General features: G+C 41.5%; 1 protein-coding gene across 3 annotated transcripts; it reads right to left on the minus strand.

Moving 5' to 3' along the window:
- Nucleotides 1-2,631: 2,631 nt before the first annotated feature.
- ZNF318 (zinc finger protein 318) lies at nt 2,632-31,608 on the minus strand. Of its 3 annotated transcripts, none has more exons than XM_028511095.2 (10): nt 30,809-31,597; nt 27,832-27,980; nt 22,439-23,075; nt 19,643-21,085; nt 17,973-18,072; nt 15,362-15,666; nt 10,608-10,811; nt 10,052-10,151; nt 8,810-8,928; nt 2,632-8,544 (listed from the first exon to the last, which is right to left on the minus strand). In XM_028511095.2, the coding sequence occupies exons 1-10, from the start codon at nt 31,259-31,261 to the stop codon at nt 5,248-5,250; spliced, it is 6,807 nt and encodes a 2,268-aa protein (XP_028366896.1). In that variant the 5' UTR covers nt 31,262-31,597; the 3' UTR covers nt 2,632-5,247. The 3 variants fall into 3 exon arrangements, 2 of the variants coding, with proteins under 2 accessions (XP_028366896.1, XP_028366899.1); XR_004902750.1 differs by lacking the exon at nt 2,632-8,544 and adding an exon at nt 10,400-10,498 and having other exon boundaries at nt 8,882-8,928; nt 10,052-10,295; nt 30,809-31,608; XM_028511098.2 differs by lacking the exons at nt 2,632-8,544; nt 8,810-8,928 and adding an exon at nt 10,400-10,498 and having other exon boundaries at nt 10,051-10,151; nt 30,809-31,608.
- Between the last annotated feature and the right edge of the window lie 28,529 nt (nt 31,609-60,137).

Here is a 60,137-nt window from a genome sequence, read left to right on the forward strand (position 1 = left end):
ATACGGATTACCTTGTCTTTTTGCATGCAACAAAAACTTTGTGTACCTCCATTAAAGTAAGCCTTGTGAAGACAGGTATCTTGATTTATGTAATTTAATGTCCAAGTACTTATATAGCACGAAAGGAAATGCATAACTAGCTAATAGGAGTATGGGCAAAAGAAAGGGAACAGGTGAAGAAAAAAAGAATGGTTTTCTTCAAGAATGGGGATTCTTGAGGAATGTATGTTGCCCAGCCTTAATGGGAGTAGAGGAAATGAAGGAGCCTTGAGGGAAAAACAAGGCATATTTGTAATGATGGAGAACTGACAAGATGAGTGAAGACAGGAATGCCTTGAGTGGGAGAGACACAACAAAAAACAATTTTTAATACATTTAATACATTTATACTTTCTATAAAGTATATAGAAGAAAAAGAAAAACCTTGTCTGTAATTCCACAGCATCAGATAACTCTGATATAAAATTTATATGTTTTATATATGTACATACATATTTTGTGTATAAAATGTTTATATTTTATATAAAATGCATTTTCATGGTCAGAATGTTTGAAACAAAGATACAAAGTAAAAAGTGAAAGCACTCCTCTTCCCTCTCCCAAAGGCAACCTTTTTTGGTTAATTTTTTTGCTCCCTTCCAGAAATAAAATTGGCAGCTTGATGCAAAGTTTTGATGAAGTGACAAGAAGATGTTGGGTCATGAAGGGTTGAATTACTCCATCAGCCAAATTGGAGGTATTTGGGGTTTGACCAACTGACTTCAACATGCCTATGAAATCTGGCTGAAGAAAAGGAGCCATCTGAGAATCAGAGTCCCCAAAGCCTTTTATTGTTAAATCTAAGGTGGGTTTATGCCCATTTTCCATCCTTAGTTTTTCTTCTAGGAGCTTCAGAGCCAGCGTGCCCCCTTTCTAGCCTGGCACCACTATGCCAGAATGCTGTCGAAATGAAGGGGCTATTGGCAGTGTTGATATGCACTCACTGCTATAGATAGTGCTTTGTATACAAAGATCCAAGACAGAAGCAAGAGGACAGTTGGCTTCTATAGTGCTAAGCACCCAAGAAATACAATCAGCAATTTACAGTTTACTCACTTATAAATTGCTAAGTATTAACAAACACTTAATTAAAAAGTTACTGTTACCACATTGATTCTTTTAATGAATTTTTATTGAGCACTCTTTTTGTGCCAGGCAACTGTGCACTGTAAACACAAGGATGAAAAAACAGTAAGCAATGACAGATGATCCTGCTTTGGAGAGTTTATAATCTACTTGGGAGCAGGGGAAGTGAGGCATATATTAATCAAAGAAACATACAAATGTAAAATACAACCACATTAAGTACTACAATGAAAATGTACACTTTTTTTTTAATTGCTTCTAGAGAGGGAAGGAAACATCAATGTGAGAAACACTGATCAGTTGCCCTCCATAAGCACCCCAACTGGAGATCAAATCCGCAACCCAGACTAAGTGCCCTGACTTGGACCCACAATCTTTTGTATACAGCACACAGTCCAATGAATTAAGCCACCTAGCCAGAGAGTATACGGTCTTTTGAAAACATGTAAGGGTTGAGGGCAAATCAGGATAGTGATTTTTTTTAAGGGCAGATTTTCATTGTAAGTTCAACTACTTGGCACCTCAATGAATATTATTGTATACCCAACTTTTCATTTAAAATTATATAAACATTATTGCAAAATTAAACTCTACACACAGAAGAAACGTACTCAAAACCCTAGACAATTTTCATTTGTCTGTTTTTTCACAAAATTGTTAATAAATGAAGATCCTATTTATTAGGTTCTCATCCTGGGCTTGGTAGGTAAGCTTTGTTAAGAACCAAGGTTTAGGGAGACATATTTAAAAATCCCTCCTCATTTCCTTTTTACACCATCTCCTCTCTGAACTCACCTCTACTCATTAAAAAAAAATACATTTAACATCCCTCCCCAAACACAAACATACCTCTCACCATTCTTCCCAAAGTCCCTGAACCTGGCAGTCTGATACATGGGCTTATTTTGTCATGCTTTGCTGCCAAAACATTAACTTTTTTACTTGAGAATTTTTTTTAAATCATCACTTCAGGACATTTTTTTTTTTCACTGCTCAGAGACAGGGAGAGAGAACCATTGATGTGAAAAACATCGATTGGTTGGTTGCCATCTAGTATGCGCCCCAACTGGGGATCAAACCTGCAATCTGGGCACATGCCCTGACTGGGAATCAAACCCACAACCCTGATGTCTATGGGACGATGTTCCAACTGAGCCACACCAGCCAGAGCTGATTTTTTAAGAGATGGAATGGCATGGGGTAAAGTGGGAATACTTAATAAAAAGGTTAGTAAGAGTATTGTGTGTCCTGAAGCTAACTGTTAGTATGAGAAAAAGGGCTTATAAAGCAAGAGGCCTCCATTCACAAAGCCAAGGGAAATTGCTAGGGGGTTACTTATATAACTTAGGTAAAATACGGTGTTTGCCCAAACTTAAACCTAACTGCTCATTAATCAAACTTGCATTGAGAGAATTCAACAAAAACTGTTTCTGATGTTTGCAGAAATTTAACACACATTTATATACCATAAGCCACATGTAAAGATTAGGGCCTTTGCCTCTAAGGTAAATATTTATCCAGTACCATGATAGTAACAACTAAAAAGAAATAGGCCCTACCTCTAGGAGCAAACAAATGGGTTAGAATTCTGCCCTTTCATAACTTCTCTGGATAGGTTCCAAAGCTTGATCCCACTGATTAGAAGAAGCCAGCAACAAACACTTCCTGTCCAGACCACAGAATCCTAAAAGCTCTCTGCTGGTTCACAACAGCTAGGAAGGATGCTGTTGCTTCAGTTCTTACAAGCCGCATTACTCTATAAAACCCCTGAGAATGGCAGATGCCTTTGGTATAAAGCTTCAAGTTATCAAGAGAGTACAAGAGGAGTTGCTCAAAGTACTCTAGCCCCAGCTACCTGAATTCATTCTGCCCTTCCTAAACTTTGTCTCTCTTCCCTTCTCAAGTGGTCTCCTAACCTGAAAAAAAAAATTCGGAATCCAAGATGAAGTGAGGAGTAAGATTTGGATAGGATTAAGCCCACCCCACTCTTTGTCTAAACCTATCCATCTATCCCCAAAGGGTGGTGGAACTTAGGGAAAAGGCCTGAAAATTAGTAACAGCTGGCATTCTAAACTCTTTTATTTTCTCTGAATTCTCTAGAATGGAGAGTTTTCTGGAAAAACAAATGTATCTCTGAAGCTCACCTAGCTTTATGTTTTTCTAAAGGGTACCTTCTGAATCAGTACGGTTTCCAGGCCAGAAAAGTACATTGAACTCAGGCTTTAACCTAAAAGGCAACCCTAAACAACTACTTTGGAAGGACTGACTCTGTACATGTTTGGTGCTGAGATGGAGACAATGACCATCTCAAAGAAGGAAAAAAAAAATCTCTAATAGCACAGTGAGGTGAAGTAACTTGTTCCAAGTAACAGCAGGGCAAATGGCTGAGGAACATTCAAGGATCCAAATCTTCCAAGTCTGTGCCCTTCCCACAACATGATGAGAGGACAACCTCTAAAAATTAGTCAAGGCTCTAAAAAAAGTAAATAGCACCCCCAAACTCAACGTAGGAATTCTGCAGCTCTGAACACAGGAAATAGAAAAAAAAATCTTAGGAAAAATGATTGACAACTTTCCATTAGTGTTGAGCAGTTGGGGAAGGAGGCTGGGGGAAAACTACTCTGAAGTCTCTGTTGAGAGAATTTATAGATTGCTGACAACAGATGTCAAGAGGAAACTAGAACAGAGATAACATCCGAGGACCACGTTCCCTGATTCCCAAGAGCACTCTCAGCAAGAACATGAGTGTTGGGGGAACTCAGTTTCTAGAGGAGCACAGGGAGTGTCAACATACGAGTACATAAAAAGCTTCACAATAGAAAGATGCCAAAACAAGACCACTGTCCTCTACTTACTACCCATATAGGCAGCACTGGGGCACAGACTATAAGCTAACAATCTGACATGAAAGAAGTAGCCCCCCCCCAAAAAAATTGGAGGGGCATAGACAATAGGGCAGTGAGGGGGTGGTTCATTGCTTTAGTTTTCCTGTGAAAGTCAAATGTGTGTGGTTTCAAAACAAAAATTCAGAAACATGAGATTAATGCATTTATTCCAAGTAACACATTAAAAATAAAGTTAAACTTGTCCAAGCCAGCTCATAAATTCTTTAATCATTTGAACAAAAATGTACAACCTGAAACATCACACTATGTTGGAAATAACTTGGGAAAGAGAGCGGTAGAGAGAGGAATACATATGGATTGTGGAACAGAGGATAAGTCCAATCCCAGAACAAGTTTCAGATCATCTACCTCTTCAGAACAGAAATGACTGCTACGCAATTTAATAACCACATCACAATACAATGAACAAAGGCCATTTCAAAAATAAAAGTGACCCAAAAAAGCACATCTGCTCCTGACACTGAGCCATGACTAAGCCTTACCGAGTTGTTGTCTTCCAAAAGTGAGCTGGCTAGATTTTCTTCCATGTTTACTGAGGTGATTTCCAAACAGGTTTGTGGGTTAGCAGGACCAATTCAAGCAAAAGCAACAGAGTAAGGAAAGTATGGGGATTGACATGCCACAAGGAAGTAAACAATAAACAAAAGAGCTACTCACACTGCATTTCAAACAATGTTAAGGCAGGCCCATCCAAATGGAAACCCAAGAGATGAACAATGCTTCATTCATCAGTTTTCCATTTCTGCAGGCTTTCTGGTGTTTCTCCCAAAGACCCATCAAGCTGCCCAGAAAATTAGGTGGGGATACAACACAGCAATTGGAGAAGTCAACTCTATCTTCCTCCTCCCCCATGTTCCAGAAATGGCAGTCAAAGGCAAAATACAATCAAAGCACACTATGTGGTGAGCCAGATAGACATTTGATTTTAATGACAAAGTAGGAGAAAAATAAATTGGCAAAAAAAAAAATAACAGAAAATACTTTTTTTTACAGATATGTATAGAAATTATGATTGATTTGTCTAATATCTTAAGGAGAAAGGAAAAAAAACACAGGAGGTAAATTTTTTAGCTTCCACAAACATTTGCTGTAAGATGCTAACTGCATCTCATGGTGTAGGTTCTAGATGAGATAGCCAAATAGTCCTGGATCATCTGGGCACCTGATTTCTAGAAGCCAATTTGATTCATCCACAAGTAGCTCTGGATATGTATTCTTAGTTGTGAACACTGGATTCTGCGTGGTCCTGGATGGCAGCTTCTTGTGTAGGTATTTCCTGAGGGACAGTATCGCCTCGAACTACCTCCTCCCTTGTAGGGGACTCTGGAGCCAAAGATTTAACCAAATTTGAAGTGTTGTCATTGCCCTCATTTACTTGAGGAATTCCTACTTCTGTGATGGATGCATTCACTATTTCTAGCTGCAGTGGTTCCATCTCCAAGGAGCTGCACTCAGGAGCATCACCTGGCATAGAGAGATGAGAACATAACTTCTCTTTTTGAATTCCAGATGTCCGTGTGACAAAGTCAACAAGGTCTGGAAGGCAAGGAGATGGCCCAAGGCCTGCAGGGTTAATTTTTTCTGATTCCACGAGTGAATCTTGTTTCTCTAATTGAGAAGTTTCTTCTTCCTCAGACATCATTCCTCCTGATAACAGGTCAAGGGCCTGGTGTGTTCCCTCTAGGCTCCCCAAGCCGAGGTCAACATTTTCTATAGGAAGTCCAGTTTTCAAAATGTTAGGAGTGATCCTTCCACTTCTTGAATTAAATGAGTTTTGCTCACCCTCTGCTCCAAAGTTAAGCACCTTGGTTTTAGGAGACTCTAATGGAAACTCAGAAAAGGAGGGGATTGGTTCAAAGTCAGTGACAGTGGAGAGATTACATCCTACAGGTGACATAGAATTTTCTTCACATACTTTCTGAGACAGCATAGTTGGGGATCTGTGTACTGAATCTACTGGAGTACTGCAGAAATCAACACCCATATTCCCCAGGTTCCCTTGGGGAGCCAGCTCTTCCACTTTCAAGTCTGTAACTTCAAAGTCTTCTAAAGCCTTGCCTCCTATTGTCACTGCTAATTCTGTACAGCCATCTCGTAGCTCCAGGGCTTCTGGTCCTGGTTTCCCTGGGCTCTCTGAAGTTTCTGGCTGCTTCTCATTCCAAACAGCCAGATCACAGATCAATTCCTCCTGAATGTCTTTTGATTTTTCTCCCTTGAGGCTTCTGTACCTCGAGGCCCTGGAAGCTGACTCTGGAGCTGAATTTTCTAGACACTCCTTGCTACCAGTTGAAACTCCTTGCTCCTGTGCACTATCTGATCTGGCTGGAGACTGAAGAAATAATTCTGGGGCAGAAATTTTCACAGCTGTGTCTTGTGGATTCTGGAGTACAGACCTAGGTTCTGGTGGAAATGAGTCTATTTTTGCCTTTGTGGGAGAGAGAGTCTGTGCACTCACTTCAATCATGACTTTACTTTGGGTTTCACTTCCTGTCACTTTCTTAGATTGTCCAGTCTTTTTGTCAGTCATTTGAAACTTGGGCTGTTCTATTTTTTCCTCACATATGTATCTGTTCCTATGGTTCAAATTAGAATCCTCTATGTTATTGGGCCCAACATTGATGCCTGTTCCTTTTCCTACCATCCTCTCAGAAAGCTTTGCTCCCTTTTCTTTTAGTTCAGTATTTGTCTCTATCTCACTTTCTCCATAATCCTTAGACTGGTGGAGATTTTGGCTTTCCTCATCCTTGTTACCAGGTTCCATGAGGCGGGTTTCTACCAACTTCTGAGATGTCATGGTATTACAGTGTATATCTGACAGCTGAGGGGCTGACCCTACACCTGGTGGTCCCAGCTCTCCAAGGTCAAGCTCAATTTTTCCTTCTGGAGATATAACCCTATTAGTGTCACCCTGGAAGGAGCTAGAAGTCCACAAAGCCAAAGTATCTGTCTTTGGGGTAATAGTTTCATAGGGCTTGCTTTGGCACAACCTTGTCAGAGGCTGTAGGAAGCCATAGCTGCTGCCTCTGTTTTTTGAGTGTACATGTTCTACAACTGACCATTTCCTTAGGGACACCAGACTTTTTGCAATGGGTTTTTTAGGGTTTCCGACTGAAGGAGCAGGAGCAGAAACCAAACTTCTATCTGGAGGGAACTCCTCTTGGGATGCACTGCTGTTCACAGAAGTGGGAAATGTGTCTGAACTTTCAACTCTAGAAAAGTTGCTATTCTCCCCATTGGCCAATGGGCCACCACTCAGTTTAGTCTCAGGGGTCCCCTTTCCACCACTGCTATAAAATATGTCATATAAGTCCTTAGCATTGGCTGTAGCTAAGCATGAATTTCGCTTTTCCAATTTTTTGGCTTGTTCACTGAACACACTTGAGAGAGGAGGTGGTGGACGCACTAACACAGAGAATAGGGTCTGGTCCCGGTCACTCTCACTCACCCCAGGAGCTGTCTCATCAGAAGGAATGGTAGTTGGCTGTGCCGAGGCCATAATGGCTACTGGCAACACTGGATTCAAAATGTTAGGACCCAGGAAGCAAGAGCTAAGAGTGGGAGATACAGTTGGATTTGATTTTACTGGAGCCAAGATAGCCTTTGCTTGAGCAGGAGAAGGGGCAGCTGCAGTTGGATGAGGTATAACTGGGGGTGGTGGAGGTGGGGGTGGAGGAGGTGGTGGAGGAGGTAGGAGCATTTGTTCAGGTATATGGGATGGCTCATTCTTTTCAGCCAGCACCATTTTTTCCTCTGGAGACCCTTTTAGAATCACCTCTTCCCCTCCAAATGCTTTGGAGATTATGTCTGGTGGCAAGAGGAGATCAGATGAAGTCTCTTTAACAACTGGCAGAGGCTTAGCAGTGGTTCCAGAGGACTTGATGGACAGAAAGGTATTAAGAGGAGCTGGCTTGCTGACTGTGGTTGATCCTGACTTGCGGAGCACTGTGGATGGGATAGGCAGGTTGGGTCGGATCTTAGTCTGGGTTGAAGTTGTTACAACAGGCATCCAAGGGCTAGTATGTGCAACAACAGTTTTCCCAGAGAGTTTGATTTTTATGGGCTTTGCCTTCCCAGCTTCAGTTTTGACATCCTCTTTGTCCTTACTGCTTTCTATCTCTTCCTTGTGAATACTCTGGGCCACGGAACTTTTTTCCTCCTCTTTTTCTGGCTTTTTCCAGCTGAATTTCCCAAAAGAGGAAGATGCTGGTGATTCTTTCTTTGCTTCTTCTTTTAATTGGAGTTTGATGGCACTCTTCTTCTTGTGTTCAGCCTTTTCAGGGGAGTTCCCATCCTCAGAGAGTTGGTCCTCTAATTCCTCAGAGACCTTCTCATCTTCCTTTACTTCTTTCATGATCTTTGCCCTTTTTTCTTTCTTTTCTTCCTTTGGTCTCTCAGTAAGTTTGCGCTTTAGCTCACTCTGACGTCGCCGTTCTGTCTCCAGGACCACAGCCAAGCCAGCTTGGCGGTCCAGATTCCGCCGCTCCTCATACAATGGGTTTTCAACCACATATTTCTGGGAAGAGAAAGGATAAAGGCTCAACAACTAGTCAAAATACTATAAGAGAGAAAATCTTGGCCCCACTAATCTCTAGAAGTCATTTTTCTCAAGGATGTAGATGGTTCTATCAGGTTAGCATCTCTCACTAGGATAGAGAACTTCCTAGTAGTAATATGGAATTTGAAGTGTTAATGACTTTTTCTGGCTCTCAACTCATTTGATAAAGTCAAAAGGATTACTGCAGGAAGTGAGAAACTCCACAGCTACTACAAAGACCAACCTTATACTTCTCATTATGTTGGTGACCCTTCACATGTTGCTCTCCAGAAATTGGATCCCCCAAAAATTCTTCACAGAGCTGGCAGTAATATCCAGTGATGGGAATCAGAAACTCAGAGCCTGGAAGAAGTGGAAAAAGGTCAAGAAAATAAGTCATTTCCACCCAGGATGACAGCAATCAATCAAAGGAAATCCCACTTTCCCTTTGTAATAAAATGTTTAATGGTACACAGGACCTTACCCATTTTTTGGTCAGAATTAGCATTTAGATGAATTCCAATGGTATGGTCTTCCCAACTTAAAGTTTGAACTCAGGACCTCTATGTCTTCTACCTCTTGGGAATACTAACTAGTATATTCAGGAGTTTCCTGTGCTAGATTCATTTATGTTGCCAGTTCTCCTCAAACTTCATCTAGCACTAAGTATTTTAGGAGATATAAAAACTATAATCTCACCCTGGCTGGTGTAGCTCAGTGGACTGAGTGCTGGCCAGTGAACCAAAGGGTCACCAGTTCAATTCCCAGTCAGGGCACATGCCTGGGTTGAGGGCCAGGTCCCCAGCAGGAAGCATATGGAAGGCAACCACACATTGATGTTTCTCTTCCTCTCTTTCTCCCTCCCTTCCCCTTTCTCTAAAAATAAATAAAATCTTAAAAAAAAACAACAACAACCCCACAAAACAACACTACAATCTCAAATAGCTAGCCCAGTACCATTTATATGAGGATCTCTCATGTTGCTATTAATGACTCAGGAATCATCTACCTTCTTCAGATCTAAAGGATATAGCAGCATTGACTGCTTATGAAGGTAAGAAATTGAGAAGTTTAAAGACAAAGAAACTTTCTACTTCTCAATTTACCCCTTTAAAAATGATTTCTTAGATGAAAAGGCAGTTAAATTACTGCACTTCTCATTGTTCTTTTTTACCCACATTTCAAATAAGTAAAATTTTAGTGCATAAGCCAGGGACAAAGAAAATTACATTTTAAAGTATTATACATATACTTAATATCTGTTAGATTTTTGGCCATATGGGTAGAGATCATTCTTGTCTTATACACCTCTGTATTTCTTCAAGTCCTAGAGTACACTGTTTTGCACATAAAAGGCATTTTTACAGCTTTGTCAAAACAAGTATTCATGCCTCAACCTATGCTGTTTCCTAGCACCTTAGTTCAGGGACACCTCCTCCTTGGCTAACTATAAGGAAACCACAAGAAAAGCAGGAAGGAAACATACCTTTTGCAGGAACAGTTATCTTGTCAGTGCGCTTTACAGCATCTTGCTTGGCCTCACTCTGGGTCTTTGAAGCCCAAGGTCTGTTGTAGGGATCCAGTGTCTATTTGCAAGAGGCAGAGGTGCTCACACAACAGCACTAAAAGCTCAATGCCCCACTTTTCTTTTTTCCCTACACAGCAAAGGGACCAGAAGCTCCCAGGTACCCACCCCCACCCGCTCTGCCAACTGTTTAAATGGAAATCACCTGTGGAAAAGGTAAACACATGTTAGAGCAAGTACCAGCAATGGATAAAATAAAACAAATAATCAGGTACTCAAGGAATCAAAAGAGGCTGAAGCCTCACTTACACTTGTCATGGTGTTTTAGTTACAGGCAGGTCCCCTGGACTGAGCCCTGGGGATGGTGACTCCTTTGCTGGTATCTCCTGGCTCTTCATATTGGGGCTCCTGCCCATATGAAAATGTTTCATTTGCCAGCTTTGTAATGCAGATAGGGGTATAGAAGTTTGAGGGAAAGGAGGGTGAGAACAGAAATAACAGAGCTCAGGGTACTTACCTGTGTGTGCTTCTTATTGTGCATATGGGTAAAGAAGTCAAACATGGTCCCACAGATGGTGTTGCAATCCTTGCACCAGTGATTGCCAGCATCATAATACTCATAGGCAGCAGTGGACTGTTCAGATTGCTTAGCAGCTGGCTGGGGGCTCTCTGCAGGCATGGAGCTCTTAGTATGAGAATTCTCATTGTTTACCTTTGAGTCCTACAGGGGAAAATTCAAAGCAGTCTAGATTGGTCTTCTCAGAAAAGCAAGTAGCCTATCACAATGATAGAAATAGGCCTATAGGATCATACTTCCAGTCCCTAAACTGCATAAACTGGGGAAAACCCACAAGATACCTGTCTCTAAGGCTCAAACAGAACTAATCAGATTCCACAATGCTTTCTTCTCATGGAGAATAAATCACAATGGTAATGTATTTGCTTATATATTCTAAGATATCTAGAAGATTACTCAAGATTGAAATGCTGGATGCCTCTGGCAAAGGGAAATAGAGAACTGCATACCCTTTGGTAGATGTTGAAAATGTTACTATGCAAATAAATACAATAGTTAAATTTAAAAATCATAATGACAACTACAGAGGGAAGAAAAACCAAATGGAAAAGGTAATTGACAGGTTACACAAATGCAGAGACTAGATGATAGTGAACTCATCACAGATGCACACTGGTGGAACACTGCAGAGCAGGGCTGATGTGCACAAAGCCGACAGTAGTCTGTGTAGGATGACTTAAAGGAATCTGGGTAAAATATTTCTAACTGCCTAAAATACCACCATTGGCACTTTATTATTTTTTAAAGACTTACTTATTTTTTAGAGAGAAGGGAGAAACATCAATGTGTATAAGAATCATCGATTGGTTGCTTCTCTCATGCCTCAACTGGGGACTTGGCCCAAAACCAGGCAGGTGCCCCGAAACAGCAACTCTTTGGTTTGCAGGCCAGTGTTCAATCCACTGAATCACACCAGCCAGGACTCCATTGGTATTTTATACCACCAATTTAACACCTCTCAGTTAATATGAATTGTCTTTTAAAACATATCAACTCCCAAACATTAAGTTACAATAGTAAGCGCTTTAATATGAATTCACTTGTCAGCAAGCTGGGAAAACGACATTTAGGAAATAAGAATTTTGATTAATGTTGGGTAGTGAGGAACAGAAAAAAGATAATTTTGGAACACATAGTAGCTAAGTACACATGAGGTCCTAAAACAGACAAGATCAGGGAATTGGGCATCTGTAATATAGACTGATGGGAAAAGGCAGGCAGGATAGAGAAAGGACAATAATTAGCACTTCAAAAATAATCCTTCCCTGCTAGAGTCTTATTCAACAGACACTAGGGAGAACACACCCAGCAGGTGAGGCATGGACATATGCTTACATTGCTGGTGAGTATTAACTGGCACTATCTTTCTGGAAGATAATCTAGAAATACATGATATATATATATATATATATATATATATTTTTTTTTTTTTTAAGATTTTATTTATTTATTTTGGAGAGGAAGGGAGGGAGGAAAAGGGGGAAAGAAACATCAATGTGTGGTTGCCTCTCACACACCCCCTACTGGGGACCTGGCCCACAACCCAGGCATGTGCCCTGACTTAGAAATCAAACTGGAGATCCTTTGGTTCGCAGGCTGGTGTCTCAACTAAGACACGCCAGCCAAGGCAAGAAATACATATTATATATCTCAAAATTCTTTACACTCTGACCCAGCAATTTCATTCCTTGACATTTATCCTAAGGAAATTATGATGTCAAACAACGGGCGAGTTGATTGACTAAATAAATTTTGGTATCCATACAACAAAAAAATAAGGTCATTAAAAATGTTATTAGAGAAGTCCATTTATTGACATTGAAAGATGTTCATTATATACTGTGAAAAGTATGTAAGAAAATACATTTAAATAATCAATAAAGATATGTGAATAGGCACAGAATATCAAATGCTACCTTATACAAAAGACCCTCTCTAACTACTCTATGTTCGTTATCCTGTTTTCTTTTTTTAGACATTTGTCATTACTTAATTCAAACTTGTTTTTTTATTGTCTGTCTTCTCCTATTTGATGAGAATAAGAACAAGAACCTTGTCTATACAGTTTCCTGCTATACTTCCCATATCTAAAATAGTGCCTGGCACTTTCTCACAGATCAATAAATATTTGTTAAGTATTCAGAATGATACATACCAAGATATTGTCTCTAGGTGAATGAAATTATGAAAATATTTACTTATATGAAATGAAGACAAAACCAAAAACCAAATATGCATTTTAAAGAGAGGCCAAGAAAGAAAAAAATACCAAGGATAGGTAGAAAATAGAGGTTACAGACACAATGTTCCTTACTGCTGAAATGAAAACTGAATTGCAACATATCCCTGTTAGCTTCAGAGAACATGAATACTCAACTCAAATAAAGATGACAGATTACTCTGGGGTTGGTGCATAAACAGATTCCCAAACAATGTATAACTCAACTACAAAGGGCCAGAACTTTCAGGCTCTTCTCGCATTAAAGGCCCTAACTCAATAACCCTGGTAGAAAAGAGTATAATCTTACCTGATTGATAAAGACAATTCTCCCTGAAAGACATGGAATAACTGCAGTTGGGTTGATAGAGAATACAGAATATCCTCTTCTTTAGCTCTCAAACATTAACTGAGCATCTACTATATATTAGACATACTGGATGCCATGGTAAATACAAAGATAAATAAGTTACACACTTCTATTCTCAAGAGGCTCTCATTTACTAGAAGAGACAGATGTGAGAACAGACATGCTGTAAATCATGTTTTAAATAGGACAGAATGAAATACATCTTATAAAGAAACAACGTAATATATTAAGAGTGCTAAAGAAAGGCCCTGGCTAGTGCGGCTCAGTGGATTAAGCGTCGGCTGTGAACCAAAGGGTTGCTGATTCGATTCCCGTCAGGGCACATGCCTGGGTTGTGGGCCAGGTCCCCAGTAAGGGTTGTGTGAGAGGCAACCACATATTGACATTTCTCTCCCTTTCTTTCTACCTCCCTCTCCCTCCGCCTAAACATAAATAAATAAATAAAATCTTAAAAAAACTAAAAAAGAGTATTAAAGAAGGGATGATCAAATCTGGGTAGAATTCAGGAATTCTTCATGGAGAAGGTAGTACTCAGGTTGGGTCTTATGGATGAATGGTGTGAAGAAGAAAATCCAGACTAAGAAGATTATTAATACAAAATTAGAAACACAAAATAGCATATTGCACATCTGGAAAACAGCAAGCATTCTGAGGTTGTAGGAGGCTAAGGTATAGTTTAATATTTATTGAGCACTACTCATTTACTATGTATCAAGCACTACATATTGGGGACTGAGAATGAGAGAATGAGAGAGATACAGTCCCTGTCCCTTGAACCTTAAAATCTAATTTGGGGAACACATGAATGCTAAGACAAAAAATTTTAAGTATTGTCAGTGTATACTAGTCAATTTTACCAGTCTGGGAAATGAGGAAGGGAGTCAGGGAAATAATTTAAGCTGCAACCCTAAGAATAAATGAGTTAGAAGGGATATGGAAAAACTGGGGTTTGCATGGTAACCAGAGGGAAGAGAAAATACAAAGTTGTTAGAGGGAATGATAAATTTCAGGAATGAAAAGGTCAGTAATAAAATTATAGTGAGCAAAGGGAAAAAGATACATGAAATGAGGCTGAAGAGGTAGGCAAGAAGTTATCATTATCGCTGGCAGTATTTGGAGAAAGAAATAAGAGTATAGCGGTACAAGCAAGAATTGAAGGTGGATTGAACTTGGATGGCAATGGAAATGGTAAGATATGGATGGAATTGAGATTTATTTTGGAGGGAGAGCTGGTAGACTCTATAATTGATTTGGTATGGAGCAGTAACGGAGAGGAAAGCACTAAGAACGTTTCTTAGGTTGTTGGCATGAAAACTATAGGATAATAGTGTCATTCACTGACAGGGGTAACACTAGAGGAAGGAAAAGTTAGAGGGAGGTTGAGCACAATCATTAGGTTAGTTTAGGATATTCTGACTTTGAGGTGTCTATGAGAAAAATGAAGTAGAAAAGTGTCTCTTGGACACTTAGGTTTGAAACTCAAAAAAATCATTCGAACTAGAATGTAAAACTAGAAGGTGTCTGCATGGTATTTCAGCATAAAACTGGATAAAATGACCTACAAAGAAAGCAGAATTCTGGAAAACTTAGCTAGGACTGAGTCCTGGAAAACTAAAATAGTTAAAGACCAGGTATAAAAGAATAGGCAGCAAAGGAGACCAATCAACAGCAGCCAGCATAATTGTATGGAAGGAATGTGATAGAAGGTAAGGGAAGGAACATTTTTAGAGCCAGTGATTCCCCATATCAAATACTGATTTGAAAATTGAAATGTACATGACCTTGTTTTAAACATGAACCCATAAAATGGTGTATATATAAGTTATAATAACATTAGAAGCCAAGACTTGAGTGGGTTAAGGAGTAAATGCTAGAACAAGAACACAGAGGGCCCTGATTACTGAAGGGTTTGGGATTCCACTTTGTGGGCAGTGGGAAACTGCTAAAATTCTAGTCAGTATCATGATTTGATCTATGCTTTACAAAACTCTAATAAGAGTAAAAACAGTTTGGATAAGGAAGCTAAGAAAATGGTTAGTTAGGAAGCTTCTTTAGGAGTTCATGAAAATAAAAAACATAATGAAAATGGGAAACTTGAGTTTTTACCTTGCTGTTTGAAGAGGAGTTTGAGTATGATGATACTTTTTCTGGGCTCTTAGATTTTTCTGCTTTTCCAGGCTTCTCTGTATTCACGTTACTGTAATTTGAAGACTTCTGGGATTTATCCAAAATGTTAATTCCCAAGATCTGAGCCACTTTGTCCAGTTCAGACTGCTTCTTTTCAGCCTCTTCTGCCTCTTGTCGAAGTTCTGCAATGTCCTTCATAATGTTATCCTGAAGCCGACTCACTTCCACCAGGAGTGGGTCTTTGTGGCCATCCTTCTCCCTTCGTTTCTTACGCAGCATTTCCCCTAAGTAGTTCAATGTCAACAGAAAGAAACACAAGGAAACTAAATTAAGACAAATTATTTTTCTGTCATGAGTAGTAACCTCTCAAGATTTCTGTTCACAAAATATTTTCCCATAAAACTTTTTAAAAGCAAGTGGAACTCTCCATCCACATGGGCTGGTTTAGGTGAAGCTTCCGTGGAGGTAAAAGAGGAATGATTACATTATCTTTCATATAGGGGTTATTAGCTAATGATCTACAGAAAGGTTTCAGAGCCTCCATGAATCCCCAAAATAGTATATACAAGTTTGTGTGCACGTATCCTCCAAAAAAAATTATAGATGTTGTAATTATGAACTCAGTGACTGTCCTCTTCAGAGAAGCAAAGAATTACTCAGAGGGTAAAAATCAGTCACATATTTGATTTTATCTGATTTAAAGACCCTTCGCTATTGCCTACATTTGAGTTTTAAGTTTTGTCTCAAGCTCATCTACTGTTATCTCCTATCCAAATGGCAGGTTCTCAAGAATAAATACACACAGGATTAAAAACTAAGATTCTGATCCCTAAATAGTCGAAGCCTAAACAGAAGAAATTATATGTTCTCCCACTCTCAGTTTTTCCATGCTATCACCAAACTACAGTATTTAGAAAACTTGTTATATTCTTTCCTTGGGATATACGTTAATTCTTAAAAGAACAGATGAAGAGAAGGAATCAAAAGAGGTATCACGGAGTATCTTTTGGGGCCAAAAAGTAAGTCCTCAAAAACTGATGGGGACATATCAAAAGGATACCAGAGTCAACTTAAAGGGGTCCCACTGGACAAATCTGGGGTGTTTTAAGCATGAAAATAAATAATGGGCCCTGGCCAGTATGGCTCAGTGGACTGAGCGCCGGCCTGCGAACCAAAAGGTCACCAGTTTGATTCCCAATCAGGGCACATGCCTGGGATGCAGGCCTGGTCAGGCATCCAGTGCGAGGCACTCGAGAGGCAACCATGCATTGATGTTTCTTTCCCTCTCTTTCTACTTCCCTTCCCCTCTCTCTAAAAATAAATAAATAAAATATTAAAAAAAGAAAGTAATAGAAGCTTTATTATAATCTACTGAATGAAGAATCCATGAGTTCACAGATATAAATGAATAAATAAATAGAGGTGCAGGAGTGGGTAGAAAGCTCCTCCTTACAACAGAAAGCCAATAAAGATAGAATGATGAAATTAGAAAATCACTATTTACCAACCATCACAATAACAATTCATTCAGGCAAGAACATCAATGAATGCTAAAATTAGTAGGTGTAAATTTGAGGAGCAAGTGAATATTTACATAGTTTCAAAGTGTCTCCCCACAAGATACTTACTAATTAAAAAGGGTAAAATAGTTAACTCTAAAATGGAGAAACCTGGCAGACACCACCTTAACCAAATGATCAAAGCTGACATCACCAATAATGGGACAAATTAACACTTGATAAGAACTCAGCGTCACTTCTGTGATGTTCCTGCCAAGAACTGATAACCTGAATTGAATAAGGAAACATCAGACAAACCAAAATTAAAGGACATTCTACAAAATATGTTGAATTCTTTTTAAAAAATGTATTTACTGATTTTTAGAGGGAGAGGAAGGGAGAGAAACAACAATGCAAGAGAGAAACATAGACTGCCTCCCACACACACCCCAACTGGGGATCGAACCCACAACCTTTTTGGTATATGGGATGATGCTCCAACCAACTGAGTCACCTGGCCAAGGCCACTTCTCTTCTAAAATGTCAATGTCATGAAATATAAATATTCAGAAACTGTTACAGATTAAAGGAGACTAAAAGAACTGAATGCAATGCATAATCTTGTATTTTTTCGTGGTAAGACATTATTTAGACTCTGGTAAAATATAAATAGTATCAGTAGACTAGTACGTTACTGTTAATTTCCTAATTTTGGTAAATGTACTATGGTTATGCAAGTTAATTTTTTTGTTGTTAGTAGATGGACACTGAAGTATTTAGGAGTAAATGAGCATCATATTTATGACTTACTTTTAAAGGCGTCAGGAAAAATTACACACACACAGATTGAGAGAGGAAACAAAAGAGATACAGCAAATGCAGTAAAATGCTAATAATAATCATGGAGAATATCTGAGAATTATTTACACCATGATCACAACTTTTCTATTAGTCTAATTATCTCAAAAAAATTTTTTGAAGTGCGACTTTAGGTCACTGGACCTATCTGAGAGAGTCCCCAAAGCTCTTCATTTGGGTCACTTACTCAAGTTACTACAAAAAAGGCAGTCATGCAAAGGACTGTCTGATACCTTGTTGTTTATGAAGTCGCTCCAACTCGGTCCTGAGATAGTACATCTTCTTCTGGCGAGCTTCCCGGTCACTCTTGAGCTTTTCCCTCTCTTTAATAACCTGCAAAGTACAAAAATGACTAAGAGTGTGCTTCAGCCTCCAACATCCTCCCTTTCCTACTGCACTCGTTCATAAGCCCTCATGCTAGATAATACCTGAATATAAGAATCTAAATGCTTGTACACTGAGGGTCTGACTTTATAAGTGAAGGTGATACTTCATTCTAATCCAAGTTCCAGAATAGAATCATCCTATCTAGAGCTACATGGCCCAAAAAGTATTATTTTGACATGGGAAGCATTGCACTATTAATTTTAATGCTACCGACAGCAACTGTTAAGTGGTTCTAAGCCCAAAAGGAACCATCAAGAAGAAAATGAGTATGTGTTATGGGTGAAGCAGTGTTAGCTGCATTACATACTATTTTATTTAATCCTCATGACATTATCTCTGTTTTACAATAAGAAAATTGAGGTTGTAAAAGATTAAGTAACATATTCAAGGTCATATAGTTAAGAGTTTAAAATCCAGATTTAAGTGACCTAAAGCTCATGATTTTTTCAATTATATTACTACCACCTAATGAAAAACAAAAATGACTTGTTTATAATGCCAAGTTTGAAAAACTTGTCCTGACTTAAGTGCTAAGTTCTTAAAAGGAAAGAGCCCAGTCTCTAGTGTTTCTTCAATCAGGTTTTGTCTTTTTGAACCTACCCTTCTTTTCTAAAAGATTTCAATAAAATGAAAGATAGATTTTTTTTGTCTTCTCAAAAATAAGCTAAATTTCTCCTAAACTGGAAAAAAAATAAGATTGGCCCTTTAATTTTTCCTTTTCTTTTTTTCTCCTTAGGTCTTATTTTATTAGCAAATCAAATTTATACCTGACATTTCTATGTTCCTAAATGAAGTGAGTTACTAGTTATAATAAGTTGGTTTAAAATTAACAGTATTTTTCCATTCAAAATTAGAACTTCTATTTAGTATTGCATGTCCCCGCATAATTTTTATCTGCTGCCCTAAAATATCTAGAATTACTATATCTTTAACCCAGCCTCTACTCCCTTCCTACAGCCTGGGGACCCAATAACAGTATTAACACTACTTTTAAAAAGTCATAAAAATATTATTCTGGACTCTAACATAAACCAGTATAAGAAATAGCTAATGACTAGCTGTTAATTAATATTTAATTGCCAAGCAACAACTACTTATTAGCTATTAACCCTCATAATCACTACAGGAAAAGGATCCAAAACTTACTGGAATTAAATGTTTATTTGATTCTCCTTTATACAACCCATTTTTGGTTCCTTACTCCCTGATGAGGTCATATCAAAGACTTCAACACTCCCAGCTCCTATCCATAGTGTTCTAAAGCAAATAATTTGAACAGAGAAATAAATAAGAAAAAAGAAGTCTAGCAATCACAGTGGGACCTAGAGCCAGACTTTAGTCTTAATGCAAAAAGATGAGAAAAACAGAGAGGACAGATACATTACTTTGGGTGATGACAGCAGCCTTCAAAGAACTTAAAGTAAAAGGGCCTTAAAACCTATCAGCTCCCTCTAAAAGACAAATACAAATTTATGTTAAAAGACTCAGGCACAGGATCCCCAAAGCTATTATTTACCTTCTGCTTCTGGGAAGCACGATTCTTCTCATCAGAGATCTTTTCCGGATTATATCTTATGAGCGATGGGATGGACACCTGTATAGGCACTTGGGCAGTAGGAATTGAGCTTAGCACTGACTCCTCCTGCTTGGGCTCAGCGGGAGTCACAGTGGGGATCACACGAAGATTGGGGCGGCTACGAGTAGCTTGCTTGGTAACTGGCATTACCCTGTGTGGTTCAGGCAGAGGGTGCTTTGATGGTTGAGAGGTGGGGTACATGGGCCATCTTGAAGCTGCATATGCCATGTAGTGCCTATAGGCATCAAAAGAAGCAGGAGGAATGGCAGGTCCCTGGTAGTTTGAAGGTATTCGAGCTGTAGCAAACTGAGAGGCCCTGGGCACATGAAACTGAGATAAAGAAGCAGGGTGTGAAAGTCTAATTGGGGCAGATGGGGCAGATGGCAATAGGCATTGGACTGCAACAGATGACTGACACCCAGGGTCAACCACCTCTGGTCCTGCAATATGACCCACTGGATGGTCAGATTTTAGGAATGGGGGGCTGTTTTTTGTGAGCAGGTAAGGATCCACAGGGGAGACTGGATGTGGATGGGACATCTCTGGGGAGTGAGTATTGCTATGGTGTGCCTCCCTGCTCTCCAATTTGTGAGGATCTGAGGAACACCGATCAGCTGAGAAATGGCGGTCAACTGAGGAACAGCGGTCTGCTGAAAAGTGTCGGTCAACTGAGGAACGGCGGTCAGTGGAGGAACGTGATGGCTTCTTGCCATGAAGTCGTTCCTGGGTACGTGCAGCCAGTTTACTAATCTCTGTTACCCCAATATCCAAGCCTATGGTCTTGAGCAAGTCATGAATCTTGGCATATTCTGGATTGGTTTCTTCTATTGATTCTAGCTTTACAGCTGGAGCTGAAGACGACAGGGAGCTTGCCTTCTGCCGTATAACTTCACTCTCAGAGCCCCCGTGGGGCTTTGGTGGAGATTCTGCCTTTAAATCCTCTTCTTCATCTCCATAGAGAAATTTCTCCTCATCTTCAATGTCAGGAAAGCTACGTCGTCTTTTTTCCTGTGTACTGGTAGAATCTGCCAACATGCTGAGAATACGGGAAAAACCACTGCCATCCTGGGTAGCTCTCTCATGGGGCAGCAAGAAGTCTGTGTGTCGCTCAGGTCCCTCAGCCTTCATATCCAATTTCTCCTTGTGGCACAGAAAACTTCCAAACTTCTCTCTGAGAGGACTGTTGTCTTTGGGCATCCCAGGGAGGGGACCCCATTGGTAGAGGTTGCCCTGAGGTTCCTTCAGGTTAGTGTCTACCATAGTCCCCTTGTTTTCAATCTCTGAAGCAAAAGCAGCAATAGCACCACTCAGTGGGACAGATGGGTGTCCAGAGTAGAGAGGGTGATCCTGGCTGGAGCTGGTATTGCTGGAAAAACTCTCAAGCTGAAAAGACAAACACAACCAATTTGGTGTCTATACAGAAACTCAGAAAACTAGCAATTGAGATAAATATTTAGATGATTTGTTATTCTTGAATTAATAGGGGAAAGATAAGTATGGATAAAGGGAAGATATAGTATCCTTAGTCAGGCAGGTTCAAGATTTGGGCCCCCATCTTCCAGATGGTTCTGCTATGTCTGCCAAGAGAAATAGGAAATAAGGCAGATTGGATTGAATCCTCACTTTTGCCCATTCATTGAGGTCCTTATCAAGGAAATTGAATTCAAAAGAACTTTAGAGATGTCCTAGCTTATTTGTTTTCTATGAATTCCCGAAGGGAAAAAAAAACATATAAAAGTAGAGCTGCTTTGGCTGAAGTGGAGTTAGGAAACTCAAAAACTAATTGATCAGCCTGAACTTGTTTCCCTAAGTGCCCATAGGCACCTCTTCTGAAACCTTTAGATCTTAAGAGGACAGCTAAAAATCAGTGTTCATTCCTGACCATCTTTTCAGGTGAGAAAAAAATACCAAGGCCAGAGAGAGATGGGACAGGGGCTGGGTAGAGGTGGTGGGCAAAGCAGGGGCAAATTGGGAGACATCTGTAATAGTGTCAACAATAAAAATAAAAATAAAGTTTAAAAATATAGCCCTGGATGGTGTTGCTCAGTGGATTGAGTGCCAGCTTGTGAACTGGAAGGTCATTGGTTCAAATCCTAGTCAGAGCACATACCTGAATTATAGGCCAGGTCCCCAGGTGTGCAAGAGGCAACCGATTGATGTATCTCTCACATATCTATCCCTCCCTTCCCATCTCTCTAAATATAAATAAATAAAATCTTTAAAAAATTATGTGTGCGTGTGTGTGTGTATACACACACACCAAGGCTCAGAACAATGAAGTGACTTGTCTAAAAATCACAAAGCAAGTTGATGGCAGAGGTGGGCCCAGAATCAGAATTACATGATTTCTGGTCTAGTGTCCTACCACTCATATATTTTGTCTTCTCTCTGAAAAGAGGAAAATTTAGATCATTTTCCTTTGCCCTTTATGCTTCATTTCCAAGGAATTCATAATCAAAGATTCCTACAGGGAGACTTAATTTAGAGAAATAGCTACAATAGTCTCCAAAATGTTTGTTAGGAAGCCTAATATATGACAATAGAAGCCCTCTACTGATGCACTATGAGACCTAGTTTCCTTTGGAGAATTCTCGAAAGTGCAGATCATAGGCTTAAGAATGTTGGTCTAGCATATATTACAAAGATACCATTAGGGACAGAACACCCAGATAGGTAACCAGGCTTTAAGATATTAAAGGAATTAGCAAGAGACCATAGCAGAAACATAGCAGAGACCTGCACAGAAGGCTCCATGTCCACCTCAATCCGCTTCTTCAGAATTGATTTCTTGGGCATCACAGATACTTCCTCAGGCTGATGTAAAGAATATCCTGGTTCCGATGCTGTTAGAACACCTGATAATCCAGGGATGGGACAGCTTGTGCCCCCATCAACTCCCACCAGCTCCTGACCCAGGGTCCTACTTCGTTCTTCCTCTTCTTCTCGCTTTCTCCTGGCAAGGTCTAGCTCTCTAAACTCAGGGTCTAGAAACCTAGGGCTTGGGCTCCGTCTACGCTGTCGATAGTTGCGGGTTCCTGATGTAAAACTTGGGTGATCACTTCCCATGCTGTGTATTTTCTCTGTGTCATCATAACGGGGCCGTTTGGTCTCCCGGCTCCTTTCCTCAGGTCGTATAGAGTAGGAGCCTTTGAGTTTGTCTCTACTCCGTTCTGTTCCATGCAACATCTCATCATGACAACTGATATGAGGACTATAATCAGAACGATGCAGGAAAGTTTCTCTTGTTCGGTAGTCCTCATCAAGCTGTCCCAAAAAGGGACTAAGAGGCCCTTCCTCCCGGGAAATATATCGTTCAAGACCTCGAGAGCATTGGGAGCTTCGTGTGAAGACAGAATCATCAGTTAAATCATCCCTGAGGAAAGAGACATGACTTACCAAATACAATGGACTTGGAAAGAGCAAGACCAAACAAGACTGACATTTGACAAGGATGCTATAGAATGCTTAGGACAAAAGACAATAATCATGAAGTCCAACAACAAATTAAATATAAATATAAATAATAAATATAAATATAAACAAATATATTATCATTTCCCCTCTTTCCCCAGGCAAGGTACAAACAGCTTTAGCCTCTAACCAAGGGGAGGTATTACTAATCTATATAGAAAGAGCTCTTAGGCTAACTGACTAGACATTGGGGATGTAGAATATCATGCTAGGATTTGGGGAAAGTGAAAATACCACCACCAGTCTACAAAGAAAGAGCTCTGGATTACACAACTCCAGACCAGATAAATTCTAGCTCTTTGCTACTAAAAGTGTCTTCTGAGTCAGCAGCATCAGTATTGCCTAGGAACTTTTTAGAAATACAAATTCTCAGGCTCCACTGAGGCCTACTAAATTGGAATCTGCATTTTAACAAGATCTCCAGGTGATCTGTATGCACCTTAAAAATTTGAAGAACACCAGTCCAGATCATAGATTTTTAAGTCGTGCTCCACGAAATGCTAAACAGTACTCAGGAGCTACCTGAAAGGAAGGATATTCTAGGAAAAGTGGAGTCTACAGGGCCCAGGGGGGCCCTACCTTCCACCTCATTGAACCATACTAGCCTCAACTTCATCTGTTTACATAGTAAAGTTCTATATAATATCTCACTTGGAAAAGGAGCATTTCACTGTGAGGAAAAAAACTGGCATGATTTTCTTGTAAGTTTCAGAAGGTTCTCCAATGCTTTGTTTTGCTGGCTCACATATTATAAAAATCATAAAACTTCTTCACAGCCTGTTTTGTTACTCTCTTTTCCTGCCTTGCCTGAATATCCACATGTACTCTGCTAATATTGGGCCCAGGAAAGAGTATGTAATGGTTGGCTCACTACATATTTTTACTCTGTAGAAATAAAAAGGTCTTGGACCTTTGAGACATGAAGGTAAAAATACAGGATGGGACATCTGTCTTTTCAACTCAGAGCTCTATACCACACACACAATAGTCTTAAACTTTTTGGGCATTATGGTCACAGAGCTTCTACTGCCCAAAAGGAAAGTTTCTGATTTAAATCATAGATGCAAATAAAGATCCTCTGGCACTTTAAGCATACAAGTTTTAAGTAATCTGAATGAAAAATTTATGTGTCACTCACATTCCAGAGTGACTCACCATCCAAAGGATGCTAGTTATTGGTGTTTTCTACAGTTTCTGGTAGCTACTTTTATTTTTTGTGAGTTTCTAGAAACGACTTTTCTTTTTTCTTCTTCTTTTATATAATAGCCACTTTCTAGTCTCTAGGATTAAGTTAGCAGAATATTGAATAATTGCCTTTTCTTATTCACCAGCCCAGTCTTTTTTCAGTTTTAGACCTGGTTAACAGCTATAAATAACTTTATGAAAGACTATCAAGGATAAACTTCGTCACCTTCCTCTAAAAGGATGCCACCTGGGGGAATCCAGATTCCTTATTACTTACCTCCTCCCCAAGAATGTGAGGAATTTTAATTTCTCAATGTAGAATGAAATAGGAAAAAATGGGAACAAACCAAGGACAATCTCTGTAATCAAATATAATTAGAGTAAGATATTTTACTTTGTATGTTTGTCAGCCATGAACACACCCATTTCCAGAGAGTAATTTCCATGAGGTAAGTCACTCCATTGCTAGAGTGACTTACCTACCTACCATATAAAAAGTCTCTGATCACTAATACCGAAGGGGAAAAAATACAAGTAGCAAGTTCATCCATGTTCCCATATTCAGCTCCTCACTAGAAATATTAAATGTCACCACCAAATGGCATTCTAACCCAAGATCTAATCCAGCACTAAATACCAAGAAGCTAGAAATAATGAGATAACTCTCAGAAAGTCTCAGTTCAGATTTGCAATCTCCAGCAAAAGAAGGCCAAAAAACAAAAACAAAAAACAGAACAACCCATGAAAGAAGACATAAAAACAGTTAAAATAATGAATTACCATGTAAATACAAGGAAAAATCAGGTTGTTTCCTATCCTCCTTCCCATGTCTCCCAAAAGATAAGTGAGAAAACTGGCTGCAGTAAAAGTAAGCCCTAAAAAGGGCCAACTGATCCCTGTAACTCAGAATAATCCAGTGGCAGACTCTCCCTAAAAGCTTTGGTTAAGGCCAACTCTTTCCTAAAATAAGGATAATCTGTATAAAAAAAGTGATCACTGGGTGTGGGTGATGGGTACATGAGGCTTGGTGTACTATTCTCTTTTTTTTGTATTTACAAACTTCATTAAATGAGTTAAAAATCATATAACATGCTCACAAATTTATGCATCAATATTGACAGCACCATTATTCATAATAGCCAAAAAGTAGAAACAACCCAAATGTTACCCCCATCCATACATCACTAATGAATGGATAAACAAAATACCTACAATGAATATTATTGGCAATAAAAAGGAATGAAGTACAGTTATATGCTGCAACATTACTAAATCTTGAAAAACCAAGTGAAAGAAGCCAGTCATAAAGGACCATGTATTATATGATTCTATTTATATGAAATACCCAGAATGGGAAAATCCATAGAGATAGGAAGTAGATTAATGATGGGTTAGGCAGGCATTATGGAGAACTAATAGCTAAGGATGCAGGTAATAAAAATGTTCTAAAATTAATCATAGTGGTGTGAATGCAGAACTCTCTGAATATACTAAAACTCTAAATATACTAAAAGTCACTGAACTGAATACTTTAAACAGGTGAATTGTATGTTACATGATTTATGGCTCAATAAAGCTGTTTTAAAAAAAGATCCTTCAGAGCCCAAAATTTCCATTCTTTTCCTCTGCTAATTCCTCAAAATGCCTGAAGAAAGCTGTTTGCTTCTGCCTTTTCCCTCAGGCAAATCAGAGGTGGGGAAAAAGTTCCCACTACTTCTACGTGTATCAGGGCAAGGAGAAGTTAGGGTATAATAATTCCTAACTTCATGAATGGAACAGATAATGTGTTTTGATAACCAAAGGAAATCAACCTGACGTCCACAAGTCTTTAGAAACTATCTCCATACAACTTGATCATGTTCCCTTTTCAGAATGTTACAGTCCTACATCCAGAGCTGCCAAGGTGAGAATACTGCCAATCATGGCAATGTGGCTACAACCCAAACCTGATATAAAATCTAAGATTCAATAAAAGAGAAAGAATTTGGGGACCTCAGGAGAAAAATAAAAACCTACATATAAAGGGTGGACATGGACTGTTTCATTAGCTGAAAACTGGATTCACTTTCAGAAGACATCCTGAGAATGCCAACTGTCCTATGGCCTGATTTTAGTGGAGAGTAATTATCCACACAAACTATATTATGCAAGAGTACAGGGGGCAGAAAGTCAAAAGAATGGCCTGATACCTCCTTTTAGAACCTTTATCTCACTTTCTCTAAAATAGACTCGTCTCTCTGAACATGATTCTAGAAAGATTACTGCCCCAAACTCCCTAGGAGGGAAATTTTAATTTTTATAATTTAAAAACTGACAACTGGCTCTCTGAAGTACACGTGCATAATGAAACTCATGGAAAGGGAGGTGACACCCTAGGCCTACCAAGAGGAAATGTTAAAGTTACCTCAAAACCTCAGCAAGGAAGGAACACAATCACTTCATGCACCACCCATTTACACTGCCTACTCAATCATCTCCTAAAATAGAAGCAGCCACCGGGGCAAGGGCTGTTTCCTCAATTAAGTGATATAGTCACATACCCTGCAGCCCTATCTTCAGAAGCTTCGGTGTTATATGACACTGGACTGGACTGCCTTGTTTCAATGCATCAAATAGCCACTGGAGCTTTGAAGTAAATATTACCAAAGGGCAGCATTGGTCCTCAGACTTCCTGTCAGCTGTCCCCCACCTGCCTGCCTCTGTGTGCCACTGCATGACATCTTAGTTTAAAAGAACATTACACTGACTTATTGCTACTGCTAATCATTTCTGAAAACTCCCAATGTGCTGGGTAGACATCATCACAGCCATGATTCTCAGCTCTCAGAAACCGGGTACTTTCCCTGCACTCCTTACTCTTTTACTTTTATGAGGTAAAAAACACCTAATATGATTATTTACTTCGCATTTGTAGTTAAGTTCCTAGTATCTAACATCTATATTTAATACTCAGTTTGCCCTTCCTCAGCACTTAATAGTTGTAAAGTAGTAATATTTTTAAAGATCTTGAACTTTCTATTAATGCTTATGTATTTAATATGGATATCTATATTACACATGAATTTATCTAAACCCTTTCTGAATCTATAGCTCAGCCTGGACAAGCAGAAAAATACACTATTAAAGATTTCTATTTTGTCCAGAACTGAACTTTGCAGAAAGAACCCCTAATATCAGTATTTAGAATCCATAGCATCTCAACTGTTTTAGTTTGGGAAACTGTTTATATCCCCTCAACTTTCCTCTTTCCAGTTGGACTAGGATGACTAGTATTTTCTTCTATAATTCTTTCAGCAACAAAGTCTACGTCAACATACTCTCCCCACTTAGAAAGCCTTTTCCAATGTTATACTTTGTACTGGACATCAGGGATAAACTCCACCGCTGGCACTACTCTTTCAAATATACCATTCAGAAAACCTCAACATTCCTACCTTCAACCATTATAATAGCCCTGTCTCAGATAAACCCACCTGTCCACATCCTCCAGATTATCCACTGGTGAACCCAGTCGATCACTAAGCCGCCGCCGTTCTGGAATGCCGACACAGAAGTGGTCATTGCCAACAGTGATCCTTAAGCTCTGTTCCAAAGAGTCAGATCGCAGACCAGGAGAACGTCTCTACAAAAGCAAAATATAATGTAGTAGTCAGTAGGTCAAAACACCCCTAAACCCAAAAATGTTCTCCTCCCTAGTCACAAAGTTGTAGTCCAACAAGGTGAGAAATGGCTATGGTACCATACTACTCCAAAGATATAGCACTTTAAAAAAAATTATCATTTGCTTAGAGGAATGCCCATACTTTCAACCCTCCCAATCACTGATCTATCTTTCTTTCATTTTACTAGTACTGAGTATGGGAATAGAGAAGTGAATTAAGTCTGCTCCCAGAACCTATATATTTCTAGTGAAGGAGGCAAGTCAAAAACAGTTAAAATGAGCCCTGGCTGGTGTGGCTCAGTGGATTGAGCGCAGGACTGTGAACCAAGGGGTCTCCAGTTTGATTCCCAGTCAGGGCACATGCCTGGGTTCCGGTCCAGGTCCCCAGCATGGGGCATGCAAGGGGCAACCACACATTGATGTTTCTCTCCCTCTCTTTGTCCTTGCTTTCTCCTCTCTCTAAAAATAAATAAATAAAATCTTTAAAGAAACAGTTAAAATGAAAACTACTTCTGATAGCTAAGTGCCATAAGTCATTAAAACAAAATAATACAAAAGAGACTGAGAAAAAGGCGCTACATCTGACATCTGACAGGATGGTTAGAGAAGGATTTTCTGAGGTGATACATTTAACCTGAGACCTGAATGATGTCAAGTTTTGTAAAGAACAGATGGAAAGATGTTTCAGGAAAAAAGAACAAGCTCTGTAATGAGCTAAGCAGATTTTGGGTAACAACAGAGAGGTGACCACTGTGACTGCATAGAGTGAAAGAAGATTTCCTGTTAGGAAATTTAGATTTTATTCTTAAGAATAAAATAAGAAGCCAGAGAGGTTTCAAGCAAAAGAGTGATATGATCTGACTACATTCTTCCTCCAGATGCTCACATTGCCCATGCCTTCATCTTTTTTGGGTCTTTATTAAAAGGTCACCTTTTGCCCTGGCTGGTGTAGCTCAGTGGATTGAGCGTGGACTGTGAACCAAAGTATCGCTGGTTCGATTCCCAGCTAGGGCACATGCCTGGGTTGCAGGCCATGGCCCCCAGCAACTGCATATTGATGTTTCTCTCTCTCCCTCCCCCCCCCTAAAAATAATCAATCAAAAAAAAAAAAAAAAAAAAAAAAAAAGAAAGAAAAAAGAAAAGCAGTGGGGAAAACATAAAAAGAAAGTAGTTAGAAAAAAAAAAAAAGTCATCTTTCTGGAGGCCTTCCCTGGCTACCCTATCAGAAATTGTAACTGCCTTCTCTATTTTCTTAAGCAGTTAACATGCCAATTATTTTGCTCCCCTATTTTATTACCCAATTCCTGTGTAAAATATGAACTCTGCGAAGGCACAGTTTTTAAGTGGTTTGCTCACTCATGCCCCCAGGACCCAGAATAGCACCTAACACATGATGGATGCTTAATAAATACTTCTCAAATGTATAAAATAAAGCTTTAAAAATCATGTTGATTGTTAGGTACAGAATAAACTGGAAGGTAACTAGAGTGGAGTGTAAAGGAACCTAATGTAATAATCCAGAGAAGATATAATAGAGTTATGGTAGGAGAAGGAGTTTGGGGGATGTATTTTGGAGGTAGAGCTGACAGGTTAGACATATGAAATTAATCTGACAGATTAGGCTTGGGAGAAGGGAGATCATCACTGTTTGGGTCTGAGCAATGGGTGATGTCACTAGAGGCAGAAAGGACTGGAGCAAACAGGTTGTGCACTGGAGAAGAAAAGGGAGGTTTGGAAACAAATGTTGTTTTCCTTGGTTACTCTGTAACTAACATTCAGACTGTAGCTACTCATCTATGAAAATCTTAATTTACTGACAAGTCAATTCACCTATGACCAGAGTGTCCAGAGCATACTGTTAAAGGGCCCCTCAAGAAGACAGAAACTTTGTCACTGGGTTTGAAAAGACTGGTGAACTGCAAATAAAATCAAAACCTAAACACCAGACCCTACTCAGAGGCTCTAGGAGAGTGATGCTTATGGTGACAGGTCAATATTATGTCCAAACTAAACTTTTTAACCTCATGCACTGTCCCTTTAGCTGGGAAACATAACGATTAAAACAACCAAACAAACAAAGGGAACTAGGCAGATATGACTTGAATCACAGCATCACCACTTAACTGGGTGGCCTTGATTAAATTACTCAAAAGACTCTGGGTCCCTCAGTTGTTCTTTAATAGGGAATAATTTTAAGTGCCGCACCTCAAAGGCCGGTGAGTGTTCAAAAAGAATGTGTACAGTGAACGGCTAAACCTAATTCCTGCCACATAACGCAGTAAATGACAGCAGTTATTAAAATGACTGTGGGAATACACACCTCATTTCGGAGAAGTAGCTCCAATTTAGACAGGCAACAGTTTATTTACACTGTCGGTGTCTACCCTGGCACAGTTAAAATAACTCTAGGGGATACAAAACCACGGAACTCTGAGAAAACATCAACTATTGAAAAAGTACCAGACACACGACTTGGAGAAAATTCCCCCGGCCCTGGCCAACTTTTCCACACCTCACCCGGAGCGCAACACACAGCCTATTCCCAGGAAATTGAGCACTGCCTCAGGACCAGGTGCCCGAGCGGGTCCCGAGTCCTTCTTGTGCAACTGAAGCTCCGAGGGCTGACAGGGAACCTCCAGGTTCTGGCGTCGCTGAGGGGGTGAAGGATCGATTTTGGGACCCTGGCCTGGAGGCCTGGAGGCACGGGCGCTTAGGGCGTTTCTCGAAGCGAAAACCTCGGGTGAAGGGGCTGGGGTACGAAGAGAGTCCCGGCCAAGAGGTAGGATTACCCGGCTGCCACTGTCGCCTGGATGGTCTCCGCGGCCGTCCCGGGCGAAGTCGGAGCGAGACTCCCCTCGGCTGCTGCCTCGGAAACCCACCGGGCCCGGCGGGAAAAGTCGTCGGCTCCGCGGTGGCGACGGGGAACCTCGACGGGCCCTCGGCGGGGATGGGGAGACTCGACGACCCCGCGGCGGGGTTGGCGAGGCCCGGCGGCCGCGGGGTGGAGACGGGGAGCCGCGGCGACCCCGTGGCGGGGAAGGCGAAGCCCTGCGGCCACGGTGCCCTGAAGGCGAGCGGGGCCGGCGAGCCGAAGTCCGAGACGAGGAGGCGCCGGAGGGCGGCGACGTGCGGCGAGCCGGGCCTGAGGAAGAGCCGGAGCCGCGGCTGGTGCGCGGGCAGCTCCCGCCGCTCTCTTTAGGCCGATGTGAGGAGACGGAGGAGCGCGAGCCGCTGCGGTACATGGCTCCGGCAGCAGGGTCCGCGGCGGCAAGTCTGACCCGCAGGCGCCCTGGATGCGCGGCTCCAGCGTACCGCCGCAGCTGCAGCTTCGGCCACCACGGCCGCCTCGCGCTGACCCCACAGTGGAGACAGCCCCCTTCTCTCTGCCCCGCGCCGCCTGAGGGTGCGGGGCGGCGGGGGCGGGGGGGTAGCGGAGCGCGCGCCCGCGGCTAGCGGTTGGAGAGCACGAGCACGCGTCCGACACACCCCCCGCCCTCCGGGGCTCCCCGCTTCTCCAGTCAGGGAGCGGCTACACGAGCTAGAAACAGGGAGGAGCACCGGAGCCGGTCGGAGGAAGGGCGAGGGGAGGGGAAGTGAAGCGCGCAACCTAGACTCAACACGCTCCGCCTCCAAACCCGCAAGATGGCGGCCGCTGGACCGCCCACTTCCCCTCCCCCTCCCCCCGACCACGTGACAGCGGAGGTTCTGTTTGGGGTGAACGGGGAGGAAGAGGGGGGAGTAGCGGGTATGAGCGGAGCGTGGCTGCTCTTGCTGAGATTCTGGAGGCGTGGGGACACAGTGGGCATTGAGGCTTTGGGGAGCACCTTCAATCTCCTGTCCTTACCTTAGGTGTTCTCTTGTTCGCCAACCCTATTAATTTAGGTGTGGGCAATAAATGGCAGAAATATAAATAACATCCCAAACATTAGATGTGTCATAGGTTGTGCATCTCAGCAACAGCCACCACCAAAGTCTTGCCCCCACAGAAGCCCTGTGACAACCGTCAGTTTACTTTCCAGTTTGCCTGCTTTCTAGAGGATGAAATTGAGGGCAGGAAAGTGTGGGATGAAGGTAAGAATCCAAATCAAAGCAAACATCACAGTAAGATTTCAGTCTCTCAACCAAAATACTTATGTTCATGTGGAAGAACAAGCTGCCCAGGTTACTACCCTGAGGCAGGGTAGTAAGAAGCTAGGAAAATTCCTTGGTAAGTGGAATGGGGAAACAGACAGACAACTGAACAAACTGGCCCAGCAATTTACAGTCAGATTAATTGTAAGGTCTATCTTACACATTCCAGACTCTTCTACAGTAGACCCTCTTGGTCCAGGTTCCTCTTCAGTGACGTTCTTAGAAGGTGAAACTGACCAGAGAATGACCCACATGCTCATTTTGATTTATCAGCATATTAAAGGATACACCTGAAAAGCTGATGAATAGTTACTGAGATCCTTCCTGAGACCTCCCCTAAATTTCTTACCTTTAGAAAGCAGATAAAGACTCTTAAGACAAAGAACCCAGTTGGACTTCCCCTTCTTCTTTCAGGCACATAACTCTGCTTGCTTTCTCCTAAGCTCTAAAGCTTTTCAGGTTTTCAACCAGGGGAGCAGCAGGCAGCTCTTCCCAGGTTAATCCCCTGAACCTGTCTCCAGTGGCCCTTATTTTGCCTCTGTAACTTGTTTCCTAAATCCAAGCAGCCCCGCTGGCTCACTTCTTCTGCTTCCATGACTTTCTAAAGGGCCAAGGCAGTTCTCTGAGCAGCTTGTTTGAATCTTCTCTTCACATGTACTTTCACTTTGCATGCTAAATGAAATTTTTCTTGCACTGGAGTTCTGAATTCTTTCTTTGCAAAACCCAAGAGCCAACATTGCTAGTACCAAGTCCATATCAAAAAGACCTGTGAGTGACTGGGGGATGTGAACAACTGACACCCCCTAATCTATGACCACAATGTTCCTGGACACTTGTCTGTAGAGTAGTCCCCAGTTGTAGGGCCCTGCTTATTAAGTACAAAAGTCAAGAGGAAGGCAACACACATGCAAAAAAATGTTGACCCTGACCAGTCAAACTCTTCAAAATAAACCAGTGGCTTAAAAATTTTCATCTAGCAATTAGAAACATAATTTCTGAAACTGGTATGAAAATCAAATTTCTGATTCCAAAACAAAGAAAAAATTAAGTATAAAAGGTTCCCATTTTCTAATTTACATATTTATATATTTAATTCAAAATGTACCCAATTTCACATATTTATATAATGGCATATGCTTTAATCATAGCTCAGCAAAAGTAAAGAAAAATGTTTACCATTTGATTTTACTCAGCTTACTTCACTCCTCAACATTACCTGTCTGCTCCCCATAGGCATTTGAATTTCCAATTCTTGACTTTTGGGTTTTGCAGCTCTTTAAGAGACCTTAATCATATCAAATATTAAGTCTTCTATATAAATTTTAACAGTTTAATGATTTTTGTTTCCATATTCAGTTTACTGGGGATTTTATGTATAGATCCTCATATAATTTGTTAAAATCTAAAATTATTTTTTACAAATGGATAGCCAATTTTGTTTCAAACATGAATTGAGATTACCTATATACTGGAAAGCCATAATGAGGAAATGAGTTACTCAGCCAATCAATGAGCCCTGCCAAATACTAACATTCCACCTCTAAATCCAATTTTAGTGTTCTCTTTTCGTTGTCTTGCTTACAACAAAAAGATTTTTAAATAATGGAAGTAAAAGAAATACCAGGATAGATGATGGAAGTAAAAGAAAATAAAGCAGTCTGAGAAAATGATTATTTTTAACCAAAAAATGAGTTATATGCAAGGTTTCTGAGTAATCTAGAATATATTTCATATGTCCTGTGAAACAAAGAACCGAACTCTGAGATTTGGATACTTGAGTTCTACAGCAGAAAAGATCTGTCAGAAAATGGTGACAGTCTATGTAAGTGAAGTTGCCACATAAAATCATATAGAGAACTTGATTTTAATAATCTCTGGGTTGGTGGGATTAGGAGATCTAGACCTTATTACCACAGATAACTGGCTCTCTTCTCACTCTGGGCAGGAGGAAGAGGATACTTCCTTTCTGCTTTCAGAAAGGGGGCCATCTGACTAGTTCTAGCCACTATGGGATTTGAATGGAAGCACTTTGTATAACTTCCACGCCTAATCAAGAAAGAGTAGTTACTATAAGCTTTCCATGCCATCTTTTCCCTTGATGTGGGCAACTGAGGAGGCCATGTGTTCCAGATGGTTCAGCCTGTCAGCCTTGGTCCCTGAATGAAGCTGAGCATAACTCCTGTTCCAGTTGAACATGTACTATGAATATGAAATAAAACTTTGTTGTGTTAAGCACTGAGATTTGAAGGATAATTTGCTGCTACAGTATGACCTCACCTAATATGAGTATTATGGAGGTGGGGTTTTTTGGTTTTTGTCCTCTCATCTGTATTTTCTGACTTTGGGGCTATTTATATAATTTATATAAAATTAAAAAGCCACAAAAATTACTTTAATGAAAAATAATTTAAAATATGCCAGAGGTGTGCCCTGTCTTTATTAGCATATATTTGAATTTTGGTTACCCATGTTTTGGTGGGATCTAAGTAAATGTGAAGAGAATGTGGCTGTGGCTGGTGTGTCTCAGTGAATTGAGTGTTGGCCTGAGAGCCTATAAACCAAAGGGTCACTGGTTTAATTCCCAGCCGGGGTACATGCCTGGGTTGCAGCTGGGTCCCCAGTGGGGGACACCTGAGAGGCAACCACACATGGATGTTTCCCTCCCTCCCTCCCTTCCCCTCTCTCTAGAAATAATAAGTAAAATCTGTTTTAAAAATATGGATAGGTATTTATAGATACATGGAGTTAATACATTTTAAATCAGGGTTAGTTATACTTTGTATCAACTTTTCTTTCTCAATCGTTTTCTAATATTGAATAATTATTTTTTATCAAGGCAGCTGGACCCCATGGTGTATAATGGAAAAACTCTTCTGTTTCCCCTTCAACCTGCCCTTTGAATAATTCTTCCAATGTCCTGCTTGGAATCTTTCACAGACCCTTTTACTTTTCAAGTATTTTTTAGTCACACAAGTAGTCTTGTTGAAGTAGTGAAACTATCTCGTCCAGGATAACAGTTGCAACTCTAAAGTTTCATTCAAGCTAAAGCTTCTCTCCTCCCTCAGCTCTTGCCTGCTTCACACACGTTTGCTGTGATGAAGGGAGGCATGCCAGGCTTCTCTAGATCCCTTTTACTCCTCAGAGCACACTCCTCCTCTCCCACTGGCTAGTTGCTATTTCCAACACCCCCCACCCCAACCCATCCTACACACATACTAAGGGTTTGGTACAGGAGAAGAAATTAGGGGAAAAGAGCACAGTCTTTAGTGATCATGGCAGGGTACTGTTGTCTTCTATAGTTGGTTCCCTATGGACATGGTGGTCTCACAAATGGGTCTTTCTCTCTTATGTCATCTTTGTGGGCTTTGTTATGACTCTGTTGCTGGGACTGAAGCAATGACCCTCCTCTGGTTGGCTGCCTAGGACTCCTCTCCCCTACCAGTCCTTGGCCTTCCGGAGGTTCATCCTATTTAAAGTTCAGTCTCCTGGTAAGGAGACTCATGGAAAGGATCCTTTTTTAAAAAATATATTATTTATTTATTTATTTATTTTTAAATTTTTATTTATTTTTTTTAAAGATTTCTTTTTTAAATATTTTATTTACTTATTGTTAGAAAGGGAAGGGGGAGAGAGAGAGAGAGAGAGAAACATCAATGTGCAGTTGCTGGGGGTCATGGCCTGCAACCCAGGCATGTGCCCTGACTGGGAATCGAACCTGCGACACTTTGGTTCGCAGTCTGCGCTCATTCCACTGAGCTACGCCAGCCAGGGCTATTTATTTATTTTTAGAGAGAGGGGAAGGGAAGGAGAAAGAGAGGGAGAGAAACAACAATGTGTGGTTGCTCCTCATGTGTCCCCAACTAGGGGCCTGGCCTGCAACCCAGGCATGTGTCCTGACTGGGAATCAAACTGGCAACTCTTTGGTTTGCAGGCCCACACTCAATCCACTGAGCTATACCAGCCAGGGCTGAAAAGGATCCCTTTTAAGTTACTCTAGGTCAATTTCCATCTAGGTGTGCTTGACCACGGGGCAATGTATTCATCTTTGCCCTGCTGGCAGCTCCTTCTCCATGCTGCCCAGGACAGCTAGTCAGCCAGCATCTTGCTTTTGGACATTGTCAGGTGGAAGTTAGTCCCTAACTTCCACACATCAGTCCCTATAGACTTCCAAACCCCAGGATATATAAGCCAAATATTGGGAGATACTAGTGGAGGCCTCTATCTCACTTGGCTTTAGGCAAAGGGAATGGACCCCTCTTTCTCCCAGCCCATGGGTAACTCTCCAACACAATCCTCATTCTCTCATAAAGACTCACTGTGGATGATGCTGGCAGACTGATTCATAATCTCTTCCCAACTCTCAGTGGGGGAAGAGGCTATCTGGCATCTATTGTCTTGCTTTCTGTTTTTGAAGCCTTTTCTGAAACTCCAAAGACAACAGAGATAATCTAATTAATATCCTGTCACAACTGTTATCTGTCATCAGTTCAAGAAACTTACTAGACTTCTGATGAAAATGAAAATGAGTTAAAGCCTTCAAACACACACACACACACATACACACACCTGTAGCAGACATACAGCAATGACAGATAAAACTTGAAAAGAGAACAGTAAAGACATAGGCTTTGAAATAAGATAAACACCCTTGTGAATATGCTGGAGGTATAGGCCTCTTGGGCTTTGAAATAACTCCAGAAGCAAAGATAGCAGTCAGACATTTGGCTCCTGTGGATAGAGATTTAAGTGGAGGTGGAGGGCCTGGGCCAGGTTTTCAGCTTGAAGCCAAGAATATCTCAGCCACTACATGCAAGTTGAACAAAACTATTGCAAAACTTCTTCTTGGGGCTATAGCTTTAGGTAAAGCTGTGCGTCAAGTGGGTGGGAGGACAAAAATGTTGACAGGCTTTAGATGAGAACAGAGCATAAACACTCTGTTCGGTGGCTGGAATGGCAATTCCCTGATATCATCAGCGTTTCTATATACCAGTAGTAACCAATTAGAAAATATAATTTTGACCTGGCTGGTGTGGCTCTATGGATTGGGCGCTGGTCTGTGAACCAAAGGATCGCCAGTTGGATTCCCGGTCAGGGCACATGCCTGGGTTGCGGACCAAGTCCCCAGTAGAGGCTGCATGACAGGCAACCACACACTGATGTTTCTCTCCCTCTCTTCTCCCCCCCTTCCTCTCTCTCTAAAAATAAATAAATAAAATCTTTAAAAATTTGTAAAAAAAAAGAAAATATAATTTTATGTTAAAGATGGTAGATTCAATCCATGCATTTATCACTATTAAGTCCCTAAACCTCATTAAAGTGACAGTAAAGGGTTTTATCTTTTCTTAAGGTATAAATTTATATGTGTAAGCTGGAAATGTGAGGAAGATAATGCTCTGTGGAGTGGAGTTTTGATCAATGGGAGACAGAAGCCAATGAGTAATTTCCCCCATTTCTTCCCTTGTCTTACTTCTCCCAAGATGGTCTTGACATGAAGTTTGTTTATTGAGGGCACAGTCTCCAGATCCAGCAATCAGTTTAATGTAGTGGCAGCAGGACGATGAAACATCCTGTTGTGTCTCCTTTCCTTCCTGCTTCATGCACCCTGTTGCTCTCACTTGTTCCTTAAACTTCCTAATGATAAAGTTAGGTTCTGGTTTCTGGAGTACTGAGGCTAACACAACTAACAAGGCAAATTTGACTTTATGAAAATTAAGAAACTCTGTTTATCAAAAGACACCATTAAAAGAATGATGTGGGAAAAGGTATATGCTACACATAAAAAGGACTCATAACCACAATATATAAACAACTATTAAAAAATCAGAAAAAGACAGACACCTCAACTGAAACATGGACAAACTATTTGAATAAGTGCTCAAAGGAGGAAATCCAAATAGCTGGCGAACTTCAGTTATCAGTCAGCCTCCCAGTACGCTACCGACCTTTCACTGCCGTCACCACCCTTTCCTTTGTGCAAATATTCTTCTCACTTCACTTGGATGCGGGCACTCTGCGCCAGGCTGCTGCTGCCAACTGCCATCTTGGGAACACCCTTCTGAACCCACCCATGCTCGACACCCCACAGCAGTTCACCCTCATGGAATAGAAGCCCTCCTTACCCCTATGGGCTTAACTTCTATTCCCAGGGTACCCTTGTCTGGACAAGCTCCTCACCCTGCTGCAGATGATGAGCCCAACAATTCTTTCTCTAAGTAAGTGTGGCAAACAATGCTAGTCCCCACCTAATATCACCACCTTTATAGGTTTAATTGTGTACCCCAGAAAAAGATACATTGGAGTCCTAACTCCCAATACCTCAAAATGTGACCTTTCTTGAAGATAGGGATGCCCTAAATACCCCTGGATTGTTCACTTAAAAATTTTTGTTGTTGTTGTAATGTGAATGTTACTTCAACTTGAAGAGGAAAAACAAGGGTGAAAGAACAAAAAAGATACAAATATACAGAACAAAGGGAATGAGAAATAGAGGTAGCCAAGAAGGAACCCAATGATTCATACTCAGAACCCTGACTGTCTTAGAGATTCCAGGTAACTTTGAAGGTGAGGTTGGGGGCAGTGCTGGAACGTTAAAATTGGCTTTAAATTTGGCATAAGCAGCAGATGGATCCCTCACCTCTTCCTAGCCCACATGGCTAGATGACTGCTCCTTCCCTTTCCTGGCAGAAGATGGGAGATTACTTCTGAAGCAGTCTCCACAGCAGAGCATGATGATGAGACACTACATTGACAAAAGGACAAAAGCCTGGCAAGATCTTCCAATCCTTTCTTACCTGTTTCCAGAATGCAAGCAAGCAGGTCCATATTTCTAGCCAGGAGACTGGAGGATTCTCCCTTGAAGAAACTATATCATTCTAGGGAAAAAGTCTGTAAATGCTAACATTTGGGGAACTCTGCAATAAAGCGCACACCCAGCACCTAGAGCTGCTCAGCTTCTTAGTGTTTCTGTTAACTCTAGGTGACGGCCAAGGATCACCCCCAAGAACAACCTCTACCTGAACATCAGAGATGGAAGGAAGGAGGGAAGGAAGGAAGAAAGGAAAGGAGGAAGGGAGGTAGACTCCGAGGAACAGAGAAAGGGGGCCAAAAGAAAATTAAAACTAAAAATAATATCCTCAAACAGCTATGAGATGGTATTGCAATCGTGAAACAAAGAAAAGAAATAGACTACAAATGTAAAATGAGAAAGAGTGCTTGAAAATTAAAAACCTACTGGGCAAGATAACAATTTAAATTGAAGAGTGGAATTTAAAGACAAGGAAATCTAGAAAATGGAACAAATGCCAATGATATGGACAAGAGAGGCAACCAAAAGTTTTAAAGATTAGCTGATCAGTTTTAGGCAGGAGACAGCATAGGATGAACTCTAAGACTGCAATACTGTCACTGGCCAGCATTTAGCACCCTGGTTACCAGAAAACACCTTTTACCAATTAGGTAGAATAAATAGTAAACCGAGGCAGGAAGGAGACAAGTCTCACATGCTAACTCAGCAGTCCTAAGCCTGGTCTGATAATATTGCCAGGTGTTCCAACATCACAAGAAACAGTATGTTAGCAAGAAAGAAGGAAAGTCCTTGAAATTCTGTGTAGCATTTCCACTGTCTGGGAAAGAAAGCCTTGAAACTGTGCTTTCATCCCGAGGCCTGAATGTGAGAGAGGCCCCTGATGCCCAAAGAAAGAACCCATAAAACAACTTTGGTTAACTGACTACCTCTGGTCACTGTCTGTTTTACGAGGGAGTCGCTGATGCTTACAGAAAGGACCCATAAATAACTTTGGAAAGTGCCCCAATTTTAATTAACTGCCTCCTGTCACGTATTTGTTTACAACAAGATGACCAAATGGGGTCTGGAGCAAGATAAGGATTCCGGCTAACAGACCCCCAGGAAAGCTGGCACCACATTTACCTGTTAATCAAACAGGTAAGTGTTTGATTTTTCCCTCCTATCCCACCAACTATATAAGTCCTGAGAACAAAGGACTCACTCTCTCTCTCTCTCTCTCTGGCTCTTGACTCTCAGGCCACAGGACCTCTGGCCACCCGGCCTCAGGCTGCCCAGGGGCTTGCCACCCTGGTCTCCAGCCTCTCTTGCTTTTCTCACCCTGCTTTGCCCTGAAACTTTGCCTTTCACCCCCTACTCTACCCAGTCCTGTTCTCTTCCATGGGAACAGTCCACTAATAAACTGATTACATACTACTAGATTTGCTGATATATAATTCTTTACATGCGTCAGCAAGAAGAACCAGGTCTCTCCTATCAACAAGTTCAGAAAATCTAATATATGACTAATAGGAATTCCAGAGACATCAGGGCTAAAGGAGGGGAAGAAATTATCAAAGAAATAAAATAATGTTTTGAAGGCCCTCTGAGTTCCCAATACAATGAGTAGACAAAGACCCCTCTAAAAGCCCATCAAAACATAAAGAAAGCATCCTAAAATCCTCCAGAGAGAAAAAGAGGCTGCAATAGAGGATCAGGTTTCAGAGTGGTACTGGACTTCTTAACAGGTACAGTGTGGCAAAATACAGAGTGAAAAACAAATTTCAATTTAGACCTAATAGCCAGCCAAACCATCTGTGGAAGCTCTTCCAAGATGGCTCCCAATGAATTAAACCTCCTAATTATTATACTGTTGGGTAGTCCCTTCCAACGCTGAGGGTAGCCTGATCTATGATTCACATTAACCAGTAGAATATCATGGAAATGACACTGTGCCAGTTCTGTGCCTGAACTTCAGGAAGTCTAGCAGCTTCCATTTTTTCCTTTTTAGAATGTTTTTATGTGCCTAGCTTTTAGATGTCTGAGGTGCTACATAAGAAGTCTAGCCTCTGCTTGTAATAGGGTGCAGCCAGAAGGCCCCCCAAAAAGGGATTTGTAATGGGGTCCAGAACTCAGGGTGTCCAGGAAATATTAAAAATATAGGATGTCCTCACGCCCACAAGTCTGAGCTGGGGGATGGAGCAGGGCCATTGAGAGTTGTTCTGCATAGCAACAGTTTTGCAGATAGCCTCAGGCATGGTCAACTTTTAACTGGTTTCATGGATATGCTAAATAACTGTGGCCATGGTTTGAGCCAGGGAGAAGGGAGTGACTTCCGCCTAGGATGTAACTGGGAAGCAGCTTCCCCTGGTTATAGTGCCTGTGTGAGAGCTTGGAGATGGTTGGCTCCATGCCATGGGCCATGCCTGTCCAGACTTACTATGGCAACCCAGAAAAGCTGGATAATATGGGAATGCTAGCAGGTGTAGCCAATTGTGGGAGGAGTCGGAAAATGGGGCTGCAGAGGAAGATTGGTGCTGGGATTTAAACATAGGCACGACAGCCACATGAAGAGGAACTCATGCAGCTTTGGAGAGAGAGGGAGAACCATACAGCTTTGGATCTCCCTTTGCCACACAGCTTAGGAAGCTGGAAAGTAAGCAGTTTGGAGGGATGCAAGAGAGACTCGTGGGAAGGAAAGGGGTGAAAGGACTCTTGCTGGCAGACCAGAAGAAGGTGCCATGTGGGTTTGGATTAAGAACTGGAGATCCCAGTGACACAGCTGATCGTGCTGGGAACTGAGCGAGGCCTGCCAGCTGAGCATGGATTAGAACCAGGGGCTACCTGAACTATGGACTTCTATTTCTTTTCCTGAGATACAGTACTCTGGACTGGGCAAAGCGGGGAAGGAAGGACTATGTGTGTTTGTGGGTGTTTTAAGGGACTTTGGGATTTTAATGAAGACATTAAGTCATTACTCTAAGTGCATATAACTTTTAAATAAATTCCTTTCCTTTTCACCAATCTCTGATTGAGAGCTATAATTTCCTGGTGGCAGACAAGGTGAACCTAGTACGGGGGACCCTGGGAGAAGGGCAATCCATTTGGTAATAGTATTTTGTCCTCCCCCTGCACTCCCCTCCACGGGTCATTCTGTAACATGTTGGACAACACAGGGAGAGAACAGAGAGAGACAGACAGAGACGGAAACTTAACATCCTGGTATCCAAGAGGAAACAATTCAAGAGGATATATAAGCTTTTCATATGCATATGCTTATCAAACCTCTACTGGCAACACACTTGCTAAAATCTCACTGACTACAGCAAGTCAAGTGACCAAGGCCAGAGTTCATGTAGGAGGGGACTACACAAAGGCAAATGAGTACCTGAAGCTATGGATCCTTGGGGATCACTAATCTAACACAATGGTTTTGATATCAGAAGGGATTTCAGATTTAAAAATGAAATTGAACCCTGACCAGTGTGGCTCAGTTTGTTGGATGTCGTCCCCACAAAGTGAAAGGTCACCCATTTGATTTCCCGGTCAGAGTCAGGGCACGTGTCTAGGTTGCAGGTTCAGTCTCCTGGTCAGGGTACATGACAAGAGGCAACCAATCAATATTCTCTCCCTATCTTCCCCCCACTTCCCCTCTCTAAAATAAATAAGTACTTTCAAATGAAATTGAGTTATAGAAAATAAAGGGGGCTTTATTTCTTACCTGAATTGTGAATCAAAAATAATACCTGCTGCACTCCTTTTACATCTGAGACTGTATTAATCAGCGTTCTCCAGGGAAACAAAACCAGCAGGGAAGAGGGAGATTTTTTTTTTGGGGGGGGGACCCTAGGAGATTTGTTGCAAACATGAAAATAGACTAAGAACTGATTTGAGCCCTGGCTGGTGTGGCTCAGTTGATGGGGTGCCAGCCTGTCAACCAAAGGGTCCCCAGTTCAATTCCCAGTCAGGGCACATGCCTGAGTTGCAGGCCAGGTCCCTGGTTGGGGGCAGGGGCGGTACATGAGAGGCAACCACACATTGATGTTTCTCTCCCTCTCTTTCTCCCTCCCTTCTTCACCTCTCTAAAAATAAGTAAATAAATAAATAAATAAAATCTAAAAAATATTAAGAAAATAAGAACTGACTTGAATTTCTCACTAGGATTTCAGGAGAGAGAGGATTTTTGTTTCGATTTGTTGTTGTTGTTGTTTTTTAAAATAAGGTATTGGTTTACACAATTATGGAGACAGAGAAGTCCCAAGATCTGTAGTTGGCAAGCAGGAGACTCAGGATAGTGTCAACGTAAGAAACATCCAGACTTCTGGCAAGATGGAGGCACAGGTGGACGCACTGTATCTCCACGCACAACCAAGATTAGAACAACAACAATTTAGAGGTAGAATAACACCCAGAACTGATAGAGAATTTATCTGGATGGAAGTCGGACAGCCAAGAAGTTGAAGTAGATCCGCTCATCTAGACTGGTAGGAGGGGCAGAGAGGAGCAGTCAGGCATGGGGCACGGCGCGTAGAGAACAGGGAAAACTGGGTGCATAAGGCAACCGGGAACGCGTAAGGCATCTGGGGAGCACAAGATCACAGCAGGTGGACCCTGAGTGTGCAAGCGGCAGCTGCCAGACCTAGTGAGGCGGCGATTGTGGACCAGGGCAGAGCGTGCAACCCAGGATCCCAGAGAAGGGACGGAGGTCCTAGGAGAACAGAGCTACTGCCATTGTTCCCCCCAGCCCCTGCCCCGGCCCCCACATACAATGTCACAATCTAGCGACTGGGGTGCCCAGCCCTGGTGAACACCTAAGGCTCCACCCCTTACTGTAACAGGAGCAACCAGGCCAAAAAAAAAAAAGAGAGAGAGAGAGAGAGAGAGAGAGAGAGACCTGTCTCAAACAGAAGAACAGATCAGTGCCCCAGGACTTATCCTTTTGAGCAACCAAGAGATAGCCAATCTATCAGATGCACAGTTCAAAACACTGGTGATCAGGAAGCTCACAGAATTGATTGATTTGGGGCACAAATTAGATGAAAAAATGCAGGTTACCATAAAAGAGATGACGGAAGATGCATGGAGGACCAATAGTGATGGGAAGGAAACTGGGACTCAAAACAATAGAGTGGACCAGAAAAAAGAAGAAAACAACAAACAGGAAAGAATGGAGAAATAAGAATTCAGAAAAATGAGGAGACGCTTAGGAACCTCCAGGACATCTTTAAATGTTCCAACATCCGAATTATAGGGGTACCAGAAGGGGAAGAGGAAAAGCAACAGATTGAACACGTATTTGAACAAATAATAAAGGAGAACTTCCCCATTCTGGCAAAGGAAATAGACTTCCAGGAAATCCAGGAAGCTCAGAGAGCCCCAAAGAAGTTGGACTCAAGAAGAAACACACCAAGGCACATCATAATTACATTAGCCAAGGTAAAAATGAAGGAGAGAGTCCTAGAAGCAGCAAGAGATAAGGGGACAGTAACCTACAAAGGAGTTCCCATCAGACTGTCAGCTGATTTCTCAAAAGAGACCTTATAGGCAAGAAGGGGCTGGAAAGAAGTATTCCAAGTCATGAAAGGCAAGGACCTATATCCCAGATTACTCTATCCAGCAAAGCTTTCATTTAGAATGGAAGGGCAGATAAAGTGCTTCTCAGATAAGGTCAAGTTCAAGGAGTTCATCCTCACCAAGCCCTTATTTTATGAAATGTTAAAAGGACTTATCTAAGAAAAGAAGATGAAGAAAAAACATGTATAGTAAAAGGACAGCAAACTCACAATTATTAACAACCACACCTAAAACAAAACCAAAAGAAACTAAGTAAACAACTAGAACAGGAACAGAACCACAGAAATGGAGGGCACAGGGAGGGTTAGCAACAGGGGAGTGGGAGGAGAAGAGAGGGGGAAAGGTACAGAGAATAAGTAGCATAGATTGTAGGTTGAAAATAGACAGGGGGAGGGTAAGAATATTAAGAGAAATGTAGAAGCTAAAGAACTTATAAGTATGACACATGGACTTGACTAAAGGGGGAGATATGGGTGGGAGAGGGTGTACAGGGTGGAGGGGAGTGAAGAGGGGAAAATGGGACAACTGTAATAGCATAATCAATAAAACATTAAAAAAAAAAGAAAAGAAACATCCAAACCTGTAAGAATTTTTATGAGTTTATTTGAGCCAAACTGACAACAGTTGCCGGGAAGCAAAATCTCAATGGACTGAGGAAATGCTCCAGAGAATGGCAGTTCTGCACCCTGCTTTGTACATTACAATAAAAAAAGAGGACATAAGTGGGTCACATGAAATATATTGGTGAAAGATTAGGGAGGTGGGGAAAGCAAAGCAGGGAAATTTCTGGGACTGGATAAGAAGTAAAATGATACACATACTTCTTATACATAGATGGGTACAGGATAGTTTAACAGTCAATAACAATGATAGGATTTGTGATCTCTGCTCTGGTGTGGTATCTGTGCTTTGAGGGGTCAGGGAAAAAGGAAATTATTCTGACATTCCAAAGGTATGTTATTGTAGACACAAAAAGGCAATAGACAAGCTTAATTAAGGTAAAGATTGACTTTTGTAAGTGAACATTCTAGCCTAGGACATGACTATCTACCATAAACTGCTTTTAGTTTAATAAGTTTTAATTTCAGACCATCCTTTGTAGTTACTTTAGGTCTCTGAGTTAATAAGGCTGCCACACAGGCCTCGTCTGAGCTTTTCAGGTTTAGTGTGCGGCCCCTTTCTTCCACAATAGCCAATGATGTAGTTCAAGCCTGAAAGCTGGAAGGCTTGTGACTCTAGAGAAGCCAAAGTTTTGTGTTGAACCCAAAGGCAGGAAAATCTGGTGTCCTAGCTCAGCAGTCAGGCTGGAGTAGTTTCCTCTTACTTGTGGGAGGGTCAGCCTTTTGTTCTATTTAGGCCTCCAGCTGATTGGATGAGGTCCACTCACATTAGGGAGAGCAATCTGCTTTACTTAGTCTACCAATTAAAATTTTAATCTCATCCACCCTGGGTGGTGTGCCTCAGTGGGTTGAGTGTCAGCCTGTGAACTGAAAGGTGACCAGTTTGATTTCTGGTCAGGGCACATGTGGGCCAGGCCCTCAGTTGGGGGCATGGGACAGGGGCAACCAATCTGATGTATCTCTTGCACATTGCTGTTTCTCTCCTTCTATTTCTCCTTCCTTTGCCCCTCTCTCTAAAAGGAAATACATAAAATCTTTACAAAATAAAAAAATTAATCTCATCCAAATATACTCTCACAGACACACCCATAATAATATTTGAACAAGTACCTGGGTACCTCATCACCAATCTAAGTTAACACATAAAATTAACCATTATTGAGACTTTGTCATTAGTCAAAGTTTATATGTCAGATTCCCTCTTCCCTTAGAATGAGTTCTTTCTCAAGAATGGTCCCCAGACTAATTTATCAGGCCCTCCCCACTGGTTCATCAGACCTGCTTAGGCAGGAATGAATCGCAAGGCACACATAGCTTGGATTTTCTTTACATTATCAATAGCTGTCAGGTGAGCTAAATTCTGAGAGATTAATAATTATACTTTAACTTTCTTACCCTCAAAGTGCTTATGGTCAAGTTGGGACCAAAAAATTATAACATGAGAAGTTAAATTATAATATTCTTTTTTGGTATACCATAATTTGTTGTGGTCATCACAACAAATTCACTCTTCTCTGGGAACTGCCTCCCCCAAAAGACATATCACTTCCAACCACGTTTGTGTTCTGTGATACTACTCCCTGGTCATAGTTGATTGAAGCATGGATGGACATCTGACTCAAGTTGAGCCAGTCATTTATTTTCTCCTGGGAGTTTTGCATTGAGAGACACCAATGCACAGAACCGTTACAAGCTGAGTAACATTATTGGCAATGGTCTGCATAACTCCAGCTGCTTAGATTCCATAAGCTACCCTGGTTACTTTTCTTCTCAATATCTGATTATTAAATTTTTTCTTGGACTTCATGAGATAATTCTGGAATATTTTCCAATACCACCAAGTAATTTTCAAATTCTCCAACCAACAGGATGTCCTACAAATTTAACTAAATTTTAACTGAAAATAGCATCAGATCCCATGGCTTAAGGGCTCAGTCCCACAAGATTGCCCCCACCTCCGACAACAATCAAAGTCCAGATTGTCACCTGTATTTCTGACTGACTGGCTATAAATCAGAGGTTCTTGCAGTCCTCTCCTGGGGTTCAATCATTTGTTAGAATGGTTCACAAAGCTCAGGAAAACATTTATATATGTTTACCAGCTTATTATAAAGGATACAGATGAATGGCCAGATGAGTGAGGTCCAGAAGGGTCTGAGCACAAGAGCTTCTGGCCTTGTGGGACTGGGGTTGGCCACTTTCCCAGCATGTGGGTGCATTTACCTGTTGGGGGTTGACCAACAGCTGACCCTTGACACAGCCAAGATGGATGAGACACATCTGCACAGCAGAGGCGACTGTGGCCGGATCTCCTGTCTATCTCTTCCTGTATGCCTGTCCCTGCTAGCAATAGGTGGTGGGATTTTTGGATACCTGTGTGTTATAACAAAAAATCTGCACAATACCTCTGATTTTGCACAAAATGACTTGCTGACCACAGAATAGAGACCCCTAGCAACCCTAGTTCTGCCTGCTTCCCCACCTGGGAAGTTAAGGACAAAATTAAACTATGGGCAGACCAACTGCCAGAATGCCGAAGGAAACTGTTGCTAGGAATGTTTCTTAAGGAGTCACCACTCAAAAGTTTAAGATTTATTAGAGCCACTACCCCTCCCATACCCTGCACAGGAGTGTAAAGAAGCAAGGAGTTCTAGTTGGAAATAATAATCTCAATACATGGAAATGAACAAAAAACATGGCCCCCCCAAGATGTATAAATCAAAAAACCTAGGCAAAAAATCAGTTACCTAACCTAGACAAATCTAATCTCAATGAACAACAGCTAATTTCTATATAACCAATAAATCACCCCTTGCACCCTTTTAATTTAGACCAATCCCTAGAATCTTAATAGACACCTAGTTACTAATTGGCACCTGAAAGTTTGTGCCCGTATAGCTTCATTGGCTATCTGATTAATGACCCTCTTGGTCAAAATAACCTTTGTTTAATATGGCTGATCTGTGGGACCTCCTATACTTTTCGGTTATTTCTTTGTTTAACATGATTGATCTGTAAAGTCTTCTGTATTTTTTAAAATTATTTCTATGGTAACTGTTTCTGTTTTAATAATCATACTATGCATTGAATGTTGTATAACCTCACCTATAAAAATAAAGACTGATTTTTCTTGGCAGTCAGCCAGGCCCAAAAAGCCTGGCTGTCCTCCAGCACCCTACTTAGTGTCTTGCTTCATTTGCTTCGCCTTAGCCGTGTATCCTTTGGAGACCCTGAGACCCTGCTGAGGCTGGACCCCGGAATTTACCAACCTAGAAGCTCATCAAATCTCGTTGTTCAAGACTTTACAGAGCTCCTGTGGCCCATCTTCTTCCTCTTCCCAAAGGCTGGTTGATGGTGCTGAAAGTTCCAACCTTCTAATCACTTGGTCTTTCTGCTGATGAGCCCCATTCTAAAATTATTTAGGGAACCCATCCTAAGTTACCTCATTGTAATAACTCAGGTGTACTCATAAGGGGCTCCTTAGGAATAACCAAAGACACATCTATCACTCAGGAAATCCCAAGGTTTTTAGGAGATTTGTGCCAGAAACTAGGGACAAAGACCAAATATATTTCTTAACATATCATGATAACCTAACAACCTTCTGTATTAGATAGGGTTCTCCAGAGAAATAAAACCAATGGGATGTGAATATATACAGAGAGATTTATTATAAAGAATTTCTCCTGCAATTGTGGCAGCTTGGCAAGTCTAAAATCTGCAGGGTAGGCCAGTAGGCTACAAACCCAGGGGACGGTTCAGGTCTGAAGGCTGTCTGCTAACAGAATTTCTTCTTGCTTGGGGGAGGTCACTTCAACTGATTGCATGAGGTAATCTGATTTAGTCCACCAATCTAAATGTTAACTTCATTAAAAAAACACCTGCACAAAGACACTCAGAATAAGGTTTAACCCAAATCTAGGCACCATGGCAAAGCCAAGTTGACACATAACAGAAACAGAAACCTCAAAGACTCTATTTTTAAGTTGTAGCTAGCTAACATCATTACTGTTATTTGTTGGGAACTGCCCTGCCTGGTTTCAGAAGTTGTAACCCCCCATAGCTAAGGCTGAGTGAGTGACCTTCAGACCATAAGCCACTGGGGAGACAAAGCTTATCTCCCTGGCAGTGGCACCACCTCTACTCCTTTTACTTCACCCTGTAGGGCCCCCAGTGCTTGATTGGTTAGCCAATGATGGGTAAGATTCCTCAAGGGAGGGATGACCTAAGACAGGCACAATCACGGGGGTCCCAGGGAAGAACTCGGGGGCTACAGAAAAGGGGTGATGGACCCTCACCCCTTGGCTTTGACATAGCCTGAGTCTGCTAATCTCTTGGCTGCCTTACTTCTCCTTGGTGACTTAAGCCTGAAACAATGCTGGTGGTGGGTGTAGCCCTGTGTTGTAAAAGGGCGGGTTCCCTGGGGCGATCAGGCCTAAGAAAGAATATGTAAAATCCTGTGAAACCTGCTTTGTTTGGAATACTCTCAATTAAATGATAAGGGTCCAAGCAGGAACTGAGTTTGTTCCTCAAAGTTTTATGGCCCTTTAGCTATCTGACTCTGACTCAGAATAGGCCCTCAGAGTTCTTTGTATGTTATCTATTGTTTGATCCTTACTGCCTGATAATGATTAAGGAGCTTTACATACACACCCTGTATTCCTACGCAAATTGAATCCAATAAAAGCTTCTCCAAGCAAGGGTCTGGGCACTCTCCTCTTGAGACAGTGGCTGAGATGCTTGAGGCTTGCTCCCCCCTTGAGAGAGAAGTCACACTATTTTCCTCCATAGGACTCGGTAGTCTGTGTGAATTTATTTCATCTCATCCATAACACCACAGACACTACTGGCCAGTATCCACATTAGTTACTTGCAAAAATAATATATATACATATATCCCTGAATTGTTGTAAAACTCTAATGATAGCTTCCAGGAACACTGTTAGGTTCTATTCTATAGAGATGTGGCCCTTAACTTTGAGATGCTCACAGATTTATTTTTTCTGGAGCAGTTCAAGATATCCATAAAAATAAAAAACATATCATGAGGTGGTGCATCATTAAATCCAATTGTTACAGACAAGAATTCTGCATATGGAGACCTTTTTGAGGACTGGGCTGGCCAAAGAAGGCTACACTCTTCTGTCCTGAGAAAAGGTTACCCTGTAATGTTCTTGGGTGATTCTCAAGGCATCCAGGATACAATTTGGCTTGAATTCTGCACTTTTAGAGGAGAGCAGCCAAAGACACACTTGGCAAGGCAGCTTGGCATCAGCCTGGTGAGAACCTTAGATTCCAGAGTATGGAGCTATGAGTTTGCCCTACAGTACTGGGGAAGCCTTTGGAAGTTTTTGCGTAGGATGACAAAAATAAAGTAATCTACATTTTCTGTATTTTAGGAAGAAGAAATTGATAGGTGTGAAGAGAGAGAGGAAGGGGTAAGACAGGCTGTGTAACTAAGGGTTGCTAGTTGGAAGCAAAAAAGAAAAACTCTGACTAACTTACACACACAAAAAATGATTGAATGTAAACTGTGCACTTCACATTATTGATGGGAAATCTAAAGACCAAGGCTCAGAAAATCCCTCTTGTGGCCCATTGTCCATACACATTCTTTTCCCCAACTTAATCTTCCAACAACTAATTCTCCTATCTAACACACTTGAAACAATCCTTATGCAAATTAAAGTCACACACTACCTCCTCCAAAAAAGGCAACTTGAAGTTTCCACAGTCCCTGCCTCCAGCTCCAAGTCCAGTGTTTCTGAGACGTCCACTTCTAGTTCTGCCCACTCTCATCCTGATAGTTCTGTAGACTAACTTGTAAAGTTACCAATCACCAACACACCATTTTTAAAGGGAACGGGAGAAAAAAAAATGGAACTGCATTTAGATATATGAATATACTCAGGGGAAAACAAAAGGAAATATGGGTAGAGACTACAGTTCTCATTTTCACAACTGACTATAAGGATGTGGCTATTTATGACTTCTACCCTCTCTACTACTTCCATGTTTCCTTTGCCTTTAGGTAGAAATTCAGCTAGCTAGTGCTCATCACCGAGCACATGTCCAAAATCTCTTTTCAGAAGGATCCAAGCCCTTGGTGGTCCTGCTTATTCAAGAGGTTGAAGGAGTCTTTCAATAGCTTAGCTTCACTACTGGACACAGCCATATGAGGATGTACCCCAGGAGGCCCCCTGGGTCCCATCCATATGCCTCTTGACCTATTGTGTAGTCATAATCTTATTTCTCCTTGAAAACTGGGATTTGATACAGACCCTGGCTTGTGGGGTCCACCACATTGTGAATGTGATATGAGAAATTCACACAGACTACTGAGTCCTGTGGAGGAAAAGGGTGAGCATGGCTTTTCTCTCAAGAGGAGCAAAAGCCGTGGCCTCCTCCATGACAGGCCTTTATTTCTTTTCTGGGCACATTACATGATGGTTCTCCTTTACTATGCCCAGGTTGGCTTTAGGTGGTTACCTTTTACAGAAAGCAAAGGAGACAATGCCGCTAATCACATCACAAAAGAAGGATATTTGCAAAGGGAAAAGTGGTTGAACCGGTTACACTCATCTTTGGAAGGTTTAGCATGGATTTTAGGAAGTTACTTTGCAGTAAATGTTTGCTGCCTCAATTCAGGGTGAGGGAGTTTTAGCAAAAACAAGTCTCAGTGTGGCCTAGGTACATTGCAGGCCTGATTCCCCATGGGAGAACCTATCTGTGGGCGTGAGTCCTGTGCATCTCTGAGTGGGAGCTGGGCCCATGCCACGCAGAACAATCTCCTACATTTCCCCCTTTGTTTTTAGTTAGGACTGCTATAGATCCCACAAAACTTGCTACTTGCTGGTCTCACAGGACCCTGGGAAAATAATTCGCAAATACATCAAAGTACACAGAGCATTATTATAATCAGTAAACAGTCAGCAGTTCCAAAGACCCACTTAGATTATCAGATTAAGCCCATCCATCATTGTCAGGCAGTAGTGATCAAATAGATAACATTGAAAGAACTCTGAGGACCTATTTTGAGTCAGGGTCAAATAGCTAAAGTGCTACAAAACTTTGGAGAAACAAAATCATTTCAGGCTGGGACCCTTATCATTTAAATTGAGGGTATTAGCAAAGTAGGTTTCATAGGATTTTAAATATTCTTTCTTAGGCCTGATTGCCCTGGGGAACCTACCCTTTCCAGCACAGGGTGGCACCCACCTCCAGCATTGTTTCAGGCTTAAGTCATTATTTTAGGTTTAGGCAAGCAGGGAAAGTAAGGCAACCAAGAGATCAGAAAACTTCTCACAGACAGAATGAAGACTCAGGCTTTTTCAAAGCCAAGGGGCGAGGGTCCATCACCCCCTTTCTATATAACCCCCCAAGTCCTTCCCTAAGGGCCTTCTTGTGATCATGCCTGTCTTAGGTTATTCCCCCCTTGAGGAATCTTACCTATCATTGGCTAACCCATCAAGCACTGGGGGCCAGGCAGGGTGAAGTAAAAGGAGTAGAGGTGGCACCACTGCCAGGGAGATAAGCTTTGTCTCCCCAGTGGCTTATGGTCCGAAGCTCATTCACTCAGCCTTAGCCATGGGGGGGGGGGGTTACAGCTTCTGAAACCAGGCAGGCAGTTCCCAACATCTGATCTCCCCACTTTTTGGTTTGTAAATGCTATTACAGCTGTTAAGCCTGTGAAACCTACTATTTGCTGTTCCCCAATGCAATCTTAAGAAAACAACCTCTATCTATCCCATAAAGCACAAGTAAGGATTAAGACAAGGAGGCATCCAAGGGCTACCATGACCCAAACCCATGAATGCAGCCCATTGAACCAGTTTTTAGGGTTGAATCATTGTAAGATTATTGTTGAGGGTCTGGAAGACTTTTTGTTCAGTAAGGACTTTGCTCAATTATTAAGAACCTTGATGTCCCCCCATGTGGTAGGGACACACCTAAAGGGAACATTATGGGGCACTGAGGGGTTGTTGCCCTCTGCAGGAGGTACTTGAGCCTCGGCCTCTGTCATTGGGGCAGGGCCCATGCTCCTCTGTTGGCAGACCCAGGCCCGTGAGTGATGGTGTGAGTGTCCATTTTCCTTCTGGTTGTTCAGGGTCAGCTGGGCCATCTGGTCTGTCAGTCGATTGGTTCTCAGCTCCAGGTAGCAGAGCTTGGTGTCTGTCCTGCTCATGATAAGGCTTTATTATTTTGGCTGGCAGCCAGACAGGACCTGTAGGGATGGAAACACACGCATACCCTCTTCCCCAAGTTAAGAGATCTGCTGGCCATCTTTTTTCTATAGAGCCATCTCCCAGTGAGTCTCTATATAAAACCTGAGGATAAGATGACTTTGGCTCGTTCTTCTGAAAATGTTTCTCAGCCCTGGCTGGCATATAGCTCAGTGGATTGAGCATGGGCTGCAAACCAAAGCATCGCAGCTTCAATTCCCAGTCAGGGCACATGCCTGGGTTGCAGGCCATGTCCCCAGTGGGGGCCATGTGAGAGGCAACCACACATTGATGTTTCTCTCTCTCTCTTTCTCCTCTCTAAAAATAAATAAATAAAATCTTAAAAAAGAGAGAAAATGTTTCTCAATTGGAGTATAGAGTGATTTATCACAATTTAGAAAATATATGTAAACATGGCTAACATAATCAAATTTTGGGTGGAAGGACTCATGACTCCCCCTTTTTCTGTTTGTTTTTTTTTTTAAAGAAGATTTTTAAAAGTATAATGAGCCTGACCTGTTGGATTATAAGGTATTTCTGTTTTATGTTGGATATTCCAATGCTGAAGAAAAACCTGAGTAGAATATGCAAGGTATCCAGGGCCATTATCAGTTTTAATTTGCTGAGGCCATCCTAAATGACTAAAGGCCTCAAGTCAATGGGCTTGTATATTTTTAGCAGATTCTCCTGTTAAGACAAATGCATGTAGGCCACTAGAATAAGTATCAATAGAAATATGAACATATTTGAATTTTCCAAAGGAAGCGTAATGAATGACATTTGTTTGCCAAATTATTTGAGACCCTAGTCCTTAAGGATTAACTCCTGTAGATGGAGTGCCTTGCTAAGGGCTTAGAAGTCAGGATATTCTTTAATAATTTCCTTAGCATGGAAAGACAGGCCCCCTGCTGTTTCTGCAAGCTGCAATGAGTTTAAGCAGCAAGTTAATTGCCCTGTTGTTCTCAGGACCTGGTAACTCCTAGGTTCAGAGTTTTCAAGGAAAGTGGAAAGATAGGGTGAGGTGTGCTCTGAAAAATTATGTTTTAGACAAAAATGGTTATGTGCCAAGGGCCTTTTGTGACTCAATTGACTAACTGTTCCCTCCAGGAGAATAGCCAGTTCTTCCCCAAGGAAACAATCAGTGTTTACAGGTACTGAGTTAAAAAATGACACTTTGTCTTCCATGGAGAAGACTAGTTCTTCCTAGGAGACAGTGTACCTATATTTCATTTTTACAATAAAGGGTCACGGCTCCAGCATAAACAAGGATTCTTAATATTTCTTTAACATGTCACACACCCCCCATCCTACTTATGGCACACTTTAGATTGACAAATTGATGATCATAACTTTCAGAAACAGTTTTTTCTCTATTGGCAAATACATTTACTTTTTTGTTGTTGTTGTTAATTCTTATTGATTACTGCATTCCTTGAGTGTGCTCAAAAGTGAGTTGTCTCATTATCTAGTGCCCTTGACAAGTTTAGGGAGGCTGGAAAAGAGGGAGGGAGGATACTGAGCTCCACACAGCCTGTTCCTAGGACCAAAGCAGTCCCTGGGCCTCCATAAGGAAGATTCAGATTGATTAAAAGACACATTTTCTCATTATTTTTCCTCCTGTGCTTTTTACTGTCTGAGGGAAATGAGATCTTATTCTTTTCTTTAGACAATCAATTTAAATTCTTTCTGAGTAGAATCCTTATGATATAACAATAATAGAGATTCTTATTCTATTTACCAGAGGTTTAGCAAAATATTTTGAGACTGAGCAATTCCTTTCAAAACAGAAACAAAAACAAAATCCAAGCAAACCAGTATTTGCAAATTAAATCCTCTAAAGGAGGGAGTGAAACACTGACCGAGAGTCTTATCTCACACCACCTGGTGTTATTTTAACTTCTGCCCAGCATTTGCCTAAATAACCAAGTCTAAAGATCCCTTATCAGGGAGACATTCAGCAGCCCCATAACTGCTGAACAATCTTAAAACATTGCTCTTGTTCCTTAGAGAGCCCATTCCCCATGGTTGAGGATTTGCAGAAATTTAAAGAAATTTTTTAACAAATAAAAAAACCTTTTTCTGAAATTCCTCTTGGTGCAAGCACAGTGATTATAAAACCAGTCTCAATTTTGCCTTTTCTCTGCCTGCACCTTTAAATTTTTATGCCAGCAGTTGGAGGGAAAAGGCAAAACTGAAGGGACCACAAGAGGCAGCTTAAAAGAAAGAATTTGCTGAGATGCTTGTAAATCGTCCTGTAACTAGTTGATATTTTTAAAGCCAATTAAAGGGAAAATCTTTGCTCTTTCTCCCAAGCCTAGACCTAGTTGGGGGTTGTGCTGCGGGGATCGGCTTGTGGGTGCTTTTACAGTGTTTTGGCGAGCACCCTTGTGACTCTTAACTGCTCGACGCGTGCCTGTGAAGTTGCGGCAAATGCTTGGGAAAGAGAGCAAAGCTCCTGCTTACTAAAGAAGGTACAGTTGCAAAATGGTTGCAAGAGAGGGCAACCTAGAAAGAAAGCTCTTCTCCTCTGAAATCCAACACACTCTACGACCTTCCCGAAAAGCACTCAGGGTAGTCAGCCCTTACCTGGGCTGATGCATGCATACTCCAACCATGTTGGTGCGTTGTCCACAATGATAGCTCGTAGCTCTGAGTCCCTGTTTGTGGGCGCCAGCTGATGTGGACCCTGGCTCGTGGGGTCTGCCACATTATGGATGTGATATGGGAAATTCACACAGACTACTGAGTCCTGTGGAGGAAAAGGGTGAGCATGGCTTTTCTCTCAAGGGGAGCAAAAGCTGTGGCCTCCTCCATGACAGGCCTTTATTTCTTTTCTGGGCACATTACATGATGGTTCTCCTTTACTATGCCCAGGTTGGCTTTAGGTGGTTACCTTTTACAGAAAGCAAAGGAGACAATGCCGCTAATCACATCACAAAAGAAGGATATTTGCAAAGGGAAAAGTGGTTGAACCGGTTACACTCATCTTTGGAAGGTTTAGCATGGATTTTAGGAAGTTACTTTGCAGTAAATGTTTGCTGCCTCAATTCAGGGTGAGGGAGTTTTAGCAAAAACAAGTCTCAGTGTGGCCTAGGTACATTGCAGGCCTGATTCCCCATGGGAGAACCTATCTGTGGGCATGGGTCCTATGCATCTCTGAGTGGGAGCTGGGCCCATGCCATGCAGAACGGTCTCCTACAGGTATTAGTGATTCTTATCAATACTGTAATTTCTACTTTTCTCTGTTTATTCACTTCAGAGAAGAGCCCAAAATGGTTACATGGCAATTTGACCCTCAAATGCTAGGCCTACTGGTAGAATCTGTACTACCAGCAGAGCTCAGAGGTGATGGATGATGTGGTGGGCAGAAAATTTAGATCTTATAAAACTTGTGAATACATTAGGTTGCATGGAAAGAGGGAATTAAAGTCACAGAAGGCATTAAGGTTGCAAATCAGCTGACCTGTAATGGGGAAACTATATTGTATTATCTAGGTGGGCCCACTGTAACCACAAGTGGTTACCTTGTAAATGAAAGGAAGAGGCAGGAGAGTCCGTGTCAGTGATGAAGTATGATAAAGATTTGATGGGGACTACTGGTCAAGATGGTGGCACAATCAGACATGGCTTGCCTCTTCACACAACCACATCAAAATTACAACCAAAATATAGAACAACCATCATTTAGAACTGTCAGAAATCAAGTTGAATGGAAGTCTGACAATTATAGAATTAAGGAAACCAAATCCATCCAGACTGGTAGGAGGGGCATAGATGAGGGGCATATGGGCTGGTCCCATTCCCACATGTGGTAGATAGAAATTTGGAAGGGATATCTTGGGAGCAAGGAGTCTCAGCCCCACACCAGACCCCCTAGCCTAGGGTTCCAGTGCCAGGAAGATAAGTCCCCAGAACTTTTGGCTGTAAAAAAACAGCAGGGATTGAGTTGCTGGAAGAAACTGCTGGAGCCCCAAGCAGTTCCTCTTAAAGAACCCACACACTAACTCATATATTCAGACTCATTTCCTCTGAGCTCCAGCAGCAGGGTAGCAGCTTGAAAGGCACCAGTGGCATACAGGGAGAAACTGAAGTGTCTGCCATCAAGGTGAGCAGAAGCCATTGTCCGTTTTCTAAACCCACCCTGCAGACAGCCTGAAAGCTGGTGCCTTATCTGACTCCATCAACCTGGCTAGACTTGCCTTGGAGATTCTCTGAGGCTCTGCCCCACCCAACTTACAGGGCCACCCAAGCTATTTTCCATATGAATGGCAGGTCTTGCCTCAGGTTTTACAATTTACTAAATCCTATCCAACAAGCAACAGCTGGCTTCAGTGAGCCCTAGTGGCAGCCAGCTCAGATTCGTAGCTTGGCTTCACTTGGGAATATCCAAGCCCAGTATAAGTATCAGGCACCACAGATTGCTTTATAGCTCAGGCAGGATGCCCTGGGCAAAACACAGGTGGGGGCTGACTTTGGCCTGCATCACTCAGGAAATTCCAAGGCCAGTGCACCAAGTGGACAGCTACAGACCATGCACCACCACCTTGCCCCTGCACAGTCGATCCTCCACCAAGGGCAGAGGTTGGTGGTCAGCGGTCACAGACAGTCGTTGCAGCTGACTGGCCTGGCTAAATCCCTCCTGTTGATCTGCCAACAGCATCCAAGGCTCAACTACAAGAGGAGGGTATACTCAGCTCACACAAAGGGTGCACCTCAAGTACCCAGCTTGGGTGAGAGGGCAGGCTGTGCCACTGGACACTACAGGACACCTACTACATTAAGCCATGCTACTAAGACATGGAGTCAAAGCAGCTCTACCTAACATATAGAAACAAACACAAGGAGGGTGCCAAAACGAGGAGACAAAGAAACATGGCCCAAGTGAAACAACAGATCAAAATCTCAGAAAAAGAGTTAAATGAAATGGAAATAAGAAATCTATCAGATGCAGAGTTCAAAACACTGGTTATAAGGATGTTCAAGAAACTTGGTGAGGACCTCAACAGCATAAAAAAGATCCAGTCAGAAATGGATATACTAACTGAAATAAAGAAAAATTTTCAGGGAAACAACAGTATAGTGAATGAAGCCAAGAATCAAATCAATAGGAACGTAAAATAACTAAAGACAACCAATCAGAAGAACAAGAAGAAGAAAGAATCCAATAAAATGTGGATAGTATAAGCAGCTTCTGGGACAACTTCAAGAAGTCAAACATTCACATCACAGGAGTACCAGAAGGAGAAGAGAAAGAGTAAGAAATTGCAAATCTATTTTAAAAAACAGTGAAAGAAAACTTCCCTAATTTGGTGAAGGAAATATACATGCACATCAGGAAGCACAGGGAGTTCCAGACAAGATGGATGCAAGAGGCCCACTCCAAGACACATCATAATTAGAATGCCAAAGGTTAAAGATAAAGGGAGAATCTGAAATGCAGTAAGAGAAAAGTAGTTAGTTATTACAGGGGAGTTCCCATAAAACTGTCAGCTGATTTCTCAAAAGAAAATTTACAGAGTAAAAGGGATTGGCAAGAAATCTTTAAAGTCATGAAAAGCAGGGACCTACAGCCAAGATTGCTCTATCCAGTAAAGTCATCATTTAGAATCAAAGAGAAGATAGGGCTTCCCAGACAAGAAAAAACTAAAGGCGTTCATCATCACCAAATCATTATTATATAAAACATTAAAGGGACTTACTTAAGAAAAAGAAGATAAAAACTATGAATAATAAAATGGCAAAAATACATATTTATTAATAATTGAATCTAAAAAAACAAACAAACTAAACAAACAAGAATAGAGACAGAATAATGGATATGGAGAACGTTTAGATGGTTGCCAGATGGGACGGGGGTGTTGGAGAATGGGTGAAGAGGTGAGGGGATTAAGAAGTACACATAGTTACAGAATAGCCATGGGCTTGTAAAGTACAGTGTAGGAAATGGAGTCCCTACAGAACATACGCATGACCCATGGACATGAACAATGGTGGGGGGATTGCCTGAGGGAGTGGGGGTGCTGGGTAGAGGAGAGAAAAGGGGGGAAATCAGAACAACTGTAATAGCATAATTAGTAAAATGTAATTTAAAAAAAGATTTGACAAGCCATTTCTGCCTTTGAAAATGGAAGGGGGCCATGAGCCAAGGAATGTGTGCTGCCTCTAGAAGCTGGAAAAGTCCAGGCAACAAATTTACCCTGACCTCCAAAAGTAACACAGCCATAATGACACTTAATTTTGGCTCAGTGAGAACCATTTTGAGACTTCGGACCTCTAGAACTGTAAAGTAATATATGTGTTGTTTTTGGCCACTACATTTGTGATGATCTGTTCCAGGTGAAAGTATAAGTTTAAGTGGCACCACCTCACTTATACCCCCATCCTAGACTTATGAATTCTGAGTATGAGAGAACTAGCACCGCTGTAGTTTGTCACTGGTTCAGAGCACATGACACTTTCGTAGGACAGCACTCTAATATTACAAGATCTTGTCTTCCAGTTAGCAAAATAATTAGACTTCAATAGGTTTACTCTATAAGGCCAGACTAAGGAATCCCGTGAGGGTTTGGCTTGTGTATCCCAACTACCTCATTTCTTTCACTACGAATTTCCTTGGTGAAGAGCAATGTTGTGTGATATGTTAATATAAGGCATTTAGCCCTGGATGGTGTGGCTCAGTGGATTGAGCACCCACCTGCAAACCAAAAGGTCATCAGTTTGATTCCCTGTCAGGACACATGCCTGGGTTTCGAGCCAGGTCCCCAGATGGGAGCAAGCAAGAGGCAACCAA

Source organism: Phyllostomus discolor, chromosome 4 (genome assembly GCF_004126475.2).
Source record: "Phyllostomus discolor isolate MPI-MPIP mPhyDis1 chromosome 4, mPhyDis1.pri.v3, whole genome shotgun sequence".
NCBI lineage: Eukaryota > Metazoa > Chordata > Mammalia > Chiroptera > Phyllostomidae > Phyllostomus > Phyllostomus discolor.

Excerpts from the sequence above, each read along its gene's own strand:
- ZNF318 (XM_028511095.2), bottom strand. The coding sequence starts at position 31,261 with ATGTACCGCAGCGGCTCGCGCTCCTCCGTCTCCTCACATCGGCCTAAA. Across the intron at positions 21,086-22,438 it reads ACATGGAGCCTTCTGTGCAG|CTTGAGAGTTTTTCCAGCAA; the intron begins GTCTCTGCTATG and ends TTGTCTTTTCAG. Across the intron at positions 15,667-17,972 it reads GCGACTTCATAAACAACAAG|GGGAAATGCTGCGTAAGAAA; the intron begins GTATCAGACAGT and ends TGAACTACTTAG.